A 50694-nucleotide genomic window follows, 5' to 3' on the forward strand; every position below is an offset into this window, starting at 1 on the left:
ATTAACATACAGAACTGGTGGTTTTCATTATTAACATACAGAACTGTGGGTTTTCATTATTAACATACAGAACTGTGGGTTTTCATTATTAACATACAGAACTGTGGGTTTTCATTATTAACATACAGAACTGTGGGTTTTCATTATTAACATACAGAACTGTGGGTTTTCATTATTAACATACAGAACTGTGGGTTTTCATTATTAACATACAGAACTGTGGGTTTTCATTATTAACATACAGAACTGTGGGTTTTCATTATTAACATGCAGAACTGTGGGTTTTCATTATTAACATGCAGAACTGTGGGTTTTCATTATTAACATATATAACTGTGGGTTTTCATTATTAACATACAGAACTGTGGGTTTTCATTATTAACATACAGAACTGTGGGTTTTCATTATTAACATACAGAACTGTGGGTTTTCATTATTAACATACAGAACTGTGGGTTTTCATTATTAACATACAGAACTGTGGGTTTTCATTATTAACATACAGAACTGTGGGTTTTCATTATTAACATACGCAGAACTGTGGGTTTTCATTATTAACATACAGAACTGTGGGTTTTCATTATTAACATACAGAACTGTGGGTTTTCATTATTAACATACAGAACTGTGGGTTTTCATTATTAACATACAGAACTGTGGGTTTTCATTATTAACATACAGAACTGTGGGTTTCATTATTAACATACAGAACTGTGGGTTTTCATTATTAACATTGCATTCAGAACTGTGGGTTTTCATTATTAACATACAGAACTGTGGGTTTTCATTATTAACATACAGAACTGTGGGTTTTCATTGTTAACACACAGAACTGTGGGTTTTCATTGTTAACACACAGAACTGTGGGTTTTCATTATTAACATACAGAACTGTGGGTTTTCATTATTAACATACAGAACTGTGGGTTTTCATTATTAACATACAGAACTGTGGGTTTTCATTATTAACATACAGAACTGTGGGTTTTCATTATTAACATACAGAACTGTGGGTTTTCATTATTAACATACAGAACTGTGGGTTTTCATTATTAACATACAGAACTGTGGGTTTTCATTATTAACATACAGAACTGGGTTTTCATTGTTAACATACAGAACTGTGGGTTTTCATTATTAACATACAGAACTGTGGGTTTTCATTAACATACAGAACTGTGGGTTTTCATTATTAACATATACAGAACTGTGGGTTTTCATTATTAACATATTTCAGGTTTCAGAACTGTGGGTTTTCATTATTAACATACAGAACTGTGGGTTTTCATTATTAACATACAGAACTGTGGGAACTTTTCATTATTAACATACAGAACTGTGGGTTTTCATTATTAACATACAGAACTGTGGGTTTTCATTATTAACATACAGAACTGTGGGTTTTCATTATTAACATACAGAACTGTGGGTTTTCATTATTAACATACAGAACTGTGGGTTTTCATTATTAACATACAGAACTGTGGGTTTTCATTATTATTAACACTACAGAACTGTGGGTTTTCATTATTAACATACAGAACTGTGGGTTTTCATTATTAACATACAGAACTGTGGGTTTTCATTATTAACATACAGAACTGTGGGTTTTCATTATTAACATACAGAACTGTGGGTTTTCATTATTAACATACAGAACTGTGGGTTTTCATTATTAACATACAGAACTGTGGGTTTTCATTATTAACATACAGAACTGTGGGTTTTCATTATTAACATACAGAACTGTGGGTTTTCATTATTAACATACAGAACTGTGGGTTTTCATTATTAACATACAGAACTGTGGGTTTTCATTATTAACATACAGAACTGTGGGTTTTCATTATTAACATACAGAACTGTGGGTTTTCATTATTAACATACAGAACTGTGGGTTTTCATTATTAACATATGTGGGTTTTCATTATTAACATACAGAACTGTGGGTTTTCATTATTAACATACAGAACTGTGGGTTTTCATTATTAACATACAGAACTGTGGGTTTTCATTATTAACATACAGAACTGTGGGTTTTCATTATTAACATACAGAACTGTGGGTTTTCATTATTAACATACAGAACTGTGGGTTTTCATTATTAACATACAGAACTGTGGGTTTTCATTATTAACATACAGAACTGTGGGTTTTCATTATTAACATATACAGAACTGTGGGTTTTCATTATTAACATACAGAACTGTGGGTTTTCATTATTAACATACAGAACTGTGGGTTTTCATTATTAACATACAGAACTGTGGGTTTTCATTATTAACATACAGAACTGTGGGTTTTCATTATTAACATACAGAACTGTGGGTTTTCATTATTAACATACAGAACTGTGGGTTTTCATTATTAACATACAGAACTGTGGGTTTTCATTATTAACATACAGAACTGTGGGTTTTCATTATTAACATACAGAACTGTGGGTTTTCATTATTAACATACAGAACTGTGGGTTTTCATTATTAACATACAGAACTGTGGGTTTTCATTATTAACATACAGAACTGTGGGTTTTCATTATTAACATACAGAACTGTGGGTTTTCATTATTAACATACAGAACTGTGGGTTTTCATTATTAACATACAGAACTGTGGGTTTTCATTATTAACATACAGAACTGTGGGTTTTCATTATTAACATACAGAACTGTGGGTTTTCATTATTAACATACAGAACTGTGGGTTTTCATTATTAACATACAGAACTGTGGGTTTTCATTATTAACATACAGAACTGTGGGTTTTCATTATTAACATACAGAACTGTGGGTTTTCATTATTAACATACAGAACTGTGGGTTTTCATTATTAACATACAGAACTGTGGGTTTTCATTATTAACATACAGAACTGTGGGTTTTCATTATTAACATACAGAACTGTGGGTTTTCATTATTAACATACAGAACTGTGGGTTTTCATTATTAACATACAGAACTGTGGGTTTTCATTATTAACATACAGAACTGTGGGTTTTCATTATTAACATACAGAACTGTGGGTTTTCATTATTAACATACAGAACTGTGGGTTTTCATTATTAACATACAGAACTGTGGGTTTTCATTATTAACATACAGAACTGTGGGTTTTCATTATTAACATACAGAACTGTGGGTTTTCATTATTAACATACAGAACTGTGGGTTTTCATTATTAACATACAGAACTGTGGGTTTTCATTATTAACATACAGAACTGTGGGTTTTCATTATTAACATACAGAACTGTGGGTTTTCATTATTAACATACAGAACTGTGGGTTTTCATTATTAACATACAGAACTGTGGGTTTTCATTATTAACATACAGAACTGTGGGTTTTCATTATTAACATGCAGAACTGTGGGTTTTCATTATTAACATACAGAACTGTGGGTTTTCATTATTAACATACAGAACTGTGGGTTTTCATTATTAACATACAGAACTGTGGGTTTTCATTATTAACATACAGAACTGTGGGTTTTCATTATTAACATACAGAACTGTGGGTTTTCATTATTAACATACAGAACTGTGGGTTTTCATTATTAACATACAGAACTGTGGGTTTTCATTATTAACATACAGAACTGTGGGTTTTCATTATTAACATACAGAACTGTGGGTTTTCATTATTAACATACAGAACTGTGGGTTTTCATTATTAACATACAGAACTGTGGGTTTTCATTATTAACATACAGAACTGTGGGTTTTCATTATTAACATACAGAACTGTGGGTTTTCATTATTAACATACAGAACTGTGGGTTTTCATTATTAACATACAGAACTGTGGGTTTTCATTATTAACATACAGAACTGTGGGTTTTCATTATTAACATACAGAACTGTGGGTTTCATTATTAACATACAGAACTGTGGGTTTTCATTATTAACATACAGAACTGTGGGTTTTCATTATTAACATACAGAACTGTGGGTTTCATTATTAACATACAGAACTGTGGGTTTTCATTATTAACATACAGAACTGTGGGTTTTCATTATTAACATACAGAACTGTGGGTTTTCATTATTAACATACAGAACTGTGGGTTTTCATTATTAACATACAGAACTGTGGGTTTTCATTATTAACATACAGAACTGTGGGTTTTCATTATTAACATACAGAACTGTGGGTTTTCATTATTAACATACAGAACTGTGGGTTTTCATTATTAACATACAGAACTGTGGGTTTTCATTATTAACATACAGAACTGTGGGTTTTCATTATTAACATACAGAACTGTGGGTTTTCATTATTAACATACAGAACTGTGGGTTTTCATTATTAACATACAGAACTGTGGGTTTTCATTATTAACATACAGAACTGTGGGTTTTCATTATTAACATACAGAACTGTGGGTTTTCATTATTAACATACAGAACTGTGGGTTTTCATTATTAACATACAGAACTGTGGGTTTTCATTATTAACATACAGAACTGTGGGTTTTCATTATTAACATACAGAACTGTGGGTTTTCATTATTAACATACAGAACTGTGGGTTTTCATTATTAACATACAGAACTGTGGGTTTTCATTATTAACATACAGAACTGTGGGTTTTCATTATTAACATACAGAACTGTGGGTTTTCATTATTAACATACAGAACTGTGGGTTTTCATTATTAACATACAGAACTGTGGGTTTTCATTATTAACATACAGAACTGTGGGTTTTCATTATTAACATACAGAACTGTGGGTTTTCATTATTAACATACAGAACTGTGGGTTTTCATTATTAACATACAGAACTGTGGGTTTTCATTATTAACATACAGAACTGTGGGTTTTCATTATTAACATACAGAACTGTGGGTTTTCATTATTAACATACAGAACTGTGGGTTTTCATTATTAACATACAGAACTGTGGGTTTTCATTATTAACATACAGAACTGTGGGTTTTCATTATTAACATACAGAACTGTGGGTTTTCATTATTAACATACAGAACTGTGGGTTTTCATTATTAACATACAGAACTGTGGGTTTTCATTATTAACATACAGAACTGTGGGTTTTCATTATTAACATACAGAACTGTGGGTTTTCATTATTAACATACAGAACTGTGGGTTTTCATTATTAACATACAGAACTGTGGGTTTTCATTATTAACATACAGAACTGTGGGTTTTCATTATTAACATACAGAACTGTGGGTTTTCATTATTAACATACAGAACTGTGGGTTTTCATTATTAACATACAGAACTGTGGGTTTTCATTATTAACATACAGAACTGTGGGTTTTCATTATTAACATACAGAACTGTGGGTTTTCATTATTAACATACAGAACTGTGGGTTTTCATTATTAACATACAGAACTGTGGGTTTTCATTATTAACATACAGAACTGTGGGTTTTCATTATTAACATACAGAACTGTGGGTTTTCATTATTAACATACAGAACTGTGGGTTTTCATTATTAACATACAGAACTGTGGGTTTTCATTATTAACATGCAGAACTGTGGGTTTTCATTATTAACATACAGAACTGTGGGTTTTCATTATTAACATACAGAACTGTGGGTTTTCATTATTAACATACAGAACTGTGGGTTTTCATTATTAACATACAGAACTGTGGGTTTTCATTATTAACATACAGAACTGTGGGTTTTCATTATTAACATACAGAACTGTGGGTTTTCATTATTAACATACAGAACTGTGGGTTTTCATTATTAACATACAGAACTGTGGGTTTTCATTATTAACATACAGAACTGTGGGTTTTCATTATTAACATACAGAACTGTGGGTTTTCATTATTAACATACAGAACTGTGGGTTTTCATTATTAACATACAGAACTGTGGGTTTTCATTATTAACATACAGAACTGTGGGTTTTCATTATTAACATACAGAACTGTGGGTTTTCATTATTAACATACAGAACTGTGGGTTTTCATTATTAACATACAGAACTGTGGGTTTTCATTATTAACATACAGAACTGTGGGTTTTCATTATTAACATACAGAACTGTGGGTTTTCATTATTATACATGTGGGTTTTCATTATTAACATACAGAACTGTGGGTTTTCATTATTAACATACAGAACTGTGGGTTTTCATTATTAACATACAGAACTGTGGGTTTTCATTATTAACATACAGAACTGTGGGTTTTCATTATTAACATACAGAACTGTGGGTTTTCATTATTAACATACAGAACTGTGGGTTTTCATTATTAACATACAGAACTGTGGGTTTTCATTATTAACATACAGAACTGTGGGTTTTCATTATTAACATACAGAACTGTGGGTTTTCATTATTAACATACAGAACTGTGGGTTTTCATTATTAACATACAGAACTGTGGGTTTTCATTATTAACATACAGAACTGTGGGTTTTCATTATTAACATACAGAACTGTGGGTTTTCATTATTAACATACAGAACTGTGGGTTTTCATTATTAACATACAGAACTGTGGGTTTTCATTATTAACATACAGAACTGTGGGTTTTCATTATTAACATACAGAACTGTGGGTTTTCATTATTAACATGCAGAACTGTGGGTTTTCATTATTAACATATGCAGAACTGTGGGTTTTCATTATTAACATATACAGAACTGTGGGTTTTCATTATTAACATACAGAACTGTGGGTTTTCATTATTAACATACAGAACTGTGGGTTTTCATTATTAACATACAGAACTGTGGGTTTTCATTATTAACATACAGAACTGTGGGTTTTCATTATTAACATACAGAACTGTGGGTTTTCATTATTAACATACAGAACTGTGGGTTTTCATTATTAACATACAGAACTGTGGGTTTTCATTATTAACATGCAGAACTGTGGGTTTTCATTATTAACATACAGAACTGTGGGTTTTCATTATTAACATACAGAACTGTGGGTTTTCATTATTAACATACAGAACTGTGGGTTTTCATTATTAACATACAGAACTGTGGGTTTTCATTATTAACATACAGAACTGTGGGTTTTCATTATTAACATACAGAACTGTGGGTTTTCATTATTAACATACAGAACTGTGGGTTTTCATTATTAACATACAGAACTGTGGGTTTTCATTATTAACATACAGAACTGTGGGTTTTCATTATTAACATACAGAACTGTGGGTTTTCATTATTAACATACAGAACTGTGGGTTTTCATTATTAACATACAGAACTGTGGGTTTTCATTATTAACATACAGAACTGTGGGTTTTCATTATTAACATACAGAACTGTGGGTTTTCATTATTAACATACAGAACTGTGGGTTTTCATTATTAACATACAGAACTGTGGGTTTTCATTATTAACATACAGAACTGTGGGTTTTCATTATTAACATACAGAACTGTGGGTTTTCATTATTAACATACAGAACTGTGGGTTTTCATTATTAACATACAGAACTGTGGGTTTTCATTATTAACATACAGAACTGTGGGTTTTCATTATTAACATACAGAACTGTGGGTTTTCATTATTAACATACAGAACTGTGGGTTTTCATTATTAACATACAGAACTGTGGGTTTTCATTATTAACATACAGAACTGTGGGTTTTCATTATTAACATACAGAACTGTGGGTTTTCATTATTAACATACAGAACTGTGGGTTTTCATTATTAACATACAGAACTGTGGGTTTTCATTATTAACATACAGAACTGTGGGTTTTCATTATTAACATACAGAACTGTGGGTTTTCATTATTAACATACAGAACTGTGGGTTTTCATTATTAACATACAGAACTGTGGGTTTTCATTATTAACATACAGAACTGTGGGTTTTCATTATTAACATACAGAACTGTGGGTTTTCATTATTAACATACAGAACTGTGGGTTTTCATTATTAACATACAGAACTGTGGGTTTTCATTATTAACATACAGAACTGTGGGTTTTCATTATTAACATGCAGAACTGTGGGTTTTCATTATTAACATGCAGAACTGTGGGTTTTCATTATTAACATGCAGAACTGTGGGTTTTCATTATTAACATACAGAACTGTGGGTTTTCATTATTAACATTGTGGGTTTTCATTATTAACATACAGAACTGTGGGTTTTCATTATTAACATACAGAACTGTGGGTTTTCATTATTAACATACAGAACTGTGGGTTTTCATTATTAACATACAGAACTGTGGGTTTTCATTATTAACATACAGAACTGTGGGTTTTCATTATTAACATACAGAACTGTGGGTTTTCATTATTAACATACAGAACTGTGGGTTTTCATTATTAACATACAGAACTGTGGGTTTTCATTATTAACATACAGAACTGTGGGTTTTCATTATTAACATACAGAACTGTGGGTTTTCATTATTAACATACAGAACTGTGGGTTTTCATTATTAACATACAGAACTGTGGGTTTTCATTATTAACATACAGAACTGTGGGTTTTCATTATTAACATACAGAACTGTGGGTTTTCATTATTAACATACAGAACTGTGGGTTTTCATTATTAACATACAGAACTGTGGGTTTTCATTATTAACATACAGAACTGTGGGTTTTCATTATTAACATACAGAACTGTGGGTTTTCATTATTAACATACAGAACTGTGGGTTTTCATTATTAACATACAGAACTGTGGGTTTTCATTATTAACATACAGAACTGTGGGTTTTCATTATTAACATACAGAACTGTGGGTTTTCATTATTAACATACAGAACTGTGGGTTTTCATTATTAACATACAGAACTGTGGGTTTTCATTATTAACATACAGAACTGTGGGTTTTCATTATTAACATACAGAACTGTGGGTTTTCATTATTAACATACAGAACTGTGGGTTTTCATTATTAACATACAGAACTGTGGGTTTTCATTATTAACATACAGAACTGTGGGTTTTCATTATTAACATACAGAACTGTGGGTTTTCATTATTAACATACAGAACTGTGGGTTTTCATTATTAACATACAGAACTGTGGGTTTTCATTAACATACAGAACTGTGGGTTTTCATTATTAACATACAGAACTGTGGGTTTTCATTATTAACATACAGAACTGTGGGTTTTCATTATTAACATACAGAACTGTGGGTTTTCATTATTAACATACAGAACTGTGGGTTTTCATTATTAACATACAGAACTGTGGGTTTTCATTATTAACATACAGAACTGTGGGTTTTCATTATTAACATATACAGAACTGTGGGTTTTCATTATTAACATACAGAACTGTGGGTTTTCATTATTAACATACAGAACTGTGGGTTTTCATTATTAACATACAGAACTGTGGGTTTTCATTATTAACATGCAGAACTGTGGGTTTTCATTATTAACATACAGAACTGTGGGTTTTCATTATTAACATACAGAACTGTGGGTTTTCATTATTAACATGCAGAACTGTGGGTTTTCATTATTAACATACAGAACTGTGGGTTTTCATTATTAACATACAGAACTGTGGGTTTTCATTATTAACATGCAGAACTGTGGGTTTTCATTATTAACATACAGAACTGTGGGTTTTCATTATTAACATACTGAACTGTGGGTTTTCATTATTAACATACAGAACTGTGGGTTTTCATTATTAACATACAGAACTGTGGGTTTTCATTATTAACATACAGAACTGTGGGTTTTCATTATTAACATGCAGAACTGTGGGTTTTCATTATTAACATACAGAACTGTGGGTTTTCATTATTAACATACAGAACTGTGGGTTTTCATTATTAACATACAGAACTGTGGGTTTTCATTATTAACATACAGAACTGTGGGTTTTCATTATTAACATACAGAACTGTGGGTTTTCATTATTAACATACAGAACTGTGGGTTTTCATTATTAACATACAGAACTGTGGGTTTTCATTATTAACATACAGAACTGTGGGTTTTCATTATTAACATACAGAACTGTGGGTTTTCATTATTAACATACAGAACTGTGGGTTTTCATTATTAACATACAGAACTGTGGGTTTTCATTATTAACATACAGAACTGTGGGTTTTCATTATTAACATACAGAACTGTGGGTTTTCATTATTAACATACAGAACTGTGGGTTTTCATTATTAACATACAGAACTGTGGGTTTTCATTATTAACATACAGAACTGTGGGTTTTCATTATTAACATACAGAACTGTGGGTTTTCATTATTAACATACAGAACTGTGGGTTTTCATTATTAACATACAGAACTGTGGGTTTTCATTATTAACATACAGAACTGTGGGTTTTCATTATTAACATACAGAACTGTGGGTTTTCATTATTAACATACAGAACTGTGGGTTTTCATTATTAACATACAGAACTGTGGGTTTTCATTGTTAACATACAGAACTGTGGGTTTTCATTGTTAACATACAGAACTGTGGGTTTTCATTATTAACATACAGAACTGTGGGTTTTCATTATTAACATACAGAACTGTGGGTTTTCATTATTAACATACAGAACTGTGGGTTTTCATTATTAACATACAGAACTGTGGGTTTTCATTATTAACATACAGAACTGTGGGTTTTCATTATTAACATACAGAACTGTGGGTTTTCATTATTAACATACAGAACTGTGGGTTTTCATTATTAACATACAGAACTGTGGGTTTTCATTATTAACATACAGAACTGTGGGTTTTCATTATTAACATACAGAACTGTGGGTTTTCATTATTAACATACAGAACTGTGGGTTTTCATTATTAACATACAGAACTGTGGGTTTTCATTATTAACATACAGAACTGTGGGTTTTCATTATTAACATACAGAACTGTGGGTTTTCATTATTAACATACAGAACTGTGGGTTTTCATTATTAACATACAGAACTGTGGGTTTTCATTATTAACATAATGCTGAACTGTGGGTTTTCATTATTAACATGCTGAACTGTGGGTTTTCATTATTAACATACAGAACTGTGGGGTTTCATTATTAACATACAGAACTGTGGGTTTTCATTATTAACATACAGAACTGTGGGTTTTCATTATTAACATACAGAACTGTGGGTTTTCATTATTAACATACAGAACTGTGGGTTTTCATTATTAACATACAGAACTGTGGGTTTTCATTATTAACATACAGAACTGTGGGTTTTCATTATTAACATACAGAACTGTGGGTTTTCATTATTAACATACAGAACTGTGGGTTTTCATTATTAACATACAGAACTGTGGGTTTTCATTATTAACATACAGAACTGTGGGTTTTCATTATTAACATGCAGAACTGTGGGTTTTCATTATTAACATACAGAACTGTGGGTTTTCATTATTAACATACAGAACTGTGGGTTTTCATTATTAACATACAGAACTGTGGGTTTTCATTATTAACATACAGAACTGTGGGTTTTCATTATTAACATACAGAACTGTGGGTTTTCATTATTAACATGCAGAACTGTGGGTTTTCATTATTAACATGCAGAACTGTGGGTTTTCATTATTAACATATTATATACAGAACTGTGGGTTTTCATTATTAACATGCAGAACTGTGGGTTTTCATTATTAACATACAGAACTGTGGGTTTTCATTATTAACATACAGAACTGTGGGTTTTCATTATTAACATACAGAACTGTGGGTTTTCATTATTAACATGCAGAACTGTGGGTTTTCATTATTAACATACAGAACTGTGGGTTTTCATTATTAACATGAACTGTGGGTTTTCATTATTAACATACAGAACTGTGGGTTTTCATTATTAACATACAGAACTGTGGGTTTTCATTATTAACATGCAGAACTGTGGGTTTTCATTATTAACATATGTACAGAACTGTGGGTTTTCATTATTAACATACAGAACTGTGGGTTTTCATTATTAACATACAGAACTGTGGGTTTTCATTATTAACATACAGAACTGTGGGTTTTCATTATTAACATACAGAACTGTGGGTTTTCATTATTAACATACAGAACTGTGGGTTTTCATTATTAACATACAGAACTGTGGGTTTTCATTATTAACATATATAACTGTGGGTTTTCATTATTAACATACAGAACTGTGGGTTTTCATTATTAACATACAGAACTGTGGGTTTTCATTATTAACATACAGAACTGTGGGTTTTCATTATTAACATACAGAACTGTGGGTTTTCATTATTAACATACAGAACTGTGGGTTTTCATTATTAACATACAGAACTGTGGGTTTTCATTATTAACATACAGAACTGTGGGTTTTCATTATTAACATACAGAACTGTGGGTTTTCATTATTAACATACAGAACTGTGGGTTTTCATTATTAACATACAGAACTGTGGGTTTTCATTATTAACATACAGAACTGTGGGTTTTCATTATTAACATACAGAACTGTGGGTTTTCATTATTAACATACAGAACTGTGGGTTTTCATTATTAACATACAGAACTGTGGGTTTTCATTATTAACATACAGAACTGTGGGTTTTCATTATTAACATACAGAACTGTGGGTTTTCATTATTAACATACAGAACTGTGGGTTTTCATTATTAACATACAGAACTGTGGGTTTTCATTATTAACATACAGAACTGTGGGTTTTCATTATTAACATACAGAACTGTGGGTTTTCATTATTAACATACAGAACTGTGGGTTTTCATTATTAACATCAGAACTGTGGGTTTTCATTATTAACATACAGAACTGTGGGTTTTCATTATTAACATACAGAACTGTGGGTTTTCATTATTAACATACAGAACTGTGGGTTTTCATTATTAACATACAGAACTGTGGGTTTTCATTATTAACATGCAGAACTGTGGGTTTTCATTATTAACATACAGAACTGTGGGTTTTCATTATTAACATACAGAACTGTGGGTTTTCATTATTAACATATACTGAACTGTGGGTTTTCATTATTAACATATATACTGAACTGTGGGTTTTCATTATTAACATGCAGAACTGTGGGTTTTCATTATTAACATACAGAACTGTGGGTTTTCATTATTAACATACAGAACTGTGGGTTTTCATTATTAACATATAGAAACTGTGGGTTTTCATTATTAACATACAGAACTGTGGGTTTTCATTATTAACATACAGAACTGTGGGTTTTCATTATTAACATACAGAACTGTGGGTTTTCATTATTAACATATGCAGAACTGTGGGTTTTCATTATTAACATATGCAGAACTGTGGGTTTTCATTATTAACATACAGAACTGTGGGTTTTCATTATTAACATACAGAACTGTGGGTTTTCATTATTAACATACAGAACTGTGGGTTTTCATTATTAACATACAGAACTGTGGGTTTTCATTATTAACATACAGAACTGTGGGTTTTCATTATTAACATATACAGAACTGTGGGTTTTCATTATTAACATACAGAACTGTGGGTTTTCATTATTAACATACAGAACTGTGGGTTTTCATTATTAACATGCAGAACTGTGGGTTTTCATTATTAACATACAGAACTGTGGGTTTTCATTATTAACATACAGAACTGTGGGTTTTCATTATTAACATGCAGAACTGTGGGTTTTCATTATTAACATGCAGAACTGTGGGTTTTCATTATTAACATACAGAACTGTGGGTTTTCATTATTAACATACAGAACTGTGGGTTTTCATTATTAACATACAGAACTGTGGGTTTTCATTATTAACATACAGAACTGTGGGTTTTCATTATTAACATACAGAACTGTGGGTTTTCATTATTAACATACAGAACTGTGGGTTTTCATTATTAACATACAGAACTGTGGGTTTTCATTATTAACATACAGAACTGTGGGTTTTCATTATTAACATGTATAACTGTCGGTTTTCATTATTAACATACAGAACTGTCGGTTTTCATTATTAACATACAGAACTGTCGGTTTTCATTATTAACATACAGAACTGTGGGTTTTCATTATTAACATACAGAACTGTGGGTTTTCATTATTAACATACAGAACTGTGGGTTTTCATTATTAACATACAGAACTGTGGGTTTTCATTATTAACATACAGAACTGTGGGTTTTCATTATTAACATACAGAACTGTGGGTTTTCATTATTAACACACAGAACTGTGGGTTTTCATTATTAACACACAGAACTGTGGGTTTTCATTATTAACACAGAACTGTGGGTTTTCATTATTAACATACAGAACTGTGGGTTTTCATTATTAACATACAGAACTGTGGGTTTTCATTGTTAACATACAGAACTGTGGGTTTTCATTATTAACATACAGAACTGTGGGTTTTCATTATTAACATACAGAACTGTGGGTTTTCATTATTAACATACAGAACTGTGGGTTTTCATTATTAACATACAGAACTGTGGGTTTTCATTGTTAACATACAGAACTGTGGGTTTTCATTATTAACATACAGAACTGTGGGTTTTCATTATTAACATACAGAACTGTGGGTTTTCATTATTAACATACAGAACTGTGGGTTTTCATTATTAACATACAGAACTGTGGGTTTTCATTATTAACATACAGAACTGTGGGTTTTCATTATTAACATACAGAACTGTGGGTTTTCATTATTAACATACAGAACTGTGGGTTTTCATTATTAACATACAGAACTGTGGGTTTTCATTATTAACATACAGAACTGTGGGTTTTCATTATTAACATACAGAGAACTGTGGGTTTTCATTATTAACATACAGAACTGTGGGTTTTCATTATTAACATACAGAACTGTGGGTTTTCATTATTAACATACAGAACTGTGGGTTTTCATTATTAACATACAGAACTGTGGGTTTTCATTATTAACATACAGAACTGTGGGTTTTCATTATTAACATACAGAACTGTGGGTTTTCATTATTAACATACAGAACTGTGGGTTTTCATTATTAACATACAGAACTGTGGGTTTTCATTATTAACATGCAGAACTGTGGGTTTTCATTATTAACATACAGAACTGTGGGTTTTCATTATTAACATACAGAACTGTGGGTTTTCATTATTAACATACAGAACTGTGGGTTTTCATTATTAACATCTAGAACTGTGGGTTTTCATTATTAACATACAGAACTGTGGGTTTTCATTATTAACATACAGAACTGTGGGTTTTCATTATTAACATACAGAACTGTGGGTTTTCATTATTAACATACAGAACTGTGGGTTTTCATTATTAACATACAGAACTGTGGGTTTTCATTATTAACATACAGAACTGTGGGTTTTCATTATTAACATAAAGAACTGTGGGTTTTCATTATTAACATGCTGAACTGTGGGTTTTCATTATTAACATGCTGAACTGTGGGTTTTCATTATTAACATGCAGAACTGTGGGTTTTCATTATTAACATGCTGAACTGTGGGTTTTCATTATTAACATGCTGAACTGTGGGTTTTCATTATTAACATGCAGAACTGTGGGTTTTCATTATTAACATACAGAACTGTGGGTTTTCATTATTAACATACAGAACTGTGGGTTTTCATTATTAACATACAGAACTGTGGGTTTTCATTATTAACATACAGAACTGTGGGTTTTCATTATTAACATACAGAACTGTGGGTTTTCATTATTAACATACAGAACTGTGGGTTTTCATTATTAACATGTATAACTGTCGGTTTTCATTATTAACATGTATAACTGTCGGTTTTCATTATTAACATACAGAACTGTCGGTTTTCATTATTAACATACAGAACTGTCGGTTTTCATTATTAACATACAGAACTGTGGGTTTTCATTATTAACATACAGAACTGTGGGTTTTCATTATTAACATACAGAACTGTGGGTTTTCATTATTAACATACAGAACTGTGGGTTTTCATTATTAACATACAGAACTGTGGGTTTTCATTATTAACATACAGAACTGTGGGTTTTCATTATTAACATACAGAACTGTGGGTTTTCATTATTAACATACAGAACTGTGGGTTTTCATTATTAACATACAGAACTGTGGGTTTTCATTATTAACATACAGAACTGTGGGTTTTCATTATTAACATACAGAACTGTGGGTTTTCATTATTAACATACAGAACTGTGGGTTTTCATTATTAACATACAGAACTGTGGGTTTTCATTATTAACATACAGAACTGTGGGTTTTCATTATTAACATACAGAACTGTGGGTTTTCATTATTAACATACAGAACTGTGGGTTTTCATTATTAACATGCTGAACTGTGGGTTTTCATTATTAACATACAGAACTGTGGGTTTTCATTATTAACATACAGAACTGTGGGTTTTCATTATTAACATACAGAACTGTGGGTTTTCATTATTAACATACAGAACTGTGGGTTTTCATTATTAACATACAGAACTGTGGGTTTTCATTATTAACATACAGAACTGTGGGTTTTCATTATTAACATGCAGAACTGTGGGTTTTCATTATTAACATGCAGAACTGTGGGTTTTCATTATTAACATGCAGAACTGTGGGTTTTCATTATTAACATACAGAACTGTGGGTTTTCATTATTAACATGCAGAACTGTGGGTTTTCATTATTAACATACAGAACTGTGGGTTTTCATTATTAACATACAGAACTGTGGGTTTTCATTATTAACATAATGCTGAACTGTGGGTTTTCATTATTAACATACAGAACTGTGGGTTTTCATTATTAACATACAGAACTGTGGGTTTTCATTATTAACATACAGAACTGTGGGTTTTCATTATTAACATACAGAACTGTGGGTTTTCATTATTAACATACAGAACTGTGGGTTTTCATTATTAACATACAGAACTGTGGGTTTTCATTATTAACATACAGAACTGTGGGTTTTCATTATTAACATACTGAACTGTGGGTTTTCATTATTAACATGCTGAACTGTGGGTTTTCATTATTAACATGCTGAACTGTGGGTTTTCATTATTAACATGCTGAGTTTTCATTATTAACATGCTGAACTGTGGGTTTTCATTATTAACATGCTGAACTGTGGGTTTTCATTATTAACATGCTGAACTGTGGGTTTTCATTATTAACATGCTGAACTGTGGGTTTTCATTATTAACATGCAGAACTGTGGGTTTTCATTATTAACATAATGCTGAACCATGGAGGTTTTTATTAACATATATAACTGTGGGTTTTCATTATTAACATAATGCTAAACTGTGGGTTTTCATTATTAACATGCTGAACTGTGGGTTTTCATTATTAACATGCTGAACTGTGGGTTTTCATTATTAACATACAGAACTGTGGGTTTTCATTATTAACATGCTGAACTGTGGGTTTTCATTATTAACATGCTGAACTGTGGGTTTTCATTATTAACATGCTGAAACATGGAGGTTTTTATTAGCATATAGAATTATGGGTTTTCTTTATTAACATCCTGAACCATGGAGGTTTTTATTAACATATAGAATTATGGGTTTTCTTTATTAACATCCTGAACCACGGAGGTCTTTATTAACATATAGAACTGTGGGTGTTCATTGTTAACATACAGAACTATGGGTTTTCTTTATTAACATGCTGAAACATGGAGGTCTTTATTAACGTATAGAACTATGGGTTTTCTTTATTAACATGGTGAACCACAGATGTTTTCATTAATGTCAGTTCTGTATTTTAAATTGTTTAATATTCATCTGATGAAAGTCTATTGTTAATAAGGTGATTTATGAATAGGTGTGTTTGTATATTTGTGACCTTTGGTCAGTAATCCATTACATCTGACAACCTTTACTAGGCTAAAGTCCATTGACTTAGTATGCATGAAGAAACTGGACAGTAAAGTAAACATTATCCCAGTCATTGCCAAGTCTGACACCATATCGAAAACAGAATTACAACGATTCAAGATAAAGGTACAAAAATGTTTCATTGATATACAATAGTTTTAATATGTGATAATGGCTTTAACTTTAGATTTTCTGTGCGTAGTATATCCTAAAGATGTCATGTGTGAAGATACATAAACACTGTCATGAATATTTGTTATCCTAAAGATATTGTGTGTGAAGATACATAAACACTGTCATTAATATTTGATATCCTAAAGATGTTGTGCGTGAAGATACATAAACCCTGTCATTAATATATATCCTAAAGATGTTGTATGTGAAGGAACATAAACACTGACATTAATATATGATATCCTAAAGATGTGTGTGAAGATACATAAACACTGTCATTAATATTTGATATCCTAAAGATGTTGTGTGTCAAGATACATAAACACTGTCATTAATATCTGATATCCTGAAGATATTGTGTGTGAAGATACATAAACCCTATCAATAATATATATCCTAAAGATGTTGTATGTGAAGATACGTAAACACTGTCATTAATATTTGATATCCTAAAGATGTTGTGTGTGAAGATACATAAACACTGTCATAAATATATGATATCCTAAAGATGTTGTGTGTGAAGATACATACACTGTTATTAATATTTGATATCCTAAAGATGTTGTGTGTGAAGATACATAAACACTGACATTAATATTTCATATCCCAAAGATGTTGTGTGTGAAGATACATAAACACTGTCATTAATATATGATATCCTAAAGATGTTGTGTATGAAGATACATAAACACTGACATTAATATATGATATCCTAAAGATGTTGTGTGTGAGATACATACACTGTTATTAATATTTGATATCCTAAAGATGTTGTGTGTGAAGATACATAAACACTGACATTAATATTTTATATCCTAAAGATCTTGTGTGTGAAGATACATAAACACTGTCATTAATATTTGATATCCTAAAGATGTTGTGTGTGAAGATACATAAACACTGTCATTAATATTTGATATCCTAAAGATGTTGTGTGTGAAGATACATAAACCCTATCATTAATATATATCCTAAAGATGTTGTATGTGAAGATACATAAACACTGTCATTAATATTTGATATCCTAAAGATGTTGTGTGTGAAGATACATAAACACTGTCATTAATATATGATATCCTAAAGATGTTGTGTGTGAAGATACATACACTGTTATTAATATTTGATATCCTAAAGATGTTGTGTGTGAATATACATAAACACTGACATTAATATTTCATATCCCAAAGATGTTGTGTGTGAAGATACATAAACACTGACATTAATATTTCATATCCTAAAGATCTTGTGTGTGAAGATACATAAACACTGTCATTAATATATGATATCCTAAAGATGTTGTGTATGAAGATACATAAAAACTGACATTAATATATGATATCCTAAAGATGTTGTGTGTGAAGATACATACACTGTTATTAATATTTGATATCCTAAAGATGTTGTGTGTGAAGATACATAAACATTGACATTAATATTTCATATCCTAAAGATCTTGTGTGTGAAGATACATAAACACTGTCATTAATATTTGATATCCTAAAGATGTTGTGTGTCAAGATACATAGACACTGTCATTAATATCTGATATCCTGAAGATATTGTGTGTGAAGATACATAAACCCTATCATTAATATATGATATCCTAAAGATGTTGTGTGTGAAGATACATACACTGTTATTAATATTTGATATCCTAAAGATGTTGTGTGTGAAGATACATAAACACTGACATTAATATTTCATATCCTAAAGATCTTGTGTGAAGATACATAAACACTGTCATTAATATTTGATATCCTAAAGATGTTGTGTGTGAAGATACATAAACACTGTCATTAATATCTGATATCCTGAAGATATTGTGTGTGAAGATACATAAACACTGTCATTAATATCTGATATCCTGAAGATATTGTGTGTGAAGATACATAAACACTGTCATTAATATCTGATATCCTAAAGATGTTGTGTGTGAAGATACATAAACACTGTCATTAATATATATCCTAAAGATGTTGTATGTGAAGATACATAAACACTGTCATTAATATTTGATATCCTAAAGATGTTGTGTGTGAAGATACATAAACACTGTCATTAATATATGATATCCTAAAGATGTTGTGTGTGAAGATACATACACTGTTATTAATATTTGATATCCTAAAGATGTTGTGTGTGAAGATACATAATCACTGACATTAATATTTCATATCCCAAAGATGTTGTGTGTGAAGATACATAAACACTGACATTAATATTTCATATCCTAAAGATCTTGTGTGTGAAGATACATAAACACTGTCATTAATATTTCATATCCTAAAGATCTTGTGTGTGAAGATACATAAACACTGTCATTAATATATGATATCCTAAAGATGTTGTGTGTAAAGATACATAAACACTGACATTAATATATGATATCCTAAAGATGTTGTGTGTGAAGATACATACACTGTTATTGATATTTGATATCCTAACGATGTTGTGTGTGAAGATACATAAACACTGACATTAATATTTCATATCCTAAAGATCTTGTGTGTGAAGATACATAAACACTGTCATTAATATTTGATATCCTAAAGATGTTGTGTGTGAAGATACATACACTGTTATTAATATTTGATATCCTAAAGATGTTGTGTGTGAAGATACATAAACACTGACATTAATATTTCATATCCCAAAGATGTTGTGTGTGAAGATACATAAACACTGTCATTAATATATGATATCCTAAAGATGTTGTGTGTGAAGATACATAAACACTGACATTAATATATGATATCCTAAAGATGTTGTGTGTGAGATACATACACTGTTATTAATATTTGATATCCTAAAGATGTTGTGTGTGAAGATACATAAACACTGACATTAATATTTTATATCCTAAAGATCTTGTGTGTGAAGATACATAAACACTGTCATTAATATTTGATATCCTAAAGATGTTGTGTGTGAAGATACATAAACCCTATCATTAATATATATCCTAAAGATGTTGTATGTGAAGATACATAAACACTGTCATTAATATTTGATATCCTAAAGATGTTGTGTGTGAAGATACATAAACACTGTCATAAATATATGATATCCTAAAGATGTTGTGTGTGAAGATACATACACTGTTATTAATATTTGATATCCTAAAGATGTTGTGTGTGAATATACATAAACACTGACATTAATATTTCATATCCCAAAGATGTTGTGTGTGAAGATACATAAACACTGACATTAATATTTCATATCCTAAAGATCTTGTGTGTGAAGATACATAAACACTGTCATTAATATATGATATCCTAAAGATGTTGTGTATGAAGATACATAAAAACTGACATTAATATATGATATCCTAAAGATGTTGTGTGTGAAGATACATACACTGTTATTAATATTTGATATCCTAAAGATGTTGTGTGTGAAGATACATAAACATTGACATTAATATTTCATATCCTAAAGATCTTGTGTGTGAAGATACATAAACACTGTCATTAATATTTGATATCCTAAAGATGTTGTGTGTCAAGATACATAGACACTGTCATTAATATCTGATATCCTGAAGATATTGTGTGTGAAGATACATAAACCCTATCATTAATATATGATATCCTAAAGATGTTGTGTGTGAAGATACATACACTGTTATTAATATTTGATATCCTAAAGATGTTGTGTGTGAAGATACATAAACACTGACATTAATATTTCATATCCTAAAGATCTTGTGTGTGAAGATACATAAACACTGTCATTAATATTTGATATCCTAAAGATGTTGTGTGTGAAGATACATAAACACTGTCATTAATATCTGATATCCTGAAGATGTTGTGTGTGAAGATACATAAACACTGTCATTAATATCTGATATCCTGAAGATATTGTGTGTGAAGATACATAAACACTGTCATTAATATCTGATATCCTAAAGATGTTGTGTGTGAAGATACATAAACCCTATCATTAATATATATCCTAAAGATGTTGTATGTGAAGATACATAAACACTGTCATTAATATTTGATATCCTAAAGATGTTGTGTGTGAAGATACATAAACACGGTCATAAATATATGATATCCTAAAGATGTTGTGTGTGAAGATACATACACTGTTATTAATATTTGATATCCTAAAGATGTTGTGTGTGAAGATACATAAACACTGACATTAATATTTCATATCCCAAAGATGTTGTGTGTGAAGATACATAAACACTGACATTAATATTTCATATCCTAAAGATCTTGTGTGTGAAGATACATAAACACTGTCATTAATATTTGATATCCTAAAGATGTTGTGTGCCAAGATACATAAACACTGTCATTAATATCTGATATCCTGAAGATATTGTGTGTGAAGATACATAAACACTGTCATTAATATTTGATATCCTAAAGATGTTGTGTGTGAAGATACATAAACACTGTCATAAATATATGATATCCTAAAGATGTTGTGTGTGAAGATACATACACTGTTATTAATATATGATATCCTAAAGATGTTGTGTGTGAAGATACATAAACACTGACATTAATATTTCATATCCTAAAGATCTTGTGTGTGAAGATACATAGACACTGTCATTAATATCTGATATCCTGAAGATATTGTGTGTGAAGATACATAGACACTGACATTAATATCTGATATCCTAATGATGTTGTGTGTGAAGATACATAAACACTGTCATTAATATTTGATATCCTAAGGATGTTGTGTGTGAAGATACATAAACACTGTCATTAATATATGATATCCTAAAGAGGTTGTGTGTGAAGATACATAGACACTGACATTAATATCTGATATCCTAATGATGTTGTGTGTGAAGATACATAAACACTGTCATTAATATTTGATATCCTAAGGATGTTGTGTGTGAAGATACATAAACACTGTCATTAATATATGATATCCTAAAGAGGTTGTGTGTGAAGATACATAAACACTGTCATTAATATTTGATATCCTAAAGATGTTGTGTGTCAAGATACATAAACACTGTCATTAATATCTGATATCCTGAAGATATTGTGTGTGAAGATACATAAACACTGTCATTAATATCTGATATCCTAAAGATGTTGTGTGTGAAGATACATAAACCCTATCATTAATATATATCCTAAAGATGTTGTATGTGAAGATACATAAACACTGTCATTAATATTTGATATCCTAAAGATGTTGTGTGTGAAGATACATAAACACTGACATTAATATATGATATCCTAAAGATGTTGTGTGTGAGATACATACACTGTTATTAATATTTGATATCCTAAAGATGTTGTGTGTGAAGATACATAAACACTGACATTAATATTTTATATCCTAAAGATCTTGTGTGTGAAGATACATAAACACTGTCATTAATATTTGATATCCTAAAGATGTTGTGTGTGAAGATACATAAACCCTATCATTAATATATATCCTAAAGATGTTGTATGTGAAGATACATAAACACTGTCATTAATATTTGATATCCTAAAGATGTTGTGTGTGAAGATACATAAACACTGTCATAAATATATGATATCCTAAAGATGTTGTGTGTGAAGATACATACACTGTTATTAATATTTGATATCCTAAAGATGTTGTGTGTGAAGATACATAAACACTGACATTAATATTTCATATCCCAAAGATGTTGTGTGTGAAGATACATAAACACTGACATTAATATTTCATATCCTAAAGATCTTGTGTGTGAAGATACATAAACACTGTCATTAATATATGATATCCTAAAGATGTTGTGTATGAAGATACATAAAAACTGACATTAATATATGATATCCTGAAGATATTGTGTGTGAAGATACATAAACACTGTCATTAATATTTCATATCCCAAAGATGTTGTGTGTGAAGATACATAAACACTGACATTAATATTTCATATCCTAAAGATCTTGTGTGTGAAGATACATAAACACTGTCATTAATATATGATATCCTAAAGATGTTGTGTATGAAGATACATAAACACTGACATTAATATTTCATATCCTAAAGATCTTGTGTGTGAAGATACATAAACACTGTCATTAATATTTCATATCCCAAAGATGTTGTGTGTGAAGATACATAAACACTGACATTAATATTTCATATCCTAAAGATCTTGTGTGTGAAGATACATAAACACTGACATTAATATATGATATCCTAAAGATGTTGTGTGTGAAGATACATACACTGTTATTAATATTTGATATCCTAACGATGTTGTGTGTGAAGATACATAAACACTGACATTAATATTTCATATCCTAAAGATCTTGTGTGTGAAGATACATAAACACTGTCATTAATATTTGATATCCTAAAGATGTTGTGTGTCAAGATACATAAACACTGTTATTAATATATGATATCCTAAAGATGTTGTGTGTGAAGATACATAAACACTGACATTAATATCTGATATCCTAAAGATGTTGTGTGTGAAGATACATAAACCCTATCAATAATATATATCCTAAAGATGTTGTATGTGAAGATACGTAAACACTGTCATTAATATTTGATATCCTAAAGATGTTGTGTGTGAAGATACATAAACACTGTCATAAATATATGATATCCTAAAGATGTTGTGTGTGAAGATACATACACTGTTATTAATATTTGATATCCTAAAGATGTTGTGTGTGAAGATACATAAACACTGACATTAATATTTCATATCCCAAAGATGTTGTGTGTGAAGATACATAAACACTGTCATTAATATATGATATCCCAAAGATGTTGTGTGTGAAGATACATAAACACTGTCATTAATATTTTATATCCTAAAGATCTTGTGTGTGAAGATACATAAACACTGTCATTAATATTTGATATCCTAAAGATGTTGTGTGTGAAGATACATAAACCCTATCATTAATATATATCCTAAAGATGTTGTATGTGAAGATACATAAACACTGTCATTAATATTTGATATCCTAAAGATGTTGTGTGTGAAGATACATAAACAGTCATAAATATATGATATCCTAAAGATGTTGTGTGTGAAGATACATACACTGTTATTAATATTTGATATCCTAAAGATGTTGTGTGTGAATATACATAAACACTGACATTAATATTTCATATCCCAAAGATGTTGTGTGTGAAGATACATAAACACTGACATTAATATTTCATATCCTAAAGATCTTGTGTGTGAAGATACATAAACACTGACATTAATATTTCATATCCTAAAGATCTTGTGTGTGAAGATACATAAACACTGACATTAATATTTCATATCCTAAAGATCTTGTGTGTGAAGATACATAAACACTGTCATTAATATATGATATCCTAAAGATGTTGTGTATGAAGATACATAAAACTGACATTAATATATGATATCCTAAAGATGTTGTGTGTGAAGATACATAAACACTGACATTAATATTTCATATCCTAAAGATCTTGTGTGTGAAGATACATAAACACTGTCATTAATATTTGATATCCTAAAGATGTTGTGTGTCAAGATACATAAACACTGTCATTAATATCTGATATCCTGAAGATATTGTGTGTGAAGATACATAAACCCTATCATTAATATATGATATCCTAAAGATGTTGTGTGTGAAGATACATACACTGTTATTAATATTTGATATCCTAAAGATGTTGTGTGTGAAGATACATAAACACTGACATTAATATTTCATATCCTAAAGATCTTGTGTGTGAAGATACATAAACACTGTCATTAATATTTGATATCCTAAAGATGTTGTGTGTGAAGATACATAGACACTGTCATTAATATCTGATATCCTGAAGATGTTGTGTGTGAAGATACATAAACACTGTCATTAATATCTGATATCCTGAAGATATTGTGTGTGAAGATACATAAACACTGTCATTAATATCTGATATCCTAAAGATGTTGTGTGTGAAGATACATAAACCCTATCATTAATATATATCCTAAAGATGTTGTATGTGAAGATACATAAACACTGTCATTAATATTTGATATCCTAAAGATGTTGTGTGAAGATACATAAACACGGTCATAAATATATGATATCCTAAAGATGTTGTGTGTGAAGATACATACACTGTTATTAATATTTGATATCCTAAAGATGTTGTGTGTGAAGTTACATAATCACTGACATTAATATTTCATATCCCAAAGATGTTGTGTGTGAAGATACATAAACACTGACATTAATATTTCATATCCTAAAGATCTTGTGTGTGAAGATACATAAACACTGTCATTAATATTTCATATCCCAAAGATGTTGTGTGTGAAGATACATAAACACTGACATTAATATTTCATATCCTAAAGATCTTGTGTGTGAAGATACATAAACACTGTCATTAATATATGATATCCTAAAGATGTTGTGTATGAAGATACATAAACACTGACATTAATATATGATATCCTAAAGATGTTGTGTGTGAAGATACATACACTGTTATTGATATTTGATATCCTAACGATGTTGTGTGTGAAGATACATAAACACTGACATTAATATTTCATATCCTAAAGATCTTGTGTGTGAAGATACATAAACACTGTCATTAATATTTGATATCCTAAAGATGTTGTGTGTCAAGATACATAAACACTGTCATTAATATCTGATATCCTGAAGATATTTGTGTGTGAAGATACATAAACACTGTCATTAATATTTGATATCCTAAAGATGTTGTGTGTGAAGATACATAAACACTGTCATAAATATATGATATCCTAAAGATGTTGTGTGTGAAGATACATACACTGTTATTAATATTTGATATCCTAAAGATGTTGTGTGTGAATATACATAAACACTGACATTAATATTTCATATCCCAAAGATGTTGTGTGTGAAGATACATAAACACTGACATTAATATTTCATATCCTAAAGATCTTGTGTGTGAAGATACATAAACACTGTCATTAATATATGATATCCTAAAGATGTTGTGTATGAAGATACATAAAACTGACATTAATATATGATATCCTGAAGATATTGTGTGTGAAGATACATAAACACTGTCATTAATATCTGATATCCTGAAGATATTGTGTGTGAAGATACATAAACACTGTCATTAATATCTGATATCCTAAAGATGTTGTGTGAAGATACATAAACCCTATCATTAATATATATCCTAAAGATGTTGTATGTGAAGATACATAAACAGTCATTAATATTTGATATCCTAAAGATGTTGTGTGTGAAGATACATAAACACTGTCATAAATATATGATATCCTAAAGATGTTGTGTGTGAAGATACATACACTGTTATTAATATTTGATATCCTAAAGATGTTGTGTGTGAAGATACATAAACACTGACATTAATATTTCATATCCCAAAGATGTTGTGTGTGAAGATACATAAACACTGTCATTAATATTTCATATCCCAAAGATGTTGTGTGTGAAGATACATAAACACTGACATTAATATTTCATATCCTAAAGATCTTGTGTGTGAAGATACATAAACACTGTCATTAATATATGATATCCTAAAGATGTTGTGTATGAAGATACATAAACACTGACATTAATATTTCATATCCTAAAGATCTTGTGTGTGAAGATACATAAACACTGTCATTAATATTTCATATCCCAAAGATGTTGTGTGTGAAGATACATAAACACTGACATTAATATTTCATATCCTAAAGATCTTGTGTGTGAAGATACATAAACACTGACATTAATATATGATATCCTAAAGATGTTGTGTGTGAAGATACATACACTGTTATTAATATTTGATATCCTAACGATGTTGTGTCTGAAGATACATAAACACTGACATTAATATTTCATATCCTAAAGATCTTGTGTGTGAAGATACATAAACACTGTCATTAATATTTGATATCCTAAAGATGTTGTGTGTCAAGATACATAAACACTGTTATTAATATATGATATCCTAAAGATGTTGTGTGTGAAGATACATAAACACTGACATTAATATCTGATATCCTAAAGATGTTGTGTGTGAAGATACATAAACCCTATCAATAATATATATCCTAAAGATGTTGTATGTGAAGATAATGTAAACACTGTCATTAATATTTGATATCCTAAAGATGTTGTGTGTGAAGATACATAAACACTGTCATAAATATATGATATCCTAAAGATGTTGTGTGTGAAGATACATACACTGTTATTAATATTTGATATCCTAAAGATGTTGTGTGTGAAGATACATAAACACTGACATTAATATTTCATATCCCAAAGATGTTGTGTGTGAAGATACATAAACACTGTCATTAATATATGATATCCTAAAGATGTTGTGTGTGAAGATACATAAACACTGTCATTAATATTTTATATCCTAAAGATCTTGTGTGTGAAGATACATAAACACTGTCATTAATATTTGATATCCTAAAGATGTTGTGTGTGAAGATACATAAACCCTATCATTAATATATATCCTAAAGATGTTGTATGTGAAGATACATAAACACTGTCATTAATATTTGATATCCTAAAGATGTTGTGTGTGAAGATACATAAACAGTCATAAATATATGATATCCTAAAGATGTTGTGTGTGAAGATACATACACTGTTATTAATATTTGATATCCTAAAGATGTTGTGTGTGAATATACATAAACACTGACATTAATATTTCATATCCCAAAGATGTTGTGTGTGAAGATACATAAACACTGACATTAATATTTCATATCCTAAAGATCTTGTGTGTGAAGATACATAAACACTGACATTAATATTTCATATCCTAAAGATCTTGTGTGTGAAGATACATAAACACTGACATTAATATTTCATATCCTAAAGATCTTGTGTGTGAAGATACATAAACACTGTCATTAATATATGATATCCTAAAGATGTTGTGTATGAAGATACATAAAACTGACATTAATATATGATATCCTAAAGATGTTGTGTGTGAAGATACATAAACACTGACATTAATATTTCATATCCTAAAGATCTTGTGTGTGAAGATACATAAACACTGTCATTAATATTTGATATCCTAAAGATGTTGTGTGTCAAGATACATAGACACTGTCATTAATATCTGATATCCTGAAGATATTGTGTGTGAAGATACATAAACCCTATCATTAATATATGATATCCTAAAGATGTTGTGTGTGAAGATACATACACTGTTATTAATATTTGATATCCTAAAGATGTTGTGTGTGAAGATACATAAACACTGACATTAATATTTCATATCCTAAAGATCTTGTGTGTGAAGATACATAAACACTGTCATTAATATTTGATATCCTAAAGATGTTGTGTGAAGATACATAAACACTGTCATTAATATCTGATATCCTGAAGATATTGTGTGTGAAGATACATAAACACTGTCATTAATATCTGATATCCTGAAGATATTGTGTGTGAAGATACATAAACACTGTCATTAATATCTGATATCCTAAAGATGTTGTGTGTGAAGATACATAAACCCTATCATTAATATATATCCTAAAGATGTTGTATGTGAAGATACATAAACACTGTCATTAATATTTGATATCCTAAAGATGTTGTGTGTGAAGATACATAAACACGGTCATAAATATATGATATCCTAAAGATGTTGTGTGTGAAGATACATACACTGTTATTAATATTTGATATCCTAAAGATGTTGTGTGTGAAGTTACATAATCACTGACATTAATATTTCATATCCCAAAGATGTTGTGTGTGAAGATACATAAACACTGACATTAATATTTCATATCCTAAAGATCTTGTGTGTGAAGATACATAAACACTGTCATTAATATTTCATATCCCAAAGATGTTGTGTGTGAAGATACATAAACACTGACATTAATATTTCATATCCTAAAGATCTTGTGTGTGAAGATACATAAACACTGTCATTAATATATGATATCCTAAAGATGTTGTGTATGAAGATACATAAACACTGACATTAATATATGATATCCTAAAGATGTTGTGTGTGAAGATACATACACTGTTATTGATATTTGATATCCTAACGATGTTGTGTGTGAAGATACATAAACACTGACATTAATATTTCATATCCTAAAGATCTTGTGTGTGAAGATACATAAACACTGTCATTAATATTTGATATCCTAAAGATGTTGTGTGTCAAGATACATAAACACTGTCATTAATATCTGATATCCTGAAGATATTGTGTGTGAAGATACATAAACACTGTCATTAATATTTGATATCCTAAAGATGTTGTGTGTGAAGATACATAAACACTGTCATAAATATATGATATCCTAAAGATGTTGTGTGTGAAGATACATACACTGTTATTAATATTTGATATCCTAAAGATGTTGTGTGTGAATATACATAAACACTGACATTAATATTTCATATCCCAAAGATGTTGTGTGTGAAGATACATAAACACTGACATTAATATTTCATATCCTAAAGATCTTGTGTGTGAAGATACATAAACACTGTCATTAATATATGATATCCTAAAGATGTTGTGTATGAAGATACATAAAAACTGACATTAATATATGATATCCTGAAGATATTGTGTGTGAAGATACATAAACACTGTCATTAATATCTGATATCCTGAAGATATTGTGTGTGAAGATACATAAACACTGTCATTAATATCTGATATCCTAAAGATGTTGTGTGTGAAGATACATAAACCCTATCATTAATATATATCCTAAAGATGTTGTATGTGAAGATACATAAACAGTCATTAATATTTGATATCCTAAAGATGTTGTGTGTGAAGATACATAAACACTGTCATAAATATATGATATCCTAAAGATGTTGTGTGTGAAGATACATACACTGTTATTAATATTTGATATCCTAAAGATGTTGTGTGTGAAGATACATAAACACTGACATTAATATTTCATATCCCAAAGATGTTGTGTGTGAAGATACATAAACACTGTCATTAATATTTCATATCCCAAAGATGTTGTGTGTGAAGATACATAAACACTGACATTAATATTTCATATCCTAAAGATCTTGTGTGTGAAGATACATAAACACTGTCATTAATATATGATATCCTAAAGATGTTGTGTATGAAGATACATAAACACTGACATTAATATTTCATATCCTAAAGATCTTGTGTGTGAAGATACATAAACACTGTCATTAATATTTCATATCCCAAAGATGTTGTGTGTGAAGATACATAAACACTGACATTAATATTTCATATCCTAAAGATCTTGTGTGTGAAGATACATAAACACTGACATTAATATATGATATCCTAAAGATGTTGTGTGTGAAGATACATACACTGTTATTAATATTTGATATCCTAACGATGTTGTGTCTGAAGATACATAAACACTGACATTAATATTTCATATCCTAAAGATCTTGTGTGTGAAGATACATAAACACTGTCATTAATATTTGATATCCTAAAGATGTTGTGTGTCAAGATACATAAACACTGTTATTAATATATGATATCCTAAAGATGTTGTGTGTGAAGATACATAAACACTGACATTAATATCTGATATCCTAAAGATGTTGTGTGTGAAGATACATAAACCCTATCAATAATATATATCCTAAAGATGTTGTATGTGAAGATACATAAACACTGTCATTAATATTTGATATCCTAAAGATGTTGTGTGTGAAGATACATAAACACTGTCATAAATATATGATATCCTAAAGATGTTGTGTGTGAAGATACATACACTGTTATTAATATTTGATATCCTAAAGATGTTGTGTGTGAAGATACATAAACACTGACATTAATATTTCATATCCCAAAGATGTTGTGTGTGAAGATACATAAACACTGTCATTAATATATGATATCCTAAAGATGTTGTGTGTGAAGATACATAAACACTGTCATTAATATTTTATATCCTAAAGATCTTGTGTGTGAAGATACATAAACACTGTCATTAATATTTGATATCCTAAAGATGTTGTGTGTGAAGATACATAAACCCTATCATTAATATATATCCTAAAGATGTTGTATGTGAAGATACATAAACACTGTCATTAATATTTGATATCCTAAAGATGTTGTGTGTGAAGATACATAAACAGTCATAAATATATGATATCCTAAAGATGTTGTGTGTGAAGATACATACACTGTTATTAATATTTGATATCCTAAAGATGTTGTGTGTGAATATACATAAACACTGACATTAATATTTCATATCCCAAAGATGTTGTGTGTGAAGATACATAAACACTGACATTAATATTTCATATCCTAAAGATCTTGTGTGTGAAGATACATAAACACTGACATTAATATTTCATATCCTAAAGATCTGTGTGTGTGAAGATACATAAACACTGACATTAATATTTCATATCCTAAAGATCTTGTGTGTGAAGATACATAAACACTGTCATTAATATATGATATCCTAAAGATGTTGTGTATGAAGATACATAAAACTGACATTAATATATGATATCCTAAAGATGTTGTGTGTGAAGATACATAAACACTGACATTAATATTTCATATCCTAAAGATCTTGTGTGTGAAGATACATAAACACTGTCATTAATATTTGATATCCTAAAGATGTTGTGTGTCAAGATACATAGACACTGTCATTAATATCTGATATCCTGAAGATATTGTGTGTGAAGATACATAAACCCTATCATTAATATATGATATCCTAAAGATGTTGTGTGTGAAGATACATACACTGTTATTAATATTTGATATCCTAAAGATGTTGTGTGTGAAGATACATAAACACTGACATTAATATTTCATATCCTAAAGATCTGTGTGTGAAGATACATAAACACTGTCATTAATATTTGATATCCTAAAGATGTTGTGTGTGAAGATACATAAACACTGTCATTAATATCTGATATCCTGAAGATATTGTGTGTGAAGATACATAAACACTGTCATTAATATCTGATATCCTGAAGATATTGTGTGTGAAGATACATAAACACTGTCATTAATATCTGATATCCTAAAGATGTTGTGTGTGAAGATACATAAACCCTATCATTAATATATATCCTAAAGATGTTGTATGTGAAGATACATAAACACTGTCATTAATATTTGATATCCTAAAGATGTTGTGTGTGAAGATACATAAACACGGTCATAAATATATGATATCCTAAAGATGTTGTGTGTGAAGATACATACACTGTTATTAATATTTGATATCCTAAAGATGTTGTGTGTGAAGTTGCATAATCACTGACATTAATATTTCATATCCCAAAAGATGTTGTGTGTGAAGATACATAAACACTGACATTAATATTTCATATCCTAAAGATCTTGTGTGTGAAGATACATAAACACTGTCATTAATATTTCATATCCCAAAGATGTTGTGTGTGAAGATACATAAACACTGACATTAATATTTCATATCCTAAAGATCTTGTGTGTGAAGATACATAAACACTGTCATTAATATATGATATCCTAAAGATGTTGTGTATGAAGATACATAAACACTGACATTAATATATGATATCCTAAAGATGTTGTGTGTGAAGATACATACACTGTTATTGATATTTGATATCCTAACGATGTTGTGTGTGAAGATACATAAACACTGACATTAATATTTCATATCCTAAAGATCTTGTGTGTGAAGATACATAAACACTGTCATTAATATTTGATATCCTAAAGATGTTGTGTGTCAAGATACATAAACACTGTCATTAATATCTGATATCCTGAAGATATTGTGTGTGAAGATACATAAACACTGTCATTAATATTTGATATCCTAAAGATGTTGTGTGTGAAGATACATAAACACTGTCATTAATATATGATATCCTAAAGATGTGTGTGTGAAGATACATACACTGTTATTAATATTTGATATCCCAAAGATGTTGTGTGAAGATACATAAACACTGACATTAATATTTCATATCCCAAAGACGTGTGTGAAGATACATAAACACTGACATTAATATTTCATATCCTAAAGATCTTGTGTGTGAAGATACATAAACACTGTCATTAATATTTCATATCCCAAAGATGTTGTGTGTGAAGATACATAAACACTGACATTAATATATGATATCCTAAAGATGTTTTGTGTGAAGATACATACACTGTTATTAATATATGATATCCTAAAGATGTTGTGTGTGAAGATACATAAACACTGACATTAATATTTCATATCCTAAAGATCTTGTGTGTGAAGATACATAGACACTGTCATTAATATCTGATATCCTGAAGATATTGTGTGTGAAGATACATAGACACTGACATTAATATCTGATATCCTAATGATGTTGTGTGTGAAGATACATAAACACTGTCATTAATATTTGATATCCTAAGGATGTTGTGTGTGAAGATACATAAACACTGTCATTAATATATGATATCCTAAAGAGGTTGTGTGTGAAGATACATAGACACTGACATTAATATCTGATATCCTAATGATGTTGTGTGTGAAGATACATAAACACTGTCATTAATATTTGATATCCTAAGGATGTTGTGTGTGAAGATACATAAACACTGTCATTAATATATGATATCCTAAAGAGGTTGTGTGTGAAGATACATAAACACTGACATTAAAATATGATATCCTAAAGAGGTTGTGTGTGAAGATACATAAACACTGTCATTTATATTTGATATCCTAAAGATGTTGTGTGTCAAGATACATAAACACTGTCATTAATATCTGATATCCTGAAGATATTGTGTGTGAAGATACATAAACACTGTCATTAATATCTGATATCCTAAAGATGTTGTGTGTGAAGATACATAAACCCTATCATTAATATATATCCTAAAGATGTTGTATGTGAAGATACATAAACACTGTCATTAATATTTGATATCCTAAAGATGTTGTGTGTGAAGATACATAAACACTGTCATAAATATATGATATCCTAAAGATGTTGTGTGTGAAGATACGTACACTGTTATTAATATTTGATATCCTAAAGATGTTGTGTGTGAAGATACATAAACACTGACATTAATATTTCATATCCCAAAGATGTTGTGTGTGAAGATACATAAACACTGTCATTAATATATGATATCCTAAAGATGTTGTGTATGAAGATACATAAACACTGACATTAATATATGATATCCTAAAGATGTTGTGTGTGAGATACATACACTGTTATTAATATTTGATATCCTAAAGATGTTGTGTGTGAAGATACATAAACACTGACATTAATATTTTATATCCAAAGATCTTGTGTGTGAAGATACATAAACACTGTCATTAATATTTGATATCCTAAAGATGTTGTGTGTGAATATACATAAACACTGACATTAATATTTCATATCCCAAAGATGTTGTGTGTGAAGATACATAAACACTGACATTAATATTTCATATCCTAAAAGATCTTGTGTGTGAAGATACATAAACACTGTCATTAATATATGATATCCTAAAGATGTTGTGTATGAAGATACATAAAACTGACATTAATATATGATATCCTGAAGATATTGTGTGTGAAGATACATAAACACTGTCATTAATATCTGATATCCTGAAGATATTGTGTGTGAAGATACATAAACACTGTCATTAATATCTGATATCCTAAAGATGTTGTGTGTGAAGATACATAAACCCTATCATTAATATATATCCTAAAGATGTTGTATGTGAAGATACATAAACAGTCATTAATATTTGATATCCTAAAGATGTTGTGTGTGAAGATACATAAACACTGTCATAAATATATGATATCCTAAAGATGTTGTGTGTGAAGATACATACACTGTTATTAATATTTGATATTTTAAAGATGTGTGTGTGTGAAGATACATAAACACTGACATTAATATTTCATATCCCAAAGATGTTGTGTGTGAAGATACATAAACACTGTCATTAATATTTCATATCCCAAAGATGTTGTGTGTGAAGATACATAAACACTGACATTAATATTTCATATCCTAAAAGATCTTGTGTGTGAAGATACATAAACACTGTCATTAATATATGATATCCTAAAGATGTTGTGTGTGAAGATACATAAACACTGACATTAATATTTCATATCCTAAAGATCTTGTGTGTGAAGATACATAAACACTGTCATTAATATTTCATATCCCAAAGATGTTGTGTGTGAAGATACATAAACACTGACATTAATATTTCATATCCTAAAGATCTTGTGTGTGAAGATACATAAACACTGACATTAATATATGATATCCTAAAGATGTGTGTGTGTGAAGATACATACACTGTTATTAATATTTGATATCCTAACGATGTTGTGTCTGAAGATACATAAACACTGACATTAATATTTCATATCCTAAAGATCTTGTGTGTGAAGATACATAAACACTGTCATTAATATTTGATATCCTAAAGATGTTGTGTGTCAAGATACATAAACACTGTTATTAATATATGATATCCTAAAGATGTTGTGTGTGAAGATACATAAACACTGACATTAATATTTCATATCCTAAAGATCTTGTGTGTGAAGATACATAAACACTGTCATTAATATTTCATATCCAAAGATGTTGTGTGTGAAGATACATAAACACTGACATTAATATTTCATATCCTAAAGATCTTGTGTGTGAAGATACATAAACACTGTCATTAATATATGATATCCTAAAGATGTTGTGTATGAAGATACATAAACACTGACATTAATATATGATATCCTAAAGATGTTGTGTGTGAAGATACATACACTGTTATTAATATTTGATATCCTAACGATGTTGTGTGTGAAGATACATAAACACTGACATTAATATTTCATATCCTAAAGATTTTGTGTGTGAAGATACATAAACACTGTCATTAATATTTGATATCCTAAAGATGTTGTGTGTCAAGATACATAAACACTGTCATTAATATCTGATATCCTGAAGATATTGTGTGTGAAGATACATAAACACTGTCATTAATATTTGATATCCTAAAGATGTTGTGTGTGAAGATACATAAACACTGTCATAAATATATGATATCCTAAAGATGTTGTGTGTGAAGATACATACACTGTTATTAATATTTGATATCCCAAATATGTTTGTGTGTGAAGATACATAAACACTGACATTAATATTTCATATCCCAAAGATGTTGTGTGTGAAGATACATAAACACTGACATTAATATTTCATATCCTAAAGATCTTGTGTGTGAAGATACATAAACACTGTCACAATATTTCATATCCCAAAGATGTTGTGTGTGAAGATACATAAACACTGACATTAATATATGATATCCTAAAGATGTTGTGTGTGAAGATACATAAACACTGACATTAATATTTCATATCCTAAAGATCTTGTGTGTGTGAAGATACATAGACACTGTCATTAATATCTGATATCCAGAAGATATTGTGTGTGAAGATACATAGACACTGACATTAATATCTGATATCCTAATGATGTTGTGTGTGAAGATACATAAACACTGTCATTAATATTTGATATCCTAAGGATGTTGTGTGTGAAGATACATAAACACTGTCATTAATATATGATATCCTAAAGAGGTTGTGTGTGAAGATACATAGACACTGACATTAATATCTGATATCCTAATGATGTTGTGTGTGAAGATACATAAACACTGTCATTAATATTTGATATCCTAAGGATGTTGTGTGTGAAGATACATAAACACTGTCATTAATATATGATATCCTAAAGAGGTTGTGTGTGAAGATACATAAACACTGACATTAAAATATGATATCCTAAAGAGGTTGTGTGTGAAGATACATAAACACTGTCATTAATATTTGATGCTCATACTAGTTTGATATTCAGAATATCTCCCCCACTACTAGTACAGCAGTAAGTATACAAATATACAATGCTAAAATCAGGGATTGGATACACATTTCCTAAGTGGGCTCAGCAACAGCCCGATGTGGCTTTTGCTATAAAAAAAACATAAACACAATATTCAAAATGAGAAATCACAGTGCTTATAATTGTACAGTGTCCTTTATAAGAAATCTGTATTACAGAACATTTATCAGCATGTAATATCTCCTTTATAATAAACCTGTATTACAAAATGTTTATCAGCATATAATGTCCTTTATAATAAACCTGTATTACAGAATGCTTATCAGCATGTAATGTCCCATATACTAAACCTGTATTACAGAATGTTTATCAGCATGTAGTGTCCTATATACTAAACCTGTATTACAGAATGTTTATCTGCATGTAATGTCCTGTATACTAAACCTGTATTACAGAATGTATATCAGCATGTAATGTCCCCATATACTAAACCTGTATTACAGAATGTATATCAGCATGTAATGTCCTATATACTAAACTTGTATTACAGAATGTTTATCGCATGTAATGTCCTATATAATAAACCTGTATTACAGAATGTTTATCAGCATGTAATGTCCTATATACTAAACCTGTATTACAGAATGTTTATCAGCAGTAATGTCCTTTATAATAAACCTGTATTACAGAATGCTTATCAGCATGTAATGTCTTATATACTAAACCTGTATTACAGAATGTTTATCAGCATGTCCTGTATACTAAACCTGTATTAAGGCAGAATGTTTTTTGGCATGTGATGTCCATGTAATAAACCTGTATTACAGAATGTTTATCAGCATGTAATGTCCTACATACTAAACCTGTATTACAGAATATTTATCAGCCGTAATGTCCTATATACTAAACCTGTATTACAGAATGTTTATCAGCATGTAATGTCCTATATACTAAACCTGTATTACAGAATGTTTATCAGCATGTAATGTCCTATATACTAAACCTGTATTACAGAATGTTTATCAGCATGTAATGTCCTATATTCTAAACCTGTATTGTAGATTGCTTATCAGATTGTAATGTCCTTTATAATAAACCTGTATTACAGAATGTTTATCAGCATGTAATGTCCTTTATAATAAACCTGTATTACAGACAGTTTATCAGCATATAAATTTTTATATACATGTGTAATTAATTTATTATAAGCTCTTTGATAATTAGAATGTCAACATTCATATATAACTGTGATGTTTTAAAAGTGGTTAGCATCTCTCATCCAAGCAAGTCCATACACTACCCTATAGCAAGTAATCTTGACTGTGTAGGTGGTAGCTCACCTTTATGCCTAGATCTGTTGTAATACAAATGTTTTCCTGATATTTTCTCCAACTAAGCCTGTTTAATGTATTATTTCCTATCTAATGAATGTAGATCACGCAGTGAACTTGTGAGTAATGGAGTACAAATATACCAGTTTCAAACAGATGATGAAACAGTAGCAGAGACTAATTCATCCATGAATGTGAGTATTGGATCTTTACTTTCCCACATCACTCTCTACTATTACTAAAATTTATACAGAAGTAACAAAAGTTATTCTAATGTTATTCTACATGAAGTATACAATTGTCACCTGCATCAGAGAGTTATATTCTATCCAAGCAGCTTGGAAGCTGCTTCCAACAGCAGCCTTATTTCATTACATGAATTTCTTAGGGTACATCACTACCATGTGTAGCAAATAAGACAGAAAATGTTCTTATGAGAGAGTTTGACATCCAGTTTTATTGTTTTTTCAGAATCACATACCTTTGCTGTTGTGTGAAGTACAGAATTCTGGCTACAAAGTTAAACAAGAAGAAGATTATAAGACAGACAGTATCCCTGGGGACAGTTCAAGGTAAGAATTGAGTTATTCTCTTGTCAGCCTTAGGCTGTGTATTCAGTCATGAATTTATTTGGTAAATAGAGGTTCTACTGTCAGGCTTAGGCTGTGTATTCAGTCATGATTTTATTTGATAACTAGTGGTTCTACTGTCAGGCTTAGGCTGTGTATTCAGTCATGATTTTATTTAATAACTAGAGGTTCTACTGTCAGGCTTAGGCTGTGTAGTCAGTCATGATTTTATTTGATAACTAGTGGTTCTACTGTCAAGCTTCGGCTGTGTATTCAGTCATGATTTTATTTGGTAACTAGAGGTTCTACTGTCAGGCTTAGGCTGCAGTTTGAGTCATGATTTTATTTGATACCCAGTGGTTCTACTGTCAGGTTAAGACTGTATTCAGTTTAGATTTGCATTAGTAACTAGATGGTTCTACTGTCAAGCTTAGTCTGTGTAGTCAGTCATGATTTTATTTGATAACTAGTGGTTCTATTGTCATTGTCAGGTTTAGACTGTGTAGTCAGTCATGATTTTATTTGATAACCAGTGGTTCTACTGTCAGGCTTAGGCTATGTATTCAGTCATGATTTTATTTAATAACTGGAGGTTCTACTGTCAGGCTTAGGCTCCGTAGTCAGTCATGATTTTATTTGATAACTAGTGGTTCTACTGTCAAGCTTAGGCTGTGTATTCAGTCATGATTTTATCTGGTAACTAGAGGTTCTACTGTCAGGCTTAGGCTGTGTATTCAGTCATGATTTTATTTGATAACTAGTGGTTCTACTGTCAGGTTTAGACTGTATTCAGTGTTGATTTTATTTAATAACCAGTGGTTCTACTGTCGCTTAGGCTGTGTAGTCAGTCATGATTTTATTTAATAACTAGTGGTTCTACTGTTAGGCTTGGGCTGTGTATTCAGTCATGATTTTATTTGATAACTAGTGGTTCTATTGTCATACTTAAAATGTATACTCAGTCATGATTTTATTTGTTTTACACTGTCTTTTCAGTGGAAAATGAGAACCACTGTGACTTTGTGAAACTGCGAGAGATGCTTATTCAGATCAACATGGAAGATATGCGAGAACAAACACATACTCACCACTACTAACAGTATGAAGAATGAGATTAGAACAGATGGTTTTCTCGGATATCGGTGCCGACATAAGCCAGTAAGCTCCAAGAAACTTATGAGCAGAAGCTACAAGAACACTTGCAGGTATAACTTCATCTATAGCTTCGAGATTTATTAATTAACTGTTGTGTTAGTGAAAATGTTAGAAAACTTGAACATGTATTAAGTGTTTAAATTATTGAATATAATCCAGTGGTACTTTAGGCTGGTTTTAATTTTTAGTTTATGTAAATCATTAGCTTTCTATGAAATATAAAGTAAAACTTTAATAGTTAAAGATCTTAATTTACTGGTGATGGTGAGTTCTTTAGAAAACTAATTCAAGAACTTTTTAACAAATTTTGTTGAAAGCTAATATAGAACATTTTAATGAGTTTTGTAAAATTATTATTTAGCAAATTGTTAATATGAACTTGGTCTGACTGTCTTTCTGTTGTTTAACTCAGGCTCCAGCTGAAAAGAAGAGGAGATGATGAGCAGTCGTCGTTTGCTGCGAGAAAATGGAGGAAGAAGGAGAACTGAAGGAAGCAGAGAAAGACGTGACGCTCTGATCCACTAGTTTATTAACTGGTGGAGACGCTCTGTTTATATACACAGTCTGTTTATATACATAGTCTGTTTATATACATAGTCTGTTTTATATACACAGTCTGTTTATATACATAGTCTGTTTATATACATAGTCTGTATACATAGTCAGTTTGTATACACAGTCTGTTTATATACAGTCTGTTTTGTGATGTAGGGGTAACCTTGACCAAGTGGTAGAACTATTTTAGATTGTAGGGGTACTCTTGACCAAGTGGTAGAACTATTTTAGATTGTAGGGGCAACCTTGACCAAGTGGTAGAACTATGTTAGATTGTAGGGTAACCTTGACCAAGTTGTAGAACTATTTTAGATTGTAGGTAACCTTTGACCAAGTGGGTAGAACTATGTTAAATTGTAGGTACCCTTCACCAAGAACTATGTTAGATTGTAGGGGTACCCTTGACCCGGCAAGCTAGAACTATGTTAGATTGTAGGGTACCCTTGACCAAGTGGTGGAACTATGTTAGATTGTAGGGGTACCCTTGACCAAGTGGTAGAACTATTTTAGATTGTAGGGGTAACCTGACCATGGTGGTAGAACTATGTTAGATTGTAGGGGTACCCTTGACCAAGTGGTAGAACTATTTTAGATTGTAGGTACCCTTGACCAAGTGGTAGAACTATGTTAGATTGTAGGTAAGTAACCTTGACCAAGTGGTAGAACTATGTTAGATTGTAGGGTAACCTTGACCGGTGGTAGAACTATTTTAGATTGTAGGGGTACTCTTGACCAAGTGGTAGAACTATTTTAGATTGTGGGGTACCCCTTGACCAAGTGGTAGAACTATGTTAGATTGTAGGAAGTACCCTTGACCAAGTGGTAGAACTATTTTAGATGGTAGGGTACCCTGACCAAGTGGTAGAACTATGTTAGATTGTAGGTACCCTGACCAAGTGGTAGAACCATGTTAGATTGTAGGGGTAACCCTTTACCAAGTAGAACTATGTTAGATTGTAGGGTAACCTTGACCAAAGGGTAGAACTATGTTAGATTGTAGGGGTAACCTTGACCAAGTAGTAGAACTATTTTAGATTGTAGGGGTACCTCTGCACCAAGTGGTAGAACTATTTTAGATTGTAGGTACCCTTGACCAAGTGTGGTAGAACTATGTTAGATTGTAGGGGTACCCTTGACCAAGTGGTAGAACCATGTTAGATTATAGGATTACCCTTGACCAAGTGGTAGAACTATTTTAGATTGTAGGGTACCCTTGATATAAGTAGTAGTAACTATTTGAGATATTGTAAAGACCCCTGATATAGTGATAGAATTGAGATGGCAGAAGAGAAGCAGGCATTGTTTATCTTTTAAACTACTAGCCTCCTGACCCAGATTGGGTCATATAAAGCTTCAATCTGTGTGTGGTACGTTGGAAATTTGTCCATATGATTTCGATAGTTTCAGTTATATTGAACTAATTCTCTATATTTGTAGCTACATTCAAAGTTTGACAGCTTGAAGAAGCAACATGCTGAAGAAAAGAAGAAACTAGAGGAAGAAAAGAAGAGATTAGAAGATGAAATGAACTCCTTCAAAAAAGGAAGCTGGCCATCATGCAGTCTTAGACCCAGCCACAATCACACACTCTTACTCTAGGGAAAAGTACTCAGACAGATTCTATAACAATCGTTGAAGACAGCCCTTGCCAACTAACCCATTGCCAAAAAAAAGAAATGGAAGTTGTAGCTTCGAGCCACAATTTTTCATTTCATTGTTTGTGTTTTATTAATAATTTTCTCCTTGAAAAGTCTTAACACATTTCGAATGTTTTGGAACCTCACCTGTCATGATTACTATTTGTTATATAGAACCATTTCTTTTGGTTATATAATCCCAAAAAAAGTAGGTTTTGAATTTGATTTCCACTGCTTATTTTAAGAAAATAAGAAACTAGTCATTACAGACTAGATGTTTATCCCCAAGTATGTCCTTTACATAAACTTGTTACAGTTATGTAATTGTGTTTAACACTGTCAGTTTTGAATAGCTTCCAGATATAGTTGTTTCTGTGTTAAGCCTAATAATTAATCAATTGTAAGAATTCAAAGGATAGTGCTATTTGTCAAAGTGGAAGGACCTCCTCCTTGTTAGCCATGCATTTGATTTATATACTTGTATTGCCTTTTGTGGCCTATATTTGTAGGGACATTTATTGTTGTTTTCCATAAATAAGCAGCTTGAATGTGAAATCATTCTTTTGTTTGTCTCTCATTGTAGTCAATAATAACTGTTAATTATTGTTCACATTTTTGTACAGTTTGCATGGAAATATCCAGAAATTGGCATCTGAATTGTTTGACAGTAAAACTACAGAACATGTGTTAGAATGCCAAAATTCATATGAATAAACTCATATTCCGAGTCTCAAACTGGATTTAAAAATCATCCAGGCAGTATTGAAAGTTTTAAAAAACATAGCTAAAGGCAACAGGTGTTACTTAAATTGGTTTTATATTTTGTATAACTACACACAAAAATCTGCTACCTATATGGTAGGTTGTAGGCTGAAGAACCCATTTACCCTACATTTTTATTGTAAATCCTAGAAACAAATATTTAAGTTCTTCAAATATCATTGTCTCGTAAATTATATTAAATCTGTTTTCCCCACAATTTCATACTCTGTTTTACACAGCTCATTATAATATTTTACAAGTTCTAGAAAAAACTAATTTTCTCTAATGTTTACAGGACTGTAATTTGGTTATTAGAGAATTTCATTTAACACGTATATCACAATATTGCTGTTGAACTTGTTTCTGACGAGATATTTCCAGTCTGTCTTAACCAGTCATAAAATAGTTTTTAGATTTAAACTTTCTGTATTACTTTTGTAAAAATGTTAAACTTGAGTCAAGTTTCACTTATAGAATTTATTGTTACTATAAGAAAAATTTGAAGTTCAGAAGCTTCCTAAACTTGTAGGCTTTGTTTGATGGCCTTACAGAAGTGTCAACTGTGGGATTTGAGTCTTAAATTTAAAGTAATTGTTCTTTCCAACATTTAACCAGAGTTTAAATCCTCGTGTAATGCTCAACTTCATTCCCGACCGTAATTCAATATTTTATATAAACTAAGGATATAAATGTTTTTTCACAGTTTTCAACATGTGCATGTTATCTGTATGAACCAACTTTTCTCTGTTGTTCACTAAACACGTTTTTACGTTAACATTAAATAATTATTCCATATAGTACATTATTATTCGGTCCTCGTGAAACCGAGACCACATACCGCTGTTACAATTTAAAATCTTTCACGTCTTGATATATTTGATACTTTTATAAACTGTTTGATAATTTTGTTTTCAAATTTTGAACATATGAAACGAATATTCATTTTCAAAACACAAGGAATACAGAACCAATGGCCCAGCAGTGGACATCTCTTCGTATTAACTAGTTCTGATCTACCTAATTCAGTTTCGGCCATTTTTGTATTCCACTTTTTGAGTACATTACCACAAACCTTTTCGTTCTTAGATCTGCCATTCACAATGATGAATATTCATGATTATGTTGTTAGTATGTTATCTTGTTAAATATGTTATCAAAGCAATCGATGCGTAAGAAGTGTTTAATATTGGTGTGTTTTGTAATCGGTTTTTTTATACTTTATGACATGTTTTTATAACCATTAGTGCTTGATAACCATTTAATTAGTTGTGTTTCGTAAAACTGGTATATTTTTAACTATAGTTTAAAGTTTGTGTGCTCTTTAGTTTATTATTTTGACTAGTCACAAATGAAGTTTTGTAGGTGACGTGATTTGTTTCTAGGTGTGTGTATCTAAATAAAAACAGCTTTCTTTAAAAACGCTGAGTTTGGTGTTTGATCCCTTCATATCATAATCACTTGGTTTTACACTTTGGACAGATGGACCTGACATCACGTGTGGCAGGAGAAACCTTCTTGTCAACAACATTGTGGTTTATTTTAATTTAATATACTCTATTTTTTTTTTAATCCAACGTGTTTATTACCATCTGACTTCCAACCAGGAATTTGTAAGTCTCGAAATATAATGGGTAATGGCTTTCTAGTATGAACCCGTGTATGTTAAGGAATACTTTGATTTTTTTTAACGTTCAAACTTGACAATATATACTATAATATATCGTTTTCTGTGTCACCAAACACTTTGATATTGTTACACAAATATCTTGTATATGTAAATAATTTAAATTATCCGATGTCAAAGATAATTAATTAACCCTTTAACATCATTAATTTTACAATAGGTACTGAAATTTTAGTTTTAGTTCACATATTTCTACGTTATTTCTTTTAAGAGGACATTAGAAAAGTTATATATTATTGATTAATAGACACTTTTGCCATGCTAGCTCAAAATGCAGTCCTGGACTGACATAGTAAAATGATTATGACAGTCCAATCCAGCCCAGGTAACCCTTTGGCAAATTTAAAAAAAAAAAATGGTCCAATCCGGATGAAAGAGGTTGGTTGTTGTCAGAAACAAACGTAAATAATTATTGGCTATTACAAAATATAGATTTCAGGTCAATTGGAGGAGATAGTTCAGGAGGATAGAAAATTAGATAAAATATTACTATACCTGGTTTGTTGTGTGGAACTGAGAAGAAAGTTGGTAAAATAGAAACTAGAATTGTTACGTTGGGTTATGAGGATGATAAAGTGTGTGGTGGTAGTTAAGGGTATGGACAGTTGGAAGAAAATAACCCAGGAGAAGAATGTTTAGAATACCAGTGAGAGTATTAGTAAAAACTAGAATAACTAATTTTATTAACAAAAATAGGCCTTCACTTAGTCACAATCCATCCTACTACCAAGTCAGTGGAACTGTAAAAAAGATCCAAACACTCACATTCATGGATGAATTAGTCTCTGCTACTGTTTCATCATCTGTTGGAAACTGGTATATTTGTACCCATTACTCACAAGTTCGCTCGTGATCCACATTCATTAGATAGGAAATAATACATTAAACAGCCTCGTTTTAGAAAATATCAGGAAAACATTTGTATTACAACAGATCTAGGCTAAAGGTGACCTAACCTACACAGTCAAGACTATTTGCTAAGTGTGTGTGTATGGACTTGTTTACTTGGATACAGGTACTAACCACTTTTAAAACATCACAGTTATATATGAATGTTGACATTCTAATTATCAAAAGCTCATAATAAATTAATTACACATGTATATAAAAACTTATATGCTGATAAGCATTCTGTAATACAGGTTTATTATAAAAGAGGTTCGGCGGAGGTAAAGACACACACACTGTGTGTGTGTATTGTTCTGTTCACCCCACTCGTATGATTCGTGACGTCATGCTCCACTTAGCCATATCTGTGCTGCAGGGAACTTCGTGCGCTTAGCAGTCGACTTGTGATGTAGTAATCGTGCGTCATTTGTGATTTTTTTCCTAATCTTCAATCCCTTCATACTAACCATGTCAAGCAAAAATAGAAAGTGGTCAGACGAATACGTACAATATGGATTCACGTACATAACGGAACATGATGGAGTCAGCGTCCTGAATGCATGATTTGCAATGCCAAGTTGAGTAATTCCAATTTTGCACTGGCAAAACCAGAGAACACTCCCTAAAGCTGCATGGAGATGGGAATACAAGAACACAACGCTTGCTGAATTCAAGGTAAAGAGAGCCAGGTCCGATGATAAAGCTACTTTTACTGTTTTCGGCTTTGTACCCATCGACAAACCGATCCTCACAGCATCGTATGAAGTTGCATACTTGATTGCAAAGCAGAGCAAAGCACACACCATTGGTGAAGCACTCGTAAAACTAGATGCGTTGAAGATGGCGAATGTCATGCTGGGAAAAGCTGCTGAAAAAATTATCCCAAATTCGTCTTTCAAATGACACCATCAGCAGCAGAATAGATGACATCTTGATTCAAGTAGTTGCAGATCTGATTTCAAGCCCAGCTTCAATCAACTAGACGATACCACCGACGTTTCAATCTAGCCAGTTTCTGCTTGTGCCATGTGAAGAACGACTAGATAAAAGAATATTTTTTATTTTGTAAGCCACTTATAACAACAACTAAGGCAGCCCGTGAAGAAACTTGTGATGACTTCTTCATAAACAACGATCTTGTGGATATGGTTTCTGCAGTTTGTTCGGATGGAGCTCCAGTCATGCTGACGAAACTCTTTTGAAATTGCTGATGTAATATAATAATGTACATGTATGGTACAGGAAGCATTGTAAAATGTATCAGAAAGGTGGCTGAATTTTGAGGTATTTACCAGGAAAGCTATTCTGAATTAAGGTACATTGTCGCAGATTGCTTCAAAAATCTGACTATTCTCATTTCCCTTGGTAGCTACATGGCTATCTTCAATCTCTCAATCAACAGATGGTGGGCGGTGAAGTCAACATCATCGAAGAGAAAGAAAACCTGAAGGCTTTTCAAAAAAGCTACCGTTATGGAAAACGACGAACAGAGAATGATAACTTCGCAAACTTTCCCTTGCTGAACGACTGTGTAAGTGAGATCGAAGATGTCTGAAGTCGGAGACATTTCTGTACCCGGGAACTGAAGCAGCAATTGCCACGCACTAAGATGAGGTCACAAGATTTCTTGACGAGAGTCAGTCATATCCAGAATGGGAGAAACAGCCGTTCACGTTTAGTGTTGAGACAGCAGATGTCAATGATGAATACCTTGACGAAATCATTGAACTTCAGCAGAGCCAGGTTCGACAGCAACTTTTCAGAACAACAACGTCAACGTTTTGGTGTCACCAAATCGTAGTGTACCCTCTTATTGCTAGAGAAAGCCCTTGAGATACTCATACCGTTTGTTACAACGTATCTTTGCGAGCAATTCTTTACGAGGATGGTAGACATAAAAAACGAAGAAAAGGAACAGACTTTGTTGTGAAAATGATATGAGAAGGACACTATCCGAGGTGAAGCCGCACATTTCTGAACTTGTCTCTGAAAGGCAACAGCAAAAGTCACATTGATTTGCAGTAAATATTCATTGAGTCATGTTTTTGTGTGTTTCATGTTGCTGGTTTTGTTCTTTGAACGCAGTGATATTGTGTGCAACTGATGCATTCATTTTGTGCACTAATAAAATATCTACTTATTGGAATTTGAAAATAAAATCATATTTTATTTTTCCATTACGAAGGGTTCAGTGAAGTACGAAACTTCCAGGGTTCAGTACCTCCAACAAGGTTAAGAACCACTGATCTGGCTTCTTCACTGCTAAATTAGGAACGGCTACCAAAGACAGCCTTCGAGTAGCTTTGCAAGAAATTAAAACAAAACAAAAACATTCCTAGAAAATAACATTATCAGTAACTTATATCAACGTTATATATAATGCTTTGTTCCGACGAGATTTGGTCTATGGATTAACTTTTCGTGGCATCAAAATAAAACTAATAACTTCAACAAGTCTTCCTAATCTAACTAAACACTGCGTGTATAATATATATTGTGATGTTTTTCGTACAGGATGTTTATCCATGGTCAGGCTTAGTCGTCATGAGGAGTCGCATACCAAAAAGTACGTCTGTAATTAACGTGATTTTAATTGCAAAATTTTAGGCCTAATGCATCGCCAGTTTTCGGCATTTAAATCGTCACCTTGATAAAATAGTAGCAAATTATTTAATATAATTAGGTGATCGTTTAGATTACTGGCCATGAGAACACAGCAATAGATAACAAGGGACACTTTGACCCTTCAATGAGGTTCTCATCGCACACCCATCTTTGAGAAAAGTATAAATATAGGCCCATTCTTTTATTTTTTTCAAGAAATCGTCGATTCTATCTTCTTGTCCCCTGCTGGTACACAGGCAAGTTACAACAAAATCAGGAGTTCGATTCTCCTCGGTGGACTCTAGATAGCCCGATGTGGCTTTGTTATAAGAAAACACACACACATAGTCTATCCTCTTTTAATATCAAGTAAAGTACCACTTCAATACTACTGATGGCAGTCCATCCTATTTCACAGTATTCCAAGTGAGTCGGCCCGGCATGGCTATGGATTAAGTCGTTCGACTTGTAATCTGAGGGTCGGTGGTTCAAATCCCCGCCGCATCAAACGTGTTCGCCCTTTCAGCCATGGGAGCGTTATAATGGTGACGGTCAATCCCACTATTCATTGGTAAAAAACCTAACCCAGTTGGCAGTGAGTTGTAATGACTAGCTGCCTCTAGTCTTACACTACTACTAAATTGGGGACGGCTAGCAGATAGCCCTCGTAGTTTTGCGCGAAATTCAAAAAAACAAACAACAAAGTGATTCCTAACAAATAGTTTGTATAAAGCCATAACATTTTATAACATGTAACAAATAATTAATGTCTATAAATATACATCCTAAAATTGTATGGGCTTCACCTATTGCAACAGAACACATACTGAAGGCTAGAATGACTTATTTGCCACCTGGGATGTTTTCTTCAGACATATTAACAGAGTGGGATCCTATTCAAATTATGAAACTTGAAATGTTTTAGCTTGAACTTATTATAGTAATTATGGATACCCCATAAAAAACTCAGCAGTATTGATGAAATATCTGGTGGTTTGATTATTTCGTGCGCACAGTGTAAAGAGCTTAGGTAGTTATATAACAAAAACAATTGTCAAATATTTATCTCTTACTATTGCCAACATGAATTATTTTTCAGTATTTCAACATCTCAATACAGTGTGAAGCATCAACTGAGTTTATGTAGTAAACAAATTCTATTACTAATTACAGTATGCCTCTTTCAGTATCATTAATGTAAATAAGAAAGAAGGGAAAAAAGGCCACAAGCTGGCTACTGTTAATTAATTACACAACACATTAAGTACTTACTAAACAATTTTGATTTTATCTTTATAAAAGAGATGTTTCAAATCAGATCGTTAGTCAAACTTGCTTCACTATATAGATTTTTTTCATCATTGCTCTTAATTTATTTATGGTGTATCTTTTATATATATATATGCATATAAACATTTAGTTATATTTGAGCACAGAAATAAAAAAAATGTTCTTATTGTATTCATATAAAAGATATATTTTTCAAACTCTATAGATGCCGCCCAGTGCTTGAAAAGTATACACAAATGATGATCAGTGATTAATTCATTTTCTTCCGTAAGAAATATTTGAGCAAAACATGTAATGAATAAACAAAGTACCATACTCTTAAAGCATGTGACTGAGAAATTGAATAATGCATCCAAAAATATACACTTAAC

At 31.0% G+C, this 50694-nt stretch overlaps 1 pseudogene; it reads left to right on the top strand.

Annotated features, from left to right (window-relative positions):
* Positions 1-17763: 17763 nt before the first annotated feature.
* Positions 17764-43751, top strand: LOC143242376 (septin-2-like; annotated as a pseudogene).
* The last annotated feature ends 6943 nt before the right edge of the window (positions 43752-50694 follow it).

The sequence above is a fragment of the Tachypleus tridentatus genome, unplaced genomic scaffold (genome assembly GCF_004210375.1).
Source record: "Tachypleus tridentatus isolate NWPU-2018 unplaced genomic scaffold, ASM421037v1 Hic_cluster_2, whole genome shotgun sequence".
Classification (NCBI taxonomy): Eukaryota; Metazoa; Arthropoda; class Merostomata; order Xiphosura; family Limulidae; genus Tachypleus; species Tachypleus tridentatus.